Source organism: Elaeis guineensis, chromosome 3 (assembly GCF_000442705.2).
Source record: "Elaeis guineensis isolate ETL-2024a chromosome 3, EG11, whole genome shotgun sequence".
Taxonomy (NCBI): Eukaryota; Viridiplantae; Streptophyta; class Magnoliopsida; order Arecales; family Arecaceae; genus Elaeis; species Elaeis guineensis.
Genome location: NC_025995.2, coordinates 122,233,711 through 122,304,345, shown reverse-complemented (window position 1 = coordinate 122,304,345; position 70,635 = coordinate 122,233,711). Strand labels below are relative to the sequence as shown.

At 38.8% G+C, this 70,635-nt stretch overlaps 6 protein-coding genes across 8 annotated transcripts; 4 read left to right on the top strand and 2 right to left on the bottom strand.

Moving 5' to 3' along the window:
* Window positions 1–2,527: 2,527 nt before the first annotated feature.
* LOC105040408 (uncharacterized) lies at window positions 2,528–6,203 on the bottom strand. The gene is made up of 4 exons (XM_073253453.1): window positions 6,100–6,203; window positions 5,779–6,008; window positions 3,861–3,938; window positions 2,528–3,560 (listed from the first exon to the last, which is right to left on the bottom strand). Exons 1-4 carry the CDS (start codon window positions 6,201–6,203, stop codon window positions 3,451–3,453), a joined length of 522 nt encoding a protein of 173 aa, XP_073109554.1. The 3' UTR covers window positions 2,528–3,450.
* A 7,823-nt stretch (window positions 6,204–14,026) lies between these two features.
* LOC105040409 (cholesterol 22-monohydroxylase CYP90B52) lies at window positions 14,027–28,714 on the bottom strand. Its single transcript, XM_073253452.1, has 7 exons — window positions 28,614–28,714; window positions 23,870–23,980; window positions 23,067–23,391; window positions 19,652–19,802; window positions 15,420–15,502; window positions 15,233–15,294; window positions 14,027–14,234 (listed from the first exon to the last, which is right to left on the bottom strand). Exons 1-7 carry the CDS (start codon window positions 28,712–28,714, stop codon window positions 14,027–14,029), a joined length of 1,041 nt encoding a protein of 346 aa, XP_073109553.1.
* Window positions 28,715–29,708: 994 nt separating this feature from the next.
* On the top strand, window positions 29,709–36,272 carry LOC105040412 (uncharacterized). Its single transcript, XM_073254745.1, is given in 8 exon segments — window positions 29,709–29,987; window positions 29,990–30,034; window positions 30,298–30,422; window positions 33,518–33,607; window positions 34,068–34,120; window positions 35,379–35,481; window positions 35,690–35,805; window positions 35,952–36,272. Coding segments are annotated over 8 exon segments (765 nt in total). The 5' UTR covers window positions 29,709–29,800; the 3' UTR covers window positions 35,998–36,272.
* A 2,707-nt stretch (window positions 36,273–38,979) lies between these two features.
* LOC105040413 (uncharacterized) lies at window positions 38,980–54,275 on the top strand. The gene is made up of 6 exons (XM_010916918.4): window positions 38,980–39,772; window positions 53,237–53,289; window positions 53,391–53,478; window positions 53,585–53,683; window positions 53,771–53,892; window positions 53,970–54,275. The coding sequence occupies exons 1-6, from the start codon at window positions 39,254–39,256 to the stop codon at window positions 54,004–54,006; spliced, it is 918 nt and encodes a 305-aa protein (XP_010915220.1). The 5' UTR covers window positions 38,980–39,253; the 3' UTR covers window positions 54,007–54,275.
* Window positions 54,276–55,819: 1,544 nt separating this feature from the next.
* LOC105040414 (nucleosome assembly protein 1;2) lies at window positions 55,820–62,133 on the top strand. 3 transcript variants are annotated; one of them, XM_073254743.1, is made up of 13 exons: window positions 55,820–56,031; window positions 56,123–56,166; window positions 56,292–56,387; window positions 59,442–59,534; window positions 59,751–59,841; window positions 59,925–59,986; window positions 60,080–60,264; window positions 60,404–60,581; window positions 60,678–60,721; window positions 60,968–61,160; window positions 61,260–61,277; window positions 61,386–61,458; window positions 61,921–62,133. In XM_073254743.1, exons 1-12 carry the CDS (start codon window positions 55,959–55,961, stop codon window positions 61,440–61,442), a joined length of 1,134 nt encoding a protein of 377 aa, XP_073110844.1. In that variant the 5' UTR covers window positions 55,820–55,958; the 3' UTR covers window positions 61,443–61,458; window positions 61,921–62,133. The 3 variants fall into 3 exon arrangements, with proteins under 3 accessions (XP_073110844.1, XP_073110845.1, XP_029118996.1); XM_073254744.1 differs by lacking the exon at window positions 61,921–62,133 and adding an exon at window positions 61,761–61,883; XM_029263163.2 differs by lacking the exon at window positions 61,921–62,133 and having other exon boundaries at window positions 61,386–61,759.
* A 3,832-nt stretch (window positions 62,134–65,965) lies between these two features.
* On the top strand, window positions 65,966–68,970 carry LOC105040415 (uncharacterized). The gene is made up of 2 exons (XM_010916922.4): window positions 65,966–66,312; window positions 68,576–68,970. Exons 1-2 carry the CDS (start codon window positions 66,018–66,020, stop codon window positions 68,617–68,619), a joined length of 339 nt encoding a protein of 112 aa, XP_010915224.1. The 5' UTR covers window positions 65,966–66,017; the 3' UTR covers window positions 68,620–68,970.
* Window positions 68,971–70,635: the final 1,665 nt, after the last annotated feature.

The window sequence follows — 70,635 nt, the reverse complement described above, 5'->3', positions numbered from 1 at the left end:
GAGAAAATTTAGAGAGAGAAAATAGAGAGAGAAAGTCTAATTTCAGAGAAAGTAAGTAAAGGTTCAAACTGAAAGAAGAGAGAGAAGAGAGAAATTTTTTTTTTTTTTTTTTTTTTTTTTTTGAATGGGTTTGAAGAGATAATACATATCACACACAAACTGGGGAATATATGGGTTCACATTGTGGGAGATGACAGACAAAATAGTTATCGAGTGGATGTACTCTCATGTTCTGGGTCGCTGTCAGCTTCCCTTACAATTAAAAAAAAAAAAAAAAAAAGTAGATGTACTCTCCTTTGGAACGATCAAAATTTTGGGGAAAAGAAGATATTTACTTCTTTCGACTGCAACGTGAACAACAGGACATCCAATCAAAGATTCATGCTGTTGATGGTGGCTTTTATTGCGAAAGATGTTTAGAATAAAAAAATCATATATTACAATAATCACTTATTTATAAGCCGAGAAAGGGCAAAAATGAATAATATGTCAATAGTTGGTATATATTATTGATCCCTTCATTAGCGATATTTTGAGATGGCCATAAATTTATTGCAAAAATTGCTTCAATCATTTTATTGTTGAAGATATCTAAACTCTTTTAAATTTCAGATCCACCGTCCAGAGTTATAAATTAGACTGCAATCATTGACCTACCTTTTCAGTAGCTAACAGCTCTTTCTTATTATTTTTATTTTTATTTTTTATTTAATAATATATTTATAACTTGAATTTTTATTGGCAGATTTTGTTATCTATTACAAAGTATTTTGTATTCTTTGTCCGGTGAATAAAATGGGGATAACTTCCTATCACCTCCTATTCACATCAAAAAAGAGAGAGAGAGAGAGATGGTCATAAGTTTAAATCTTTATTTGCAACAATTTTTTTATTTTTTTTAATTTACCTTTTTGTTGTGTTTAATATAATTGTCAATTCCAAAAACATAGTCAAAAGAGATCTATAATTTTTGGACCAAAATGGATAAAACAGAAAAGAGATCGGCTAAGTGAGGAGGGACGTATCTTTTGGGAGCAATGTCAAGAAATTAAAGATAGCAAAGAAATCAAGAAAGCTACATTAAAGGCAAGAAATTTTATATCACGTTATATGCCTCACACCCCGCACATCCCGACACATGTCGGTTATTTATTCCCCAACCCCGTCTCCATTCGCTCTTTTTGCCTTGGTGACCCCGAGTACTTCCATGGTTGACAAACTGAAAGTGGCGGGAAAGCGGTTGTGGTCACAAACAATGGCTGCAATTCTATTCAAGACAAAATCATTGTTGCACGAAAGCTGACGCAGCATCTTGTGACAAAGACGATAAGGTGTATCACATGATGCAGTTAGTGTCAGACCAAGGAGACAACCAGCTGGCGAACTGAGATTGTACGCACATCAGCCGCTATAAATAAATGAAGGTGTACGATTTCCTATTGTCTTGCTTTCGAAAAAGAAAATGTGGTACATCCATCGTCACAGTTGCCTATTTTTGCACAAAAGAAAAAGCTCATCAGATCCCTAACGAATTGGTGAAGATAACATTGTTTTCTGAAGAGAGAAAAGGATGGTAAGTAGCAATTAGATTCGCTTACGGATATGTCTTTGCTAATTGTCAACAAAACATTTTAAATTTCAAGTTCAAAATCCTGCATCATTAACCATAACTCCCTCCTCTCCTAGCGCCCAACAGAATTTTCAGCTGTACAATATCATTTTCCTGGTTACTGAGTTCCTTGCAGGAGTGCCACCGCCAGGGTTTACAGCAATGCTTCTCTTCATGTTAAGTTTGGCTTAACAGCGGTGGCGGCCGCCAAATAACTTGGAAAAACGAATTATGGCCATTTCTAAGATACCGATAGCCTACCAAACAGCCATGAGTGAGCCTAAGGTCTTTAGTGTGAGGAATTTCTGTAGTTCCAGGCTGCTCAGTTTCTATACCTATACATGAAACCCATTCCTTAAGAAAGATATGGTGTATGTCTTCTGCTTATTTATGCTATTGCAGCATTATACAAAACACACGCTTAAATGTTGCAAAAGACTTGCCAACAGGCATCCAATAGCTTCTGCTAAAGACTCATATTTCTTGTCCTAATTTTATTCAATGCACATTAATATTCAATTAACACATCTAAATTAAAAGATGGCCTTCCTAAACCTTACAGTATCTATCCAAAATAGTATTCAAAAACACATGTTTTTCAAGTCAACTTTAATTCTGTTTAGACTCAAAACTGATATTATGTCTCCATTGCATTGTCTAGTCCTAGATGAACACAATAACAGAAATGAGAAGTGTGTAGCTCCTTCAAGATTATACCCTGTCCCAGACACACCTACATGCATTCAAGCATTCCAGGTAAGAGAAATAGGCCTCAACTTAACCAGAAGCCTCTGAAACTTTGGCCACAAGTTTGATGATCTGATCCACTGATTAAAAATCTATGCCGTATACAAATTATACATCCAACAAAATGAACAGATTCCACAGCCAAGTTAGATTCCCTCTGAAAAGATGCTAGAAAAATGAAACAATTTCATGCGCATTGGTTTCAGGAAATATTCCATATTCTTAGCTCATGTGCATGTAAGATTAACTACAGTAATACAAAAAAACAAATCAGTATACATAGTCCTGAACCAAAATGTGTTTAGTGGTAGTTCTAGAGGCCGTGATGCATCCCATGGCGCAAGTCTAAAAGGAATTCTCTAGATCAAGCCAACAATCTCCAATTTAAATAAACTTCAAAAGATGTCTGGTGAAAGCAAGGCACTTCCATTCAATTGATTGAGCACCAGTGAAGAACAAGGACTGAACCTCATTCTTTTCATCCCTTCAACTGCCATTGATGCATTTAGCCTCAATTTGACTCTTTGGTTGCTTTGCTTCTGCAAGAGATAACCATAGTTGCCCATATTCATTCCTAAATATCTTCCTTCTACCTATACTTTTCTCAGGTCCAGACAAAGTATTTACTTGCATAAGCGTAAATAACATGACCAATAAGATAAAAAAAGTTTACCTACCAACTGGCCTTCTAGATTTTTTTGCAGGCACTTCACTGAAGTCGCTTTGTACAAGAATGCACCACTGATTTAACTAGCGAATGCTAGTTGAGAGAAAGAAAAGAACTTGGTCAAGGGTATTTAGCTCAGTTTATATCAGGCTCAAAGTTACATTAGAATAACCAATGCACAAAACTGTTTCCATACTAGCAACATTGGTTCAAAAAGGCAAACTATCAGCTTTTAACCAAATAGGGTATTGTCTAAAATTTGGCTTCACAAATAATCTTTGGAATCACATTCTTTCAGTTTGTCTGCTTCAAAATTTTCAAACAATGGCCAACTAACCTTGTTAGTTGGATATTACATGTCATTCCATTGGTGCAGTTATAATATGCATACAACTGCTAATTATTCAAAAAAGAGTCTGGACTAAAGCTATTCATCATGCCTATCCGGAAAGAAAAACACAGAATTCTGCAAATGTATCCAAAATGGCAGATCTTCAGAATTCAATCCAAAAAGGCATTTGCTGGCACTGCATTTATCTGCCAGGCATGTACAAGTTCTGTTAATATAAACTGCATTCATATTGAACCCAAGAATAGAATAATAGAAAATCTCTATAAGTTCAGTTTCTCACTCACAATCTTTGGATAAATATCGCCTATCTATATTATGTTTTCTTTAAAAGGCTATCGGGCTTGATTATCCTTTCCTTTTCTTAAAATCATACGAAGAGCACATACTGGTTACCATAAGATGAAAGAAGAAACTTTATGGGTGAAGAAATGATGGAAGTCTACTCAGGAACTGTAGCATCTGGACTCTCAACCGGAACACTCAACTGGAACAAAAGAAACCTCTAGCCAGCTTTTCATCCTTCGCAGCTGATTCTTTCCTTGAGTTCCTCATTAGTGCATAAGCTGCAATTAAAGGATCATTAGTTACAAGAAAAACAGAATAATTATTATCATGCGTGGACCTGATTTTTTCCTTAAAGTCCATTGACTCCCAACAAAAGCAGACTATTGCATGCTGCAATGGCACAAGGACAACATATAATTGAATGACCTCCAAAATTGTCGGAAACACTGCAGCATTGACTTCCTAGAATATTACCTTCCATGTATAGTTGTTTGCTATTTTAAATGTACTTAAAAGTTGTAGTTTGAATGCACACCTCCAGCAGATGCAAAAAGCTAGTATTCTCAGATAAAGGCATGTATGGACAGCACAAAAATCTATCTCAATACAAAGTCTTAATATGAAAACTACCAACAGATTTCCATACACCTGAACAAACCAAAGACAACTCCGAACCATAAAACATAAATATATTACGAGATTTGCATGCATCATCTAGTATGAGGACATAATCCAAAAGATCCCTGAACATAAAAAGCTGACAAAAGACAATGGGTATTAAATTTGGGGCTAAAAAAAAAAATAAGTGAAACTAAATTAAGCACCAAGGCATATAGCCTATTGAAGGTGGAGGTAGATTATACTAATTTTTCATATATTTGCCTCGTACAAAGGGAAAAATATTCATACCAAAATACAACCTCAAATAGGAATGCATGCATGAAAGAGTATCATCAACACATAAATTCCTTCTATAATATGGACAAAAAGCACACATAGTTTTAGAGTGTTACATAAAGCCAACTACTCTCTCTCTCTCTCTCTATCTCTACAGAGTCATACCCGATCTCAGTTGATTGGATCACATCCATCTATCAAAGATTGTTTCACCTTGACTCCATGCACTACGAATTCCATTTATTAGTAAATGTCACTTTCAAAGGAGTTGTCCGCAACAATTATCCACATATGGCAGCTCACGCATAGCTCTAGAATTTGCACAATGCCCGACTACTATTATTAGCTGAATAATCAACCCTAAGTCTTGACTGAATCAAAGCTCAAATAGACACGAGATTGACAAATGTAATGATGTATCCCATCCAAGAAATCCACTTATTTGGAAAATCAACTCCCTTTTTCGATTTTCAGTGAAGGAATGCTGCCTAACATTGTCATTGGAGCTGTCTCTATTTTGCACATACTGATACAAGCAGGTCTTTACGAGTATATTCTTTTAACCTCAAGGTAAAAGAAATGATGTTCTTGCAAAGTCCGTCAAAAAGACTACTATGGTGATAACCCTGATCATTAAGGGGCCTGCTTTCCTGCAAAGTGGTTGTTACACTTGTCATGTTTTCAGTTGGCAATATGTCAACCTACTGAAGAATTCTTAGACATCAAAGACATCGACAACACAAAAGCTAATAGATAATTGCTATGCGACTATTCAGGAGTCCTTTTCTTTTTCCTTCCCGATATCTTGAACAGCATAATTAAGCAAAATATATCTCAACAAACAAATCTGAACTAATCCGAAAGAATGACTATGAGGTGTTTGCACGTATGTCTACGTCAGGCCTTCGTGCGTTCAGTCTTCCCCTTAATTGACCTAGCTTTTAACAGACTCGTGCTTTTCTTTCCATCATACTTGCTTAAAAACCAGAACCGAACCAAGAAGCGAACAAGTCCTCCAAAAAAAATGAAATTTTTATTCGTTCAAAGAAATCATCAAATAACCACATTTTGAGTTCTTTAGAGAGCTGATAAGAAGAAGGAAGAACAAAGCATACGTACCCTCCGACCAAGGTACTTTAAATATTTGATCCCGGTTTCAGAACAAACACAGCCAATATAAATAAAGCAAGAATTGCGAGAAAGGCGATGCAGATGACTGACCTCCCGAGCCCATGAGGAGGAACGGCATGATACGACGGAGGAAGTGCCTCCTGGGCATCGAGGGGGCAGGAAGAGGGGTGGAAGAAGTCGAGGAAGGCGAGGGATATGTGTGAAACAGCAAGGGAGGGGGAGGGGAGGGGAGGGGCGGCGGCGGCGGAGGAGGAGTGGTAGAACGGATGGGATCGGAGGAAGGGGAAGGGTGATCTTGGCCTTCTTCTTCGACTTCCCTCCTGCACGCAAGAGAAATCCAGAGTGAGTGTTTGTTATTCCTCTCTCGACAAATCGATCACTTGCTCGCTCTTTCTTTGGGATTGTAGCGACCTTTGTTGCGGGGCTTGCGAGGGACAAGCTGGGGCTTGGGGGTGGCCACATGATATTCCGTCAGCGCCTCTTTTGCTCCACTTTCCGCAGCCCGTTAATAACATCCGGTCCTCGTTTCCGATTGAGGATTACTGCTTTTGACCCTGATAATCCCACGGGGCGGTGATCCCGATCAAGGATTAAATTTTTATAATCGGATCGAATATGATAAAATATATTTTAAAAATATTTATCAAAAAAATAGATGACCATATATATTTAGCATAAATATACGTATATTAAAATAAAAAATAAATAAATATAAAATATTTATAATTTAGATAAATATTGATTTTTTTTATGAATATTTCAATATATGCACGTGGTAGATGATGGTGATGGTCATATCATAATTTTTTTTATGTCAGTCCAACTATAAATTTTTTTTCCCAAATCAACATCATTCCTCCAATCACCAAATCTAGAGAGCATTTAGTAGCATGTAATCTAACATGATTACATATAATTTTATAATATTTAATCAGATTATACTATTTATTTCATCACTTTCACAGATAATCTGATTATCTTAAAAAGAGATAATCTGATTACCTAAGAAGAGATGGCTATATGATTACATATAATTTTGCAATCTCATAATCTTACAATAAAATAACTCAAGATCAAAATACCCCACTAAAATAAATTAAAATATATATTAAATAAATTATGGATAGTTTCAGTTGATGAAAATAAAAAAAAAATATAATGGGTGGTTCCGACCGGCAATGTCACCAAAAATAGTTGGATTTGAAATTAAGTTATCCTTATAGAAAATAGACAATAATCAATAAGTAAGGATGGAGGTGCTTTAGAAAAATTAGTTTATATTTTATGTAATTTAAATTATATACCAAACACTTCAATGTGGGATTCCGTGTTATTTTACAACAACATTACTGCACATACCAAATACTGTAATATAGAATTTTTATTATTTTACTAGATAATCATATTTTTCTACAATCACATTACCATAACAATATTATTTATATAATGCATCAAATGCCCCTCTAATTCACTAATAAAATATTTATTTTCAAAGTCAAGAATCCAAAATCGCTCCAAAATAATACTCTTATGCTAAAATTTGAGGATAAAAATATTTATTAAAAAATATATCAATATATCATTTATATATTATATCAATATTATATATATATATGATATTATATTGATAACATATTAGATTTATGATATATTATATAATAATATATTATTAATCATATTATTACTTAATGATTATTTTAAATTATAGTAGAAAATATTTTTGTATTTTATATTTATACAATAAAATTATTTAATATATTATTTTTATTTATCTTATTTTTTATCAAAATAAATATAGTATTAAAAATAATATATTATAAATATTAATAAAATATAACTCCATGGCAACGATTAATATATCTTTATATAATTAATAATTTATAGGTCTAATAAATATATTTTTATAAAATATATCAATAAGTAACATTTTAATAAATATATTAAAATTTATTATAATATAATTATATGATTAATAAATATTTTTTATATATTAAATTAAGGATAGTTTTGGTATTATATGATTAATGAGCTTGAATTTCTATAATATTAAAAATATAGTATGCTGAATATGGTAATCATAAATCATTGAAGATTAGGCTAACTCAGGATAAAGATCGTTGGTAATTTAAGATTATTTTGATGATTCTATTTAGCTCACCGAATGCCATCTAAAAATAATATCATATGCATGAGGTAGTATTCATTGCTTAAACTTTAGTTTGCAATAAGTTATAATACCGAAGTATGAGTTAAATCACGAAGCGTGCACGTAGTAGTGAATCTACCGAACTATTTTAGATAATTAAGATAATTTGTTTAAAACATAGAATCGACTAGGGTGTTATTTTTTTCGGTTGAAAAAGGCACAACTGCAACATATATGTGCATCTATAGGAGCATCATTTCATCCAAGGTACAGGACATCCATCTAATTATTTCTCCAATTTATGAGTTTTTGTTGGTTGGTTGGCATTGATTTGGAGGATGTTCTGGATCTTGTAGCATGCTTAATCATTTCAATGTGATGCTTTAGAATCAGCTACATTTCATCGTTACAACAAATTAATTTTATGCGGCCCAGGGATCTGAAATCCAGTACGTTCGCATACGACGTCATACTAAGAGACAGCGACGCTCCGATTGCATAAACGGACGGACATGATTGTGGAACAGACCAACACGGACGGACAGCCCTGTCCACCACCAAAACCCAACGCGCGCTTGCAAAGCATCGTATCTCGGTATACCAACTGTCATGACACGTGATCCGATAGGACCCACCGCCATCCGTGTTCTATAAATTAGACAATGTGGGGCTCGTGCCGCCACTTTGGGGTTCGGAGGGCGCGTTGATACTGGAGCGAGAGAGAAGAGAGGGAGTGAGAGACGAAGGAAGGAACGAAGGAGTCCTCGCACGGCCAAGCGGTGGAAGATAGGAGGGGAGGGTTTCGAATGGGTTTCCGTACTTCGTCTCTTTTTGGTCTCTCTCATCTCTTTTTTCTCTTTCCCTCCTTGAGTAGCCATCTATCTCCTATTTTCTCTCTTTTATCCGTCTCTTGGTCTAGCTACAGTGTTTCGATCAAATGCCCGAGGGTTTCTTGTCTCACTTCTTGTAATCTTGGTGGAAACTATCCGATTCTTGTTGCTTCTAAGCTTTGTGACCGAATGCGGTTTAATTCTTCTATTTCTTGATTCGTACGGGGTCAGTGTTGGTTTCGTTTCAACCGTAGACGGCGAAGGAGTAGAGGATCTTCATGCAGTGCTGGTGTCGATCCGGTACCTTAAACCGTTCTTGTTTCTTTGTTGCTTTTATTTTTAGTATTTTCGTTGCAATTACATCATCGCTTCAATTGTTTTAGCTAGGGTTTTGATCGACTGCTGGAGGGTTCTCATTTCTTGGTTTGCTTCTTTTATTTCTCGATTCGCAATCTTGAACTTGACTGGATGGGAGGTCGTCATGATGTTACGGGCATATTGAATCAATCAAATGCGTTTTTTTTTTTTTTTTTTTTAACTTATTTACTTCATCGTAATTTCCACTCTGCTTGTGGATGTATGACGAGTGCTGGTATCTAGAACTAATATGGAGGAAAATCTTTAACCAAGTAGGGAGGTCTGTATATGGTGAAATTAATGGAAGCATAATTTCCGGTGGAAATGTAATCAGTTCAGATTTTTTTTTCCTAAGTCTGGAGTCAGTAGATTTTGATAATGTTGCATCTTTTCAGTGCCTCTTGCTCTTTATTCTTTCTCGTAGCATCTTGTTGCAATTCTAATTATATATTGTCTTGTTCTATGACAGATCTATCTGTATAAGCTTTTTTTGCTGGTAATCTTCATGAAGAAATACTTCTGATCTAAATGATTGTTTTTTGCTTTCTTTTTGCTGGTATTTTCTCGTACTTTTTACAGATCGATTTGAATTTTTTCTGGTGTTGTTGGTTTATCCTGGAGCTCAGTCTCACCGACTGTTGGCTACTTCTCTGCTGATGGTCCTTGAGGATCAGGACACATTCTTGCATTGGTGGGTAATCTCATATTTCTTACTCTTTTACATCCTTGCTGAAACCCCCTTTATCTGTAATGGATTCAATCTTTTGTTGTTTTGCTAATCACAATTTTGGGAGGTTGCATAGAATCCTTATGTTGCACGTTCTTTCTTTCTTCCTTCCTTTCTTTAAAGTGCTTCACAAATTTCTTATTTCTTGTGAAATATTACTATGCTATTTGTTGAGGTGATTTCATTGTTGGAATGCATGAGTAGAATTATTGCATGCAGTATCTTTCTTCTTTCTGGCATTATTTTCTTTATTTGATGCTTTTTTTTTCCCTGAAAAATTGATTTTGTTCTGTTTCACTGATGTGTTCAGTCATTTCAATGTTGGATGACTTATTTCACAAAAGAATTTGAATGCTTGGATGGAATTTTTCTATTCCAGTTTCATTCTTTCTTTTTTTCGTGCTATCTTCTTTGCTCTTGATATATTCTAATTTCTCATACAGATTTGTTCTTTTGCTTTTTTACTAATACTTTTGGTGATTTTAATGTTTGGAGGCCTGAATGGATCTTGCTTTAACAAGCCTTTTTCTAGATCAACATCTTTATTTACGTATTAGTGTAAACCTTTCAAACCAAGGTTTCAAGTGCTGCAAGTTTTCTAGTTAATGGCATAGTGCTAGGGAACTGACTTAATTGTCGTAGGCATTTGCAGTCCAGATCTCACAAGGATCTGATAGTTTGAACTGGTGTTTGTGTTGTCAGATCAGATTATGTGATATGTGAATGTCTGACATGGTTGGAAGTTGTACGAGTAATTGGTGGCAGCAATAAATGGGAAGTGAAGAAGGATACATAAAATTGATCCCAGCATCTGGGACTAGGCTTCTTGGTTATGGTTTGTGGAAATTGACAGTGGATTGAAATTGGTAGTTTGGTGCATGGGTTTTCAGCTTGTGCAGTGAAGATGATATTTTTGTCGAACTTGCTTCCCCTTTTGCTTCTTTCTCAAGGAAAGTGTGATTTGTTCATTTTTGATTGGATATTATGTTTCTTTTGATTTGTTAACTTTTTTTTTTTAAAGTTTCCATTTATCTGTCCTTTTCCATAAGTAATCGTTGACATAGTTGATGCAGGATAGAAAATAAAAATCCAGAGTCCAAATAAAATTCTATAATCCAAATAAAAATAAATTTTCTAATTGCAAATAAAACAAAATTTTCTAATTTCTATAATTTTGTCTAACATAAGTATGCTTAAATTACTTATTATTGGATGGTCCTTTGTCAAGAGTGAAGTTGCTTATGATAATGTTGCTGATGGTGATATTTATTTGTATGCCATCCAGTGTCAGATTTCAAAAGTTTTCACTGACAGCAAAATAGCTATTAGAAGCTTTGATTTCTTCAAATGCTGATTAATTGTTTATTTAATGTATATGGTGCTTGGTCTGCATTTATTAGTTTGATTACTTTTTATTTACTTTGTATATAGATTGGTTCTGCCTGATACATTTGAGCTTGCATTGTTTTCATTGAGTTGGAATCTTGGTGGAGGAAGACTAATAGAAATGGAGAAATATGCATTTCTTATTATTTATATGATTATTGTTTATGTGCAATATCATACAAAAGAAGTTTTCCATAATTTTAATTTTTGGTTTTCATTACTTTCTGTTTTAATTATAAGGAATGACTGAGTTCTTTTATTATCTTAGAATGCTAAGTGAAGGGATAAAATGCTATTCTCATTGCACATAGTTTTAGAGTTTTACATGATGCCAATTACTCTCTCTCTCTCCTCTCGTCCAAATACGCGATCCCAAAAGCATCATCAGCTGACCAGATCACACCCATCCATCAAATATTGTTTCACCTTGACTACATGCATTACAATACCATTTATTAGTGAATGCCACTTTCAAAGGAGTTGTCTGCAACCATAATCCACATATGGTGCTTCATGCATAGCTCTTGAACTTGCTCAAAGCCTAGCTACTACTATTAACTGGATAATCAACCGCAAGTCTTGACTGAATCCAATCCTGAATAGGCAGAAGATTGACAACTGTAATGATGTATCCCTATGTCCAATTGAAGAAATCAACTTATTTGGGAAAGCGCCTCATTTTTGTGATTTTCAGTGAAGGAATGCTGCCTAACATTGTCATTCAAGGGGTCTCTAATTTGCATATACTGATACGAGCAGGTACTTTTTAGTATATTTTTTTAATCTCAAGGTCAAAAATGATATGGATTCTTGCAAATCTCATAAAAAGGACTACTTTGGTGATACTCCTGATTATTAAGACTCCTACTTTCCTGTGTACTGGTTGTTACAGTTGTCATGTTTTCGGTTTGCAATATGACAACCTTGTGAAGAAATCATAGACAGTCAAAGACATTATAGTTTAAGAGAACCCAAAAGCTCATAGATAATTGCTATGCAACCATTCAGGAGTCCTTTTCTTTTTCCTTCCTGATGACTTGACTCTGTTATGTCTAAGCAGTCCTGAATAGTCCAATTAAGCAAAATAGATCTCAACAAACAAATAGGGACTGAACCAAAAGCATGACTATGAGGTGTTTGCACATATGTCTATGAGAGCTACTGGTGAAGAACTGGAAGATTTGGACTTGAACTGAAATTTCATGGGTCCTATGATCTTTTAGGGCCTTCCAGCGTTCAATCTTCGCCTTGATTGACCTAATTTTTAATCGACCCATGCTTTTCTTTCCATAGTACTTGCTTAAAAACCAGTATTAAACCAAGAAGCCACCAAGTCCTCCAAAGAAAAAGAAATTTTGATTTGTTCAAAGATATTGTCAATTAACCACTTTCTTATCTCTTTAGAGAGCTAATAAGATGAAACAAAGCATGCATATTCTCTCTCCTATCAAGATTCTGTAGATATCTGATGCAGATTTCAGAACAAACACGCCAATATAAAGAAAGGAAGAACTGCGAGGGGAGTGACGCAGATGACTGACCTCCTGAGCCCACGAGGAGGGGAGTGGCATGATACGACAGAGGAAGCCGCTTCTTGGGCATCAAGGGGGGAGGAAGAGAGGTGGAATAAGTTGAGGAAGGCAAAGGATAGGTGCGAAACAGCAAGGGAGGCAGAAGGGGGGCAGCGGCAGCGGAGGAGTGGGAGAATGGATGGGATAGGAGGAAGGAGGAAGGGTGATCTTGGCTTTCTTCTTTGACTTTCCTCCTGCACCCAAAAGAAATCCAGAGTGAGTGTTTGTTATTTTTCTTTTGATAAATTAATTACTTGCTCGCTCTTTCTTTGGGATGCTTGCAACCTTTGTTGTGGGGCTCGTGAGGAAGAGCTGAGGTTTTGGGAGTGGCCATATGATAGTCCATTCGGCATTCCTTTCCTTTCGCCTTCCTCTTCCGCAGTCCGCTAATCACATCTGGTCCCTGATTTTCTCTCTAGAATTCTGGGACCTTGTGTATAACCAATGTTTAAGTTAGGTTGGGAGAAGGTTAGGAAATGTTCTCAAAGTCAGAGAGATAATGCTGATCTGTAAAGCTAATACTCTATGCATGGGACAGTACTTGTTGCTTAAACTTTAGTTTACAATGGAGTTATGATACCAAAGTATGAGTTAACTTAGAATTACTGAAGTGAATCTACCAAACTATTTTAGATGATCAGGACAAGTTTATCAATACGACCAACTCATAATGTTCTTTTCAACTGAATATGAGCATCTATATTCTATATGTGTGGTGGTACGATGTGTTTATCTGATCTCTCATTCACTATACCTTGTTAGTTTTTGTCTAGAGTCAATCAGTAAGGTTTTTGTCAGTTGGTTGGTACCCTTCTCCTTTAGGTGGATGTCCTAGGTCTCAAATCTTGTAACATGCTTAATGATTTCAAATGTGATGCTGCTTTAGAATTGGCAACTATGGTATTTGGACAATCATATTCTGCTAAACTAAACTACTGGTGCTTTCAATGCTTATTAGTTTTCAGTGTTTATTAGGTTAGTGAAAAAAAAAAAAAATTCGGTTGAGAACTTACACATAACATATTTCAGTGGCAATTGGGTCTATTGAGATGAACTGGTCTTGGTAATGAAGAGCATACAACAAACTGGTTTATCAAGGATTAATTTGGAAAGAAAACAAAGCTTTTTTGCACATAAGCTTACTACATTTCTAAATTCAATCATGATTGTAATAGTATTAGCTAATATCATTATTTATGCATGCATCATCACCGATCATTTAAAAATTATGAGTCCAATTCAGAGCCAAAACGTCTTTCTTCAAACTGATGTCAAATATAGTTCGGAAGCTGGCATTCATGATTCTTTCTAGTGCCATTTGTTATTCAAGCGACAATTCTTGGACCTTCAGTGGCAGTCCTTTGAAGAAGTCGACATGTGGTACAGTAAGAAGACATTCAGACGAAACTAACTTCCAATTGTAATTCAGGATCAGGTGGTGTGTGAAGACAATTATCTCCAATTTTGCAAGCTCTGCTCCAGGGCACTGCCTTATCCCCCTCCAAATGGCATGAAGTGCTTGGGTTTTGCTTTACCAGATGCATCCTTCAAGAAAGAAGAGAATGTAAGAAAAAACTGTTTGAACATGTTTATTACTTTTATCTTTTAGCTATGCTACTTGGGAAATGATGATATTTGCAGTATTAAATACTTGTTTAATTTCTTTCATGTCAATATTAGCCTTGAGAAATTAGCTTGTAAGGGTATTTCAGATTGGTAATGACAAAAAAGGTAAATGATGATGGAAGAATCCATAAATACAAATCATGTGAATCTTTGAATGTGGCATCTAACTTTATTTCATTTGATCTGTGATGTCTTATGTTTTTTTACATCCATGGAAAGGTCTGTGTTGATCTATTAAGTGGCTTTTAGTTAGGATGGACATGTTTAATATCCTCATGTGGTTTTTGTTAGGATTGACATGTTTAATTTCCTTTCTTTAAAGTAGAAAGAGCTAGCTTGTTAGGCTCCTTGCATACCATTTTGGTTAGGAATGGTTGGGGTCCTCAGACTAACTAAATAAAGAGTTCTTTTCCTTTTTCTAGGGAAAAGAATTGGACAATGGCTAATCCAAAATTTATTCACTCAAATGTCAGTAGCCTGGGCTAACCAAACCAGTAACAACTAGAAAGAGAAACTAAGAACAAGTATAGTTAGGGTAAATGAGCTATTACAGGCTTGATGCTTTCAAACTCCCTTACAGGAGCCACTGAAGTCCGGGCTAAATAAAACGAGTTGTTATTTTTTCAAATTAGCTTTAACTTGAAATAGCTAGTTGATATCATAGGGAAAATAAAACCGTCACATCGAGTTAGGAAGAGTGGTTAAACTCAGTTGGCTAAACCTGCCTGGACACATGGTTAAGCAAATAGGAGGGAACTTTCGTTTATGTGATCCACAACAAAAACGAAAAGAAGAAGAAGAAAAAGAAGAGCAGCAGCAACCAAAGGATTTTATTTTACCTACCTGTCAAAAATTCATTCTTTTAAATGCAAAAAGGATTCAAAGAAAACCAAACTCTCACCAGCCATCTCCATGAATTAAAACTTTCGGGATCCTCATATAGCGAGGGATCCAGATGCACTGCTGAGATGTTTGCCATAACAGTGCATCCACGTGGAATCACATAGCGTAGGCAATAATAACATGCAAGTACACCAAAATTTAATTTATTCAGATGTTTTCTAGTAAGATAAATCTCTGGGACCTACCTTTGTATTGTATATCTGTACTTGCTTTCTTTGGAAGAATCGAACCACTGTCAAGTCGTAGTGTTTCATTGATAACCTATAACCTACATCAAAAGACAGTTATATTAGTAGCAGTGCATCTTTTTGTGTGTCTTCTTTACTACTTCCCATTCTTACTTTTGCAGAATTTTGTAGTTTTTGACGGTTTACACATTGTGTGAATTTCAGATGTTTGTTCTTGAAATACATTTAAATAAGTATTTCCATCTCAAAACCTTGGGTAGTGTGTGGAGATCATTATCTTGGTTTGAGAAAAACATTTTAATTTTGCCAAAAGAAGGCTTAAGAAAGCATTAAAAATTTGGGAGGGGAAGGAGTGTATCTGAGTATTTTGAAACCATACCCATAATTGCTTGAGTGCCCTGGGACATCTGCTGAGGAAATAGATCACTATAGCTATGACCCTTGATGTGGTGAGGTAGGCTGAGCCAATCAGGTTCGGCAATAAATCAATGATCTGCTCCCATGAATAAGAGCTGTTGTCCACAAGCCAGCCAAGGAGATCATCTTCCAATTCTGCATTGTTGTCTCCCTTCTTTTGTATCCTCCCTTTCATTTTTTTTCTTGATAGTGTTTGAGATAAAGGTTTTTGACTGCGAGACAAGATTGAAATTCAAATCAAAATCCTCAAATTATTAAAAATTACATAGCTGGATTTCTTCTATTTGAACAGTGGAACTAATTGCATCCATTTCAAACAACAGATTGATATAGTTTTTTCAAGAAAAAAAAGGAAAAAAAGAAAAGAAAAGAAAAGGAAACTTGGATATAACATTTTGTTTGTGTCTGGTTTCCTAAGCAAAAAATATTGAAGTTTCAAAAATGTTTTCTGATATTATGACTTCTTTTTAAATTTTTTCTCAAATTTATACAATCATACATACATAAGAGACGCATGCATATAGATAGAGACATTTTATCTTTGAGTTTCGCAGCCTTCATGCGTATTCATGGTTGTTGTCTAGTCTTTTAACATTATTACAGCCTTTTGTATGCTTATCATTGTTTTGTGTGTACAATGAGATTGGAGCCAGCTTTTGTTTCATGTGAGAGAGGTACATCTTTACTGTATATAGTAGGCAGATGAAGGAAATGACTTGCTTTGTAGTCATACCATGTACCCATCTATAAGGCCTTCCACTATGCAGATCCAGGCTCTATCTGCAACTTCTCTGTTTCAGGCACACCTGTCTCTTTTTGTGGCTTTTCTTCGCACAAGTGGTGGGCGGTTGAAGGTTGGCAATGGACGGGCAAACGGAGGCTAGCTGCGGTGGTAACAAGTTGCCAGGGATCATCGGAGAAGGGGGGCGTTCATGGGCGAAGGTAGCCCAGGGCCCACCTAGAAAGGTGGGGTGGATCTTGTGCAAGATTTCAGCGATGGAAGTCGAGCAGCTCCAATGCTACTTCTCGACGGTTTTGGACTTCCCGGAAGATGAGATGGAGGAGCGGGGGAAGTGGGAGAAAGTATTGGTATTGGCCTAGAGTTTTGGCCGGCGAGTTCCGATTGAGTGGATCTTAAAGGACTTTAAGGAGCAAGGGAAGCTGCAGGGGAGTGTGGAATCTTTTTCACTAGCTGAAGAGCACTTGTTCTTCCGTTTTCAGTTGGAGGAGAGGGATACCATCCTGAATGGAGGGCCGTGGATTGTAGTCGGCCAGCTTCTCGCGATTGAACCTTGGGTGTTGGACTTCATGTTGGGGATGGATCTAGTTACAAGAACTACTATTTGGCTGCGTCTCCCTTCCCTTCTGATGGAGTTCTGATGTTTAAAGAGAATTTAGGGCATCATGGAGGTGGTCGGGAAGTCGGTGAGCATTGATGATTTTACAGAGCAGCTCCAGAAGATCGGATTTGCCTGGATCAAGGTGGAGATTGACTCATTGAAGCTGTTGAAGCTTGGAGTATTGATAAAGGAGAAGAAAAAAACCTTATGGCAGCTGTTCATCTATGAGAACCTTTCGATAGTTTGCTTCTCATGTGGGCGGATTGGCCACAGCGAGGTGTGCAGTTCTTGTTAGTTGAGGGTGTTCTCTGATCGAAAAATGTGGTGGAGGCTAATCTGCTGCCGATGAAAGTCTCGATCGAGCCAGAGGCAGGAGCGCCTAGGCCGTCCGACTGGGGAGGATTTGGCGGTGTTGCCCTGTCCTCGGCTGGGGCCTTGGGTGGTGACCTCTCGTATCCGGTCACCTCGGGTTTCAGATGGTGGCCAGAAAGGAAATAGGGATGGCGAGTCTCATCGTGATGTGTCGGCCCCAAAATTGGGTTAGATGGATTCACCTCCTAAATAGCCGACTTGGTCTGATCCCCCCTGACTCTTGAGGGTTAGCAAAAGCCCTTGAAGGTGGCTCGCCATCAATCGTCGGATTAGTGTGTCGGTCGGTGAGACTTGGGGATTTCGGTGAGCAGTGAGTCAACTCAATCCGAGTCACCCTTTGCGGTCCTGGTGGACTCAGGCCTAGCCCCAGTAGACATGGATCTGGGCCTGGTGGTGTGCCTCGTGGAACTGGATTTGCCCATGTTGGAAGCGGGCTCTGGCTCGGCCCATCTTAAACAGGCTCGGAGTCTGGGCAAGGGGAAATCGCCTGGTCCAAAGTTGAAGGGTGGGCTTGGAGGGCTGTAGGTCCAACAAGTGATCAAGTAGGGCTCCAGCCCATCATCTTCAGCCTTGGTGGCCGCCGGCAGCTCTGCGAGGTGGTGCGAGTGTGAAGGGCAGGTGTTGGCCGGTGGCGCACTGGAACCATCCAATCTCTAGTCCAGCTTTGAGGAGGGGGCTCCGACGGCAATGAAGGGTGGTGTGGTGTTGTGGCCCTGGGTCGGCAGGCTGAGGGCAGTGGAAGCACCGGGGTAGTGGATCGGGCGGCTGAAGCAGTGCTTGTCCTCACGGCAGTGGGGAGGACCGTCGTCACCACCCAACCATCACGGACTAGCAGCATGAAGTCTGGAGAGGTGGTCTCTTCTCATGACAAATGGGGTTCTTTCGATGGGATGGGGTCCGAGGGGAAAGGTGTGGCGTTGGGGCAGTCCTCCTTGGTGGTCGGTCCGAAAGAGCCAACAACTCGAGCGGAGTCCGGTGGACTAACGGTTGATGGGCATTTTCCTTCAGGTGGGGAGCATGGTCTTACGGAGAGGTTGAGGAGTGCTCTGGGTGTGAGCGTATTAAGGAAGGTACCTCCCTATGATGGGGATAGGGAGGGGGTTACTAGGCCGGTCCATTCAATGGGAAGGAGCCATTGTGAGGTGGTGGCCCAGATTAGGACTACCTTGGGGAATCCTTCCAAAGGATCTTCGATGGATGGGCCTATAGGGAGCAAGGCTTCTACTTTGGGCTGTGATGATGGGGAAGGGGGGCCCATTTGTGGTGATCCTTGCCAATGAAGATTCTTGCATGGAACGTGAGGGGGGTTGGGAAGCCCTCATTTGTTTCCACCTTCAAGAGGTTAATGTATCACCAGCAGCCTGACTTGTGTGTCCTTTTTGAAACCCGATTGGCGAGCAGGAGCCTCGAGAGAGCATGGCGGTGTCTACTGGCTTCTTGGGGATTCTATGCTATAGAATCTTGCGGCCTCGTCGGGGGAATTATTGTTCTGTGGAGGCTCGGGATGGTTAGTATAGATGTGATGCATAATTGTAACCAACAAGTTGTTGTGGTCATTTCTGAGCTCAATGAATCTTCTTGGCTGTTATCAGTCGTTTATGCTAGCACTGATTATCGGCGGTGACGGATGTTGTCTGAGGAAGTTTCTAGACTGATTGATTAGGGTCTGCCTTCTCTTATTGCGGGTGATTTCAACTACATTGTGGGGTCTTAGGAGAAGTGAGGTAGAACTTTTTCCAACTGTGTCGAATCAGGGAGTTTCGTGACTTCATTTCGAGGAATGGGTTGATTAATTTGCAATTTGCGGATCTCTGTTTTACCTGGTGCAACAATGAACAGGGAAGTGCTTGGGTCTGGGAGCGTATTGATGGAGCCATGGCTACAGATAGTTGGATTCAACAGTTTCCTAACTATCAAGTCGCCATCTTTCAAGGATCGCTTCTGATCACTGTCCTGTCCAGTTTTCTCATATCAAAGCTTTTTTCGGTTCGAAAAATTTTGGCTATCCTATTCCCGCTCAGGAGATATTATTCGGGAGGTCTGGAGGATGTCGATGCGAGATGATGCCGTGTATCGGGTCAACCACAGACTCGAGCTTACGAGGCGTAGGTTGATGAGGTGGAACCGAGTGGAAGTGGGTGATATCTTCAGGAAGGTAGAGGAGGTTGAGACCTCGATTGTTGAGTTGCAGATGAGGGAGGATAGGGATGGGAGTGTCTCTGCGGATGACCTGAGTAGCCTTCGGGCTAACCTATCAATTCATCATTCATTATTGAGGTAGCAGGAGGTGATGTGGCGGTAGAAGTCTAGGATTTAGTGGTTGAGGGAGGGGGATAGGAACATTAGATTTTTTCATCAGGCAACAGTCATCAGAAGACAAAGAAGTCGGATTCGAATGTTGAGATGTATTGGGGGTTAGTGGGCGGAGAATGAGGAGATTAGACAGGAGATCTTCACCTTCTTCAAATTCAAGTGGTCTATCGATGAGGGTGGGGGGCCTTTTCCTTTCCCTCCCCCTACTATCTTGGTGTCGAATGAGAACTCAGGCTTGATTAGTCCTATGTCTAGAGAGGAGATTCAAGGAGTGGTGCTAGCCATGGTGGAGGACAAAGCTCCTGGTCCTGATGGATTCCCTCCCTTTTTCTTAAGGTAGTATTGGGCCATCATTTGTGATGACGTGATGGAGGCCATTCAGTTGTTTTTTGCTATTGATCACATGTCGGTGGCTTGGAAGTGGACCTATATTACTCTTCTGTCGAAGAGGCAGAATGCTTTTGAGTCGAGCCATTCTAGGCCCATTAGCCTTTGTACCACCATGTACAAATTCTGTGCCAAGTTCTGGTTGGTAGAATGAAGCTCATTCTTCCCAGATTGATTAGTCTTGAGCAGGATGTATTTGTTGGGGGTCGTAGCATTTTGATAATGTGCTAATAGACTGGAGTTCATGCATGATCTTTATAGAGCTCCAATCCGTTGATGTCTTATAGCTATCAAGCTTGATATAGAGTGAGCTTATGATTGGATATGTTGGAATTTTCTTTTTCATGCTTTGGAGAGCTTTAGATTCCATAGTTGCTAGATCAGCTGGATCAGAGGATGCGTGCTTGCCCCTTTGCTGTTTTGATTAACGACACTCTGACGGATTTTTTTAACTCATCTGTCGGCCTTCGTCAAGGTTTTCCTCTTTCACCCTACCTATTCATTATTTGTGCTAATGCTTTTTTCAGGAGCGGCGTCCCGTGGGCAGGCCTTAGAACCCTATGTACCGACTTCGGAGGCTCAGTTGATCTCTTATTTGCTCTTTGCAGAAGATTGTCTCTTGTTGGGTCGGGCCACTATCCGGAATGTGGCGGTCTTCAGGAGGATCATGGAGGATTATTGTGCAGCTTTGGGTCAAAAGGTGAATCTCCTCAAGTCTGCGGTCCACTTCAATCCGAAGATCAGGGCTCAGCACAAGCAGACGATTCGGGGGCTATTGGGTATCTCTGAGCAGGTGGGGGTCTTTCGCTACCTCGAGGTGCCGATTACTGGGCAGAGACTATGGAGGCCTGAGTGTGGGGAGTTGGAGGCCTCGATTAGGGAGCACCTTGAAGGCTAATAGTCTAGAGCCCTATCGATGATAGCTAGAATCACCTTGATAAGATCGGTTCTCAGTGCTATTCCTGTTTATATATTATCTCATACCATTCTACCAAGATCTTTCTCGAATCTCGAGCAGCTCTTCAGAGATATTCTCTGGTGATCTCACGGCAATGGGAGAGGGGTGCATCTTCTGGCCTGAGATGTGATTTGTCAGCCAGTTAGTGAAGGAGGGCTCGGTATTCAGTCCCTATTGATTAGACCGGAGGCTTTGATTGCCTAACATGCTGCGAGATTTCTGATTCAGTTGGATAGCTCATGGAGCTCGATGATGCGGGCTAGAAGCGGGCAGGTGTCCTCAGAGGATGTTGCTCATGTTGGCAGGAGGAGCTCCTTTTTGTAGAGGGAGATGTGCTCTTGCTTTCCTGATGTGGTGGCCCATATCAGCTGGGTTGTGGGTGATGGTCGGATGATTGACGTAATCCATGACCAGTGGATGGCCGACATTTTATTTTTTCGATGGCCGACCTTCATCAGCTCTGAGGTGGGTGAGACCCTCATGGTCAGTGATCTGCTTCAGACTAGGGGGAGGAGCTGGGATGAGCAGTTGGTGACTCGATTCTTTGGTGGGCAGCTGGCCGAGAGGATTATGGCTCAGGCGATACCATTGGCTGAGGGGCTGGATGTTAGGGCGGTTGTCTTGCATCCTTAGGGTGGTGACTAGAGATTTGTATGATTTATACAGGGAGGAGTCGATTAGGTGGTTTGAGGGTGCATGGATTTGGAGTCTTGGTGCTCATCCGAGAGTTTGCCTTTTCATTTGGAAGGTGACATAGGGTCGGCTCCCTATCAGAGCTCTGTTGCGGGCCTGAGGGATGGATATCTTACCATCTGTCTAGGCTATGGGATGGATGAGTGGGTGGATCACTTTCTCTTTCGATGTGCTCGGGCGGTCCGGGTGTGGCAGCTTGCTAGGCTTCTTCCTGTGGTTATCCTTGGTGAGCGATCTAGCCATGCCTTCTTGAAAGCCATGCGGCGGAGTACTCTAGTTCAGAGTACGAGGCTCAAGGGCATCAGGACAGCTTGTATGGCTTATTAGATCAAACTGGCTCGGAACACCGGTCTATTTGAGGCTAGGTGGATGTCGGCGAGATTTGTGTTTGAGAGAGCCTCTTCCTAGTTTGCTGAGATTCTAGAGTTATCGTTGTTCGGGCCGATCCTGAGTTGTGACATCTGAGACTTTTCCTCTGTTCTTACAGCGCCTCGTAGGGTGTTTATTATTTGGGAGCCCTCACCCCCGACCTTCCTCAAGGTCAACTTTGATGGTAGTGTGACTGGTGGACGTCGTGGTGCTGGCTTCATTATTAGGGGCCCGAATTGTGGATTTATTGCGGCGGGTGGGAGTTATTTGTTTGAGACTATAGTTGCGGCCGCTGAGTTGCAGGCTGCATGGGAAGGTATATTCTACACAAGGCTGCAGCTCCGAGCCGATCGGTTGATGGTGGAGGGGGGACTCGACTACGGTGGTCAGCTGGATTCGAAGGTGGAAGGGCACAGTGTCTAACCCACTTTTTCGTGACATCTGGCGCCATTTGGTAAGATGCATCTTCATTGAGATCAGACATGTATATCGGGAGGCGAATAGCGCAGTCGATTGGATGGTGAGCTACGTGGCTGACCATTTTGGAGCGGATAGCTGGTCTGATGTTTTTGTTTTGCCGATGTCCTTTCGTGACATCCTTTTTTTCTGATTTCTTGGGTTGTATTTATACACGTATTGTATGAGTGATCTGTCTTACCCAAAAATAAAAGGTTTTCTTTGCCATAATGTTGAAAGTAAACTGCGTATACTTTATTAACTTTAGTCCCTTCAATGTTTGTTTGTCTGATGCAACTAAGCAAATATATGGAGTAATTGTTAGATTTTCAGTGTTACCTTCATTGGTTCATCTTGAGCATGTATAACAGAATTATTCTCCCAAGAGCTGATGAGAATGGTGGCAATCTGTTCAGCATCCGGCAAAATCCATGATTCAAGCCTTTTGCTGCAAAAGAAGTTGAGGAAGATGGACCTCTGGAACTTGTGGACATTTCCTAATGCTACTGGAGTGGCAGGCTCCCCAATCATCTTGACAGCATGTTGTGGCCAGCCATGTTCAAACAATTTCATATCATTTTGTAGTATGAAATGGTTCAGCTCAGCATCTGCAGAAACTACTGCCAGGTTCCCAAACAAGCTTGTCATGAGGATCTTTCTCAACCTGCAAGTATGTTCGAAGTTTTCTCTAAACAAGTTAGCAATGCCATTTTAATTCACTGATAATCAGTCTATCAATTTGTGAGATGCAGTTCTCTTCAGTTTGAGTACTTTTTCAGTATTGAAGTAAGTTATATATTTATATTGTGTCTGTTACACTTTGAATCGAGAAGTTCTACAATTTGATTATTTATAGGAGTCCGAAGGGTTGCGAGGGAGAAATCTTATTATTTACTTTTCAGTCATAAAATATCCATCCACTGAAATGGATGATGCAGCAGTGAAGTCAGCATTGATGAGAAAAAATTATTCATGAATGAAGATTAAGGATATAATCAACAACGTCGCTGCATGTGATTCATGTTTTCTGGCTTCTATTTAGCCTGCAGTATTTATTTGCCTGTTCTAACCATACATACTTGATGCTTCAAGAGAGAACGCTCAGGTGTTTCTGATAATTAAAACTCTGTAGGATCACAAACCTGAAAATGTGGTGCTCCATGAAAGATCCCAGTTTATATGATGCACGGATCTTCAGAAAAGAGATGGTCTTCTCTTCCGAAGGCTCTTTAAGGATTGGACCACAATGAGTACTGTGATTATAAAGATGATCACAGGAAGTATAGCGGGGGACATCTCTCTCTCTCTCCCTCTCTCTCTCTCTCTCTCTAACGAGGCACCTCAGCTACTTATATTTGCTTGACAAAATATGTTTTTGCCAGCTTATAGGGACTTTCATTGGACTTTTATGCTAAAGGAGCACCCATGCTGCTTAAAAGGAAGGGGTAAGCAACAAACTTCAGCTCTTGGAGAAGGTTTGAAGTTCCAGCCTCAGGTCACTTATTTTAGTCGACCTATTGAAACTGCTGTCTTTTACACAAGATTCGGTTTTTAATTTCTACTGCTTTGATTCAAGGTGCGCCTGGATGCGCTGTAAATTCATGTTGCTTTGTGGTTTCTATATATTACTTATATTGATGCCAGCGTTGAACTTGTCCACATTTTTGATAATGCACTCCTCCTTACTGGCATTAATGTGAGATGGAAAATGTTGTCATGCCAAGTCTAGCCTTCAATTGTTTTTTTTGGGAATAAAAGCTGTTACAAAAAAGAATCTCAGCCAATACTAGAGAAAAATAACAGTTGATAGAAGAAATTTATCTATTGTTTGTCAAGGTCATTATTGAAAATGGAAGTGTGGATCTTTGTCAAGGTCACTATATATTGAAAATGGAAGTGTGGATCTTCATGTGTAATTTGCCTTTAAAAATATTCTTAATTGTTTCCCTCAAAAAATGTCCTTGGTTTTTTTTTTTTTTTCTTAGAAAACTTCATTCTGTGGGTCACCGTGTTGCCTGAAGATTCAATATTGACATGCAACAGAAGCATACTGAAGCGATATGGCTGATACAACCGAAAATAAAAGTAGCTCTTCCCCTTTCCACTTTGTTCATGGTACATGATTGGATGCACAAATAAACTCTACGTTCAGTTGGATTCTTAAGAACATGTAAGGAATGGGTGCTAGCCTAAAAGCTGAAAATGATTGTGAGGTGCCAATTTTTTTAGGGGCTTTTGAGCTATTAAAAAACAAAAGACATGCATGAACCATAGCTACGGGTGTATTTAACTCTTTCTTAAAAAACTACGATGATTATATGTCATCCCTTGGGGTGTGCTCGGGAAGTTTCTACTAAATTCTTCCCTTGCCTTTTCTGATTCGTGCTCTATCTCTTTCTTCCACCTCTGAGCTCTTTGAATAGGGATAGCTACGGGGTGGGTATCGGCCGCGTTGGTGGGTCGGGGCAAGCTTGATAAAGCTGCAATTTTTTTTCTAATATGTATCAAACATATACAAGATATAAAAATAAATCTCCATATTTAATGTAATATTAAATAAAATAAGAATTGGAGATATAGAATATAACAAACTTAATTATCAATCAAAATAGAAACACGATAAATAGAAATATTGTTGTGCAGGAAGTTAAATCTCCTTTAAAATAAGAAAAATAATTAGCCAAAAGAGAACAACTAATCATGTAGCTTGTAATTTTTACTTCATTAATCTTTCTTATCATTGTTCACAAAAGTTTTTGTCCATTATTATTATAATCATTAAGAATAGTTTGACTTCTGTTACATTCTGATTGTGTAGATGAACCTAAAAAAATATAAAGAAAAATAAATTCATGAGCCAATAATGTTAAGGTTTAGTGAAGGGTGGGTGGGCGAGAAATTCAGCAAAAGGTTTAATATCATATGTACTCATGCCAGGTTCGGGGAAGCATTATCATTACTGCATCCATTCAAAGTCAAGGCTCCTACTCACCCTCCCTCCCTTGCCCGCTCTCTCCCTCTCTCTCTATTCATCCCAAGACTCTTGAGTAGAACTGGCACAATCTGTCAACCCAATTCGTGTTGCCATAGGCCCATAACTAAGTTTAAATTTAGACTAAATAGATTTGGATCGTAACCGAATCAATTTATTTAACTTATTTAAAATTTGAATTAGATTTAAATTTTTTGATTTGTTTAACCTATTCGACCTATTTAACATCCAGATCTAGTTGGATCAGACAACTTGTTTAATCCATGCAACCTATGCACATTTTAACCTAGCATCGATATATTTTTAGAATTGTCAGAGTTTTGAGCAAGTATACTACATGGAGCACTTTCTAAGCCATCCATCCGCCACCTCCCCTCTCCCTTATCTAAAATAGATTCGGATCGTAAACGAGTCAATCCATTTATTTAAGATTCAGCTTAGATTTGAATTTTTTGATCTTTTGATTTGCTTAACCTATTCAACTCATTTAACATCTCGGTTTGATTGGATCAGATAACTTATTTAACCCAAGCAACCTATACACATTTAAACCAAGCATCGATAGATATTTTTAGAGTCTATCAGAGTTTTGAGTAAAGTACACTACATGGAGCGCCTTCTAACCTCCCCTCCCCCCCCCCCCCACCAATTGGTGGTCCTTAGGGTTCATTCGATCCTGACGCTTCGCACATTTTCTATAGTCCAGAGATGACTCCAAGTGCCCCTTTCCATGGCCTTTCTTCCTCTCTTCTCTCTCTTTCTCTCTCCTTCCACTGGGATTTGTGGTAGTCTTCTGACTTCCCACCTCAACCCTCTTTGCACCTCTCCAATGACAATCTGGCATCATCACATTATGACCTTGTGTTGCCCTTGTTGGATCTACTCGTTCCCTCGCCGCATTGTGATATGTACCATTAATCTCTCTTCTCAAGTCAATTCTTCTTCAAGTTCTTGTCTTCTTGTCTTTTCATTTTTTTTCTTTCAGGCTGCCGAAGATCTTGCTTTTGACAAGATCTTGCCGATAAGGTTTTCTTTTAACAGTTGCTATGGAAAGGGAAAGGAAGATGGAGCACTTCACGGTGACACTACCTTTTTAGGTTAAGCCAAATTAATCACGATTCAAAAGTGATAACTTATAGCGAAAACTATGGATTAGTCTATCTCCGGGAGTCCCATCTCTTTATGTTGTGGCTTCTTTCATTGTATTTTTTAAATGACCTGATGGCCAGGAAGATCTTAATGGACCAATAGGATCTTCTGGCATCCAAACATATCTGAGGTCCTTTAGTTGTTGAAGCTGGAGTTTTTTTTTTTTTTTTCCTATCATTATTTAGTTTAGCAGTTGATTCATGCTGCTTTGTGTGATTGATTTTGTGGAGCAAGATTTACCGTGCCGATACTAGAGCTCGAACCGATTGATTGATGGTACAGTTCAGTATGCTCCTCATATTGTTTCATGCTAAACCAATACAACAGAGAGAGGAGGGGAGAAAGAAGCAGAGAGAGAAAGAGAGAGAGAGAGAGAGGGAGAGGAAGGGAGAGAGATGGAGAGGAAGGGAACGAGGAGGCCAGTGGTAGCTGCCGGAGGGCCGTGGAAGCCCTCGAATGACTAAAGGAGCAGAGAAGGGGGAGAATTAGAGAGAGAAAATAAGAGAGAGAGAGAGAGATAGAGGGAGGGAGGGAGGATGAAGACCGGTAGTGGCCATAGAGGACCACAAGGCCTGGATCCTCTCCTCGCTCTCCACTGAATCGAAATAAGGGCGGTTGGCTCCTATTTCGATCGTGATATATATTTTGCCGACTCATATTGAAGTTGGCAATCGACAAAAAATAAAAGAATTAAGCTTGCAACTGAAATAGGAGTCCTTGCTATCTTGATTGATAGATAGTGGAGAAGGAGATTCAGTCCTCTTGGGATCTTTGTGGTCCTTTGACGGCCACCATCAACTTCTTTGCACTCTCCCTCTCCTTTTCTCCATCTTTCTCCCTCCTTTTCTGTTCTATTTTTCTCTCTCTAGAGGAGGACAAAGTTTCAAAGGTCTCGATGGCCCTCTAGCGATCTCGAAGAGCCGTCGGTGGCTTTCTTGATCTTTTTATCTCCTTCCATCTTACCTCTCTATTCTTCTCCCTCCTCTCGTCTTTGCTAATGTTTTATTGCCAAAACTTTACTGATTGGCAGTCGGGAGCGTTCAGCAAAATTTGTGTGGTAGAAGATGCATCTGACCTTGCTAAATGGGCAAGATCGGTAGTAAAATACATTTCTCTCTGCGTTGTAGAGGCCCCCATGGGCAGTCAGTACGTGGTCATCTTCCTGGCATATGCACTTCCCTTACCATCACCTTTTTCTTATAGTCAGTGTTCACCCCAGCATAGTTGATCCTTCTAATTTCAGATACAGGGAGGAATGTCATAAATCTACGTTGCTGCTCCTTGGGGGAATCATTGAGAATTATCATTATGGTTCTAAGATCCATCTTCCTTGATAAACTAATTAACACTATGGTAGTTGTGAACCATGTCTGCACCGAAGCAAAGAGATCTTCTAGACACAGCTTCACCTGAAATCCAAGGATTAGCAAGGACATTTATATTTTCTCCCCCGCCAACAGGCCACATAAACTTTGGCCACATATTGGGCACTTTATGGATCAATATCCTTGAAAGTTTTGCTACGATTCTCTTTTATAATATTTTATTATAAAAAATATTATAAATATTATATATTATAATTTTATATATTTTATTTTTTTAAAAAATAATTTTTTCTTCCCTACAACTCCTTCACTAGTCCCCTCTCTCTATTTTTTTGCACCCACCTCCCTTCCCGACGCCACCACAGTTGCTCCAAGTGGTCCTCCACTCGTGGCTCCCCCCTTCGACTACTGGCGCCTTACCTGCATTTCTTCCATCTCCTCTCCAATGACTTCTTTGTGCTCCGTATCCACCACGGCTCGTTCGCTCCCGATCCACTCGTGGTCCCCTTCGATCCACCCATGGCCCTGTCAGTTTTCTGCCTTCAATCCACAAACCCCCACCCCCCGTAGTGCCCCTTCATGCACAGCCAAGTTCCCTCTCCCCCTCCCACCTTCCCCCCGCACCCGTAGCTTGTCCGCCCCTCGCATGCTCGCGGGTCCTTTGCTTGTGATCAAAATCCTTGCACCCGTGGCTTCTCCACACCCCCTCCATAGGTCGGTTCATGCTAGTTCTCTGCTTGTGGTCACCCCGCCCCCTCCCTCTATTGGCGTTTGGGGCTCCTTAGCCCTCTATCTATGCTTCCTGCCACCCATGACTCATCCACTTTCATTGGCCGAAGGAGGCTTTTTGCAAAAAAAAAAAAAAAAACTTAATTACGAAATCTATCATTAATTTAATATTGAAATATTTTTAATATTTAAAATATTTACTACACCAGTCATGCATATGAGCATTTTAATTGATTGAAATCTAAATTATCCATATTTAATCTAATATTTAAAAATATATAAATAGTAAAAAAATTTAAAATATCCTTTGGAGTATGCAGTAAAAATCTAAAATTATATTTTGCCCTGAACATTTATAACATTATAGAATCTGGCTCCATAAGAATGTGCCCTGCAATCTTGCTAACGAGGGCCCTCCACCAATATTCAATGTTAGGAATTTCCAAACCAAGGTTTGCAGATAACATCTCAGGCGGCAACAGTATTTGGAAGAGTATGAATAGGAATTGATCATACGACTGATTCAACCACGGTAATTCTACCTGCCATTGAAAGTGTCCTCCATTTTCGGAAAAATTCTACCTCCTTCGGCCAGAAATCTCAAACGCGCGTCTGGGCCTCGCTATGGTAAATATTTCAATTTTAGACATGGCCGGGCCGGGCTGGACCAGCCATAAATTAAAACGCGGACGGGCACCAGGGCAGAACTTCCGGTGGGCTCGCAGCCCTCGGGACACGTGGGCACGGATATTTTCACCTCAATCGGATATATGCACGCTGCCTCTTCTCCTTGCCTTGGGTGAGAACCAAAGCGAACGAGAAGAAAGAAGGGAGAGAGAGGAGAAGACCGCGACCCCGTCCATCGACCTCCAAGAACCATGGCCACGACCGCCATGGCTTATGCAAGAATCGGGGTTCTGGTCCGGGCCTCGTGGGACACCAATCCCAGCCCCAAGCCCCTCCACATCCCCAAACCCCCCAAGCCCGCTCGCCTCCCTACACCTCCGACCATGACGGCGCCGCCTGCGACGGCGAGGACTGCTGTCCTCGAAAGGGACGAGAAGCTGCCCTCTCCCCCCTCCTCATCTCCCGCCGCGACCGCCCCCAGATAGGTACATCCGAACTGCCATCAATTCCCCCATAACACCCCCCCCCCCCCTCTCGAGCGAGCTCTAGTCCTTTTCTTTTCTTTTCCTTTAAAGAAAAAAAGGAGCAATTTTGGACAATTTCCGGTCTAACGTCTCGCAGAGGTGTGAATTTGCGGGTTCTTGAAGTCTTAATGGCTGGTTTGTGTTTTATTGGTATTTTGGGAGACTTCAGTCCTTTATCATGTATTTACGGTGTTGTATTACGACTTTGTATTTCTTGCAACCAGATAAATCGGATGAACAATATCTGGGTTACGAGAGATGGTGGTTGCCGGTTGCGCCTAAAGTGAACAAACCCCGATCCATATATAATGCTGCTTCTTTGGCATACTTGGGAGATTGCATCTATGAGGTAGAACTGTGGCTCGATTTTCTTCTTGGATTCTTAGACCTATGTTTAATTTGACAATACCATGACTACATTTAACTCTCTCTCTCTCTCTCTCTCTCTCTCTCTCACACACACACACACACACACACACACATTTACTTCATTTTGATTTAGTTGCATACTACGTGTATTGTATCTGGAACAGGCCTCTAAAGGTTTTTCCCCCCCTCCGGGATTCGGCCTGCCCATAGGGTTTTAATGTAATTTTGCTTCTACTCCATCCTCAAATAAGCAAAAGCCAGCTACTAATATGTGATTGTTACATATCAACCATGATAACCTCTGGTTTTTTTGTTCAGTATTTATACTATCAAAGTGCTTGCTCATTTGAGGTTGCACGTTTATATAATTGTGTAATGGTATGTTTGTCAAACAACTGAACTGTTTGAATTGTTATGCTCATCTTGCAATGATTCTTTATGGGGATAAGGTCTCTGATTCAATAAAGTGAGAGTAGAATTCAGAATTGATTGGTTTGTGGGAGCAAAGATCAACAATCTGACTATCAATTGGAACCATTACATCTTGGAAGGGAAGGCAATGGTGTTATTGATATTACTACTAAATGGGGAAAAGCGTGAGTATAATATTAACCAACTCAAAGTTATTTCACAGGAATTCAGATATCAAATGTTAGTTGGATGAGCATTAGAGAGCTTAGAATTATTGGGGAGATGTGGAGGGAGTGCTACCAGTCTTGATGACCAAGTTTAGCATCAGTAGTGGTAGGTTCATGCAACAATCATGCATGGTGGAGCTTACAGATATCTCCTTTATTTAAAGTCCGTGAAAAGTGTGGCTAGCCATGAAGACCATGGACAGTCAAGGAGGAGCCAATTTCTTTAACATAGATTCATGATGCTTTATTAGTTTGGACTAAATGAGCATCATTTCAGAGTTTAATTGTGCTTGCTAAGAGATAACAGCACCATAATCCATTAGGATCCGTTTGTTAGATGGTGGACACCAGAGCAAGTGTATTATTTTGGTTTCCTAATAAGCCTTTTTATGGTCTTTTTGTTTTTGAGTTTTACTAGGGACTCATTTGGTTTGCCGGAAGAGGAGGGAGGATAGTGGTCCATGGGAAAATGAAAAAAATGCCTCATGTTTGGTTGGAGCTTTTAAAGGAGAGAGATGGGAAAGTGGTTTTTCCATGGGAATAAGTTTCCCACATTTCATAAAAAAGAAAAATCATGTGGGACATGGGAAAGCTACTTTCCTACAGCAGCAAATTATCGTATTTTTTTACCAAAAAATACTAGTAAGCCATAATGATCTTCTTAATAGCTATTTTTAATAGTTAATCTTAAACTATTAAAAATTACTATAATATAAAATGTTGTGGTAATTTTACTGTAAAAATATATTAGTAACTATTAAAAATTGACATGATATAAAGAAGTTGTATAACTATAAAAATATTAGAACTCTAAAAACTCAACCCAATAAATATTTTTAATACCTATTTTTAAATATTTAAAGATTTTTTAAAATATTTTTAGATTTAAAAAATATTTAAAAATAGCTATTAAAAATTATGCATGTGATGTTCCATGGATATTTTGCACAACTTTATTAAGGGCATAATAGATATTTTATACAATTTTTTCAAGAAATGGATGCTCAATCAAATATAAGTCACTTTGGAAAGTGTGTTTCCTATGTCACTTTTTGATGGTCAACCAAAATGCAAAAACCATTTTTTAGGTATCATATATCTAGACATCAGTTTTTCAGAAAAAATATTCCAGTGAGATAAAAATTTTTACTGCGAACCAAACAAGTCTTACGTGTCCTTAAGAATATGGTACCATAGAAATTTTTTTAATAATCACCAAGTGCAAGATTCAATTGCATCTTATATTCTTGAAGTTCATGATTTAAGGTCCACATGGGCATTTAGGTATACATATTCATTGGTGGTTGGATCATTTGTGAGTCCTTTCTATGTTAACTTTGATGTTGTTGCTCTAAATTGGATCCACAATTTTAAATGCCCACCTTAATCCTCCAAATTTTTGTATTTTTAAATGACCAAGAGTCTTAGTACATTAGCGCCGAAGTTTAACTTTCCATGCCATTGCTATGCCATTTCCTCTTCATATTTACTGTTCCTTTTCTGTTGTTGAACTACTTATCCACCTCACATATTGCTGGTTCTTATGTTGCTGAGTATTCTTTAGTCAACTCTTGATAGCAAAGCCTACGATGAGTTCAGCTTTCCCTTGTCTTGCCACTAGTCTGGCAGGTCCTCTTTTGATGCGTTATTCCATATCTGTCCTTGAACTGCTTGGCCGACCCATTTAATTGCAGGTGCTGTGTTGTCAAAGTTCCTATCAATTGCCTTTGTTATCAGAAGATCTCAAGTTTGGAATGATCTTTATTGGTTTCTTTTGTTTGTAAAAAAGTAGTCCCTTTCTTTAGTTTTTTTTTTTTGTGTGTGTGTGTGTGTGTCTCAATATTTCATCGCTCTCTGTTACTGAATGGCGTCAGTTTACCAATCTAATTACAGGATTACCTTATTTTGGAAAATCGCATAACTAGTATGTGAAAATACTTGACGCACTGTGACATACTGAACTTCCCTTCAAACAGATGAGCCACTTCAATAAACTTACATTATGGGGCAGAAAAATTCTCTCTATTTGGATAAATATTGAACCACTACATTGTTAAGTGTATACTAGATTTTCCAGGACCATAAAAATTATTCCAGATAAAATATGCCAATTATATTGATTGAGGAGGTAAAGTTTAGAAAGTGTAAGACACCTACTTTGTAGATCTATGGGATTATTCCAATGAAGTCTTATCATGGAATACATTAAACCATGTCTTTTTGGTGATTATCAAGATTTTTCTTTGGAATGTTTGCTGAGACTCCCTTGAACTTCAACTGTATCAAACTAATACCATCAGATGGTTGGTTGTAGTTTTCTTGCCTATATAGCAAAAAGTTTGAGGACAAAACTATCTGTCGCTAATTTCTTGCTATTGATTGCTAGCTCACATGTTGTTGCTCCAAAATTTAGAAGCGTTTTGGTCTAAATATGCAGCTATATGCTCGGAGGCACTTTTTGTATCCACCTTTAAGTATCAATGAGTACAATGAACGGGTGATGAAAGTAGTACGCTGTGAAGCACAGGTATGCGTCCAACTGTATGTCCAGTAAAAATCACTGATATTATAAGCTTGTGATGATTGTTCCATTGCATTTTTTGGCATACTTTTTCAAATTAAATGTAAACCCGCCTGACTTGACATCTTCTTAGGACTTTTAGCCTGTAGGCATAGCATTTACATGTCCATTTTAATATAGACATCTGTGCCATTCTTGTCTTAACTTTTAGGTCCATTTCAAGCACACCCTTCCTCTTTTTTTGAAGACAAATTACATTTTCTTTCTATTTTCATGTTTTTTAAGCCTAAATCTATTTTTCACGTACTGTTTCATATTAACAGTACATGCTAGTCTCTTTCATTGCTTCTGTTTTTTTTTTTTCATATCAGTAGTTCTGGTGTACGTTTTCTTGTTGAGCATTTTCATGCATTACTACTCTTGAAGTTTCATACCTTGGAAGTTCTCATACTTTCTTGTGTTTCAGGATATTCTGCTTAAGAAGATTCTTGATGATGACTTCTTAACTGAAGAAGAAAGGTTACATCAAGATTCTTAAATTTTAGTTGTTATTTTTTCTTGCTCATGTAAACCCTAATTGTTTCGATGACTATAGCTAAATAGTTTATTGAAATCTTACTAATTCAACTGACATATATGCTTATTTTTCAGTCATGACAATCATATCACAAATCTATTCTTTCAAATTGTTTTCTTTCAGGAATTTGACAAATCGGCCCTCAATTGTTTATCTTTGTTATCATATATTCAATTTTTTCTGCTATTATTAGATCAAATGAACTTCTTGGACTGTCTGTGTTTCTATGTTATGCAGGAAAATGGACTCATCAAGTATGTGGTAGAATACTATAAGTAGGAAATGTAAGTGAAAATGGGTTTATAACAGGCAACTTTTTGACTTTAAGACTTGGACCATAGATTAATATTGCATTCACAATTAGCCATGAATGTGGCTGGGGGTGGCAAGTTATGAGCTGACTTGCCAACCTGACCTGCAATCAACCTGTTTAGGCAGGTTCAGTTTTGGCACGAATAGGTCCGGGACATAAAGGGTTGACTTAACCCAACCTGTTTATATGCTAGGTCTAGATTTAGAACCCTAACATGTTTAACCCATTTTGACCCATTTAATAGTTGGCTTGGGTTAGGATCGAACTTGTTTAAGATCCACTTAGCCCATCTGAAACTCATTTAACATATTTAAGACCTGCTTAAACCATTTAACCCATTTAATCCGATTTGACTAGTTTATTTAACAAGTTGTGCTGGTTGGATCAAATTAGCTGCTTAATAAAAAGGTCGGGTTCAGGTCTAGAGTTTGTACCTGTCTAATGAACATGTCAGTTTTGGGTTGACATTTTTTTGACCTGCAACTCGACCTATATCCAATCCAACTTGACCCATTTGCGACCTATAGATATCATAACATATCATGAACGTGCATATAGTTAAGGTTTGGATCATTATTCACACGACATGCAGGAATCAGGCCTTTCATGCAGATGATAAACAAATATTCATGAGTATGTGATAGCATTCTCGTTATGATATCTCTACTGGCAAATTAAGATAACACCCTTTAAAATTGACCTTTGTCTTGTGAAGTTATTGCTTCGTTCTCGATTTTAGTTTCTGCAATTCTTGGCTAATAATCATTAAAGTGTACTCCTATATCTTTTTAATTATCTTTTGGATATGATTTTGGTAGTATTTTACAACTGCTAGCTATTTAACTATAGCTACATGTGACATCATGTGTTCAATAATTTTGGTACAGGGACATTCTTCGCTGGGGAAAAAATGTTGTTACCAGCAAATCACGAACTACAAAACGAGCTGGTGTAGCTGTCTACAATAGAGCATCTTCACTTGAAACACTGGTAAGTAGCATTGTATGTGAACTCAAGGGGTTAAGAGATTTTTCATCATTTAGTCCATCATGGCTGCAAGGCCATTTCTGCAAAGTGCAAAGAACTCTGAATTAATTGTTTGCATGTCTGGCATGCTGATGTTGGAACCAGTGATCCTAACTATGTAAAATTGTTGGTTTACCTATGCGGTGAGGATTTTGAACTTATCTTGTAATAGGTTGGATATCTTTACCTAACTGATGTGAAACGCTTGGAAGAACTTATGTTTAGATTAGGATTCTCGACTGGTGCTTCTTCAGATTTTATTGCAGAGGAATTTCGCATGAATTTCCAGTGAGTTTTTTTTTTTTTTGGTGGCACGCACGCACGTGCATGCGTAATTGTGCCTTTTTTTTTTTTTTTTTTGTATTGCTCAGTTTGTTCGCTCATCTCTGTGTATCATTCCCATGACTAAGAGTGTACTATATAATCCTTTGCAGAAAAACAAGTAAATTGTCAAGCTCTCAGACACCTACTACGCAGTAAGCGAAGTTACGATTTGCAAATTTGGAAATGAGAAGCATGGTGACTTGCTGGTGGTCGCCTATTTGCTGGAACCAACAATTCCCTCCATTTCTCACATTATTATTAGTTCAACAGCATTGACATGACAGGGAGGGGCAACCAAGCCAGAAAGAGGGATACACTGCTCTGGAACTGAAGCTACTATAGATATGTGCGGATGTATCTATTGCTGAGTCCCGTTTATCAGAAAGAGGGAATGCAAACTTTGAAGCTGTGGTTATCCCTTATTTGGATCAGCCAGTACCCCCCTTGAGTTTTCTAATGTAGCAGTAGCCATCATTTGCTAAAGCGATACAATGCAAGCATATTCAGGATAAAGTGACCATTTTGAAATTTTATGGTGATCATTCAAAATGAGCTTTATCCTCATGTAGACGGTAATTTCTGTCATCCATGTTTTTCCAAAACAGGTTCCAATCATTTTATCAACTTGCTTGCGTTGTGTCGTTCTCATCCGCAGCAATAGATGTTGATGCGATGCATGACAAAATGCACTCATGTACGTCTCAGAGCATTACATTACAAAAGGCTTTTATTATGGTCTTTTATTATAAGAATATACTTCTCACATTCTTAATATTATGAGCACGACGTGTGTAGCTGTTTGTATTTGATGGCACCCGACGACCGTAAGCTTGTTACCCCACTGGGATGACTTTTTCCCGGTGTTCCATGGAGCTTTTGGTTTGTATAAAGTCTTGCGGGAGCACTACTGTGAAAAGAGAGGGAGCAACGACTAAAGGGCTCACGGTCTCTCCAAGCGTGTGGACTGGAGTCGCTAGTCTTAGCGCGTTGTTTTCGAAACCATAAATACCAGCTTCCTAGGAATTATAAAATCCTTGGTGTTTTGTTGCATACTCGCATGACCCTTGCGTCATTATAAAAATAATGATGCAAAAGTTTGATGTGTATTTGGCTGGTTTCGATGGTTAGTTTGTTCGGTCTTATATATGTTTGGGGGCAAAATGTTTTCTGTTGTAGGATCTGTAGGATTGACTATAGTAGAAGTATAGCATACGTACATCAGGTGGGATTGAGATGGAATTGTTCAGTGCCTCTTGTATCTTGGATTTGAATCAATGAAGCCACCTCCTCATGTTACCCAAAAAAAAAAAAAAATAATGATGTTATTAGAAATAAGCGAGCGATCTTGCTTTAAATATTTAGCTTATACGTGTTTCTGTTTTTGATTATCAGACAAAAATAGTGATGAAGGAATAAAGCAATGAAACTTCCTTTTCCTCTTCCATTGACGTCTTTTATATATTGGTAAAAGTGGGGTCAGTTGTGCGTGGTTTAACTCATACGGAGCTTCACCCATTTTGAGATATGGATATGCTTGTCAAACCTCAATAAAATATGATCTTCTAACATACTTCTATAAAATGTTGAACATGTGAAAGGTTCTCATATAGAAGCATTTCGGGGAAAGCTTTTCTTTTGAAGGTTAGACGTGGACTCACAAAAACAAAAATATCTAGAATACCCATTTCTGTATTTTAGTGGGTGAAGATAAAAGAACGTTCAGCATGGAGATCATATGCATATTAGGGATAACAAAACTTGTATGGGACAATGGAGCTCATTCAATTTGACTAGCTTTGCAATTTTCAAATTCATGTTAGTAACGACCAAATAATTCAGAGAAAATGCTTTCCAAATGCACAAAAATACCATGCTGGAATGGCTCCTCTGTCATCCAATCCTCGTTCATCCTCGACATATGAATCTCAATTTGTGGTATATTTTACATCCAAAGCATAGATTATTTTGTGAATCTAACATGTGATATCCATTGGATTGATATACTGCAACATCATTAGAGACTCATGTTGCAACAATAAATATGAAAGACTAGAAGATCACCAAACCTGAAACACATGTATTACTATTCTGACTTGACAAATTAGGTTATGGTATGGCTCTGATTAGCCATCCCCAAAATCTCACTCGGTAGCTCGGTCTGCCCATCTGATGACTACACATATCTAGCAAAACCAACGGCCCATCAAATCTCTAAACAATTAGTATGATTGATTATAGCTCGATGTGACCTTAACATGCTCGAAAAATAATATTGTTATTGACCAAATCAATAAATAAGGAAAGCTCCTGATTACGATGCATCTGAAAAGAAATATCTTAACCATCACAATCAATTAATAAAGAAAGAACTTAATTGTTCATCTATAAATCAAGCAATTTTAACCATGTAGATTCATGCCCTCTCCTCCATAAATACCATGCACACAGATCCTCAGAAATGATGAGAAACTTGAATATCATAGTCTTATACTTCAATTTCTCTTTCATTTTTTTTGTTTCCTATTGAAATTCTACTTGACTTAAATATCGGAAGATCTCTAGCTAGACACGTCCCAGCGACCCCCTAATCATATTTCTTGATCATTAATCTGCTCTTGCATCGTAGAATGCTCCTGTAGTCCAATAAAGCAAAACAAACCTTGCTCATTAGCTTGTTAACCTGTCAGATCAGATTTTGAGCAGTAACAGATCCACTAGCTTTTCTTTTCATATCATGTTCACTCTAGAAAAATTTATATTTCAACGCCAGTGGGGGTGTTTCATATGTTCTCTTCATGGTTGTGTTTAGCTTTAAAGCAAGCTCCTCAAAGCAAATAGATCAACTTAATCCCAACCTATTTTACTCTGGAGAAACTACTTTATTTTGTATGATGCAATGGTTCATGCAGGAGGAGCAAATTTCACTTCAGGTTAATATGTCATTTTGTCCTCAAAACAAAATAACTATTTTTCTGGTATTTGATGAATAGAGGTGGAGTAAACCCCCCGTTACCCAGAACTAAATATAATGTTCAGTCCAAATGAGTTTATTATTCGAATACCATTACGTGCCAAAACGATCCTGATGGCTTAGAAGTGCGGGTTTAAGAATTCCAGGTCTTCCTGAGGTCCATTATTTACACTCGAGAAGAAAAACCAAGCCACAGGAGGCGGTATCCTCCTTGCGGTGGTTGGACTCGTATATGCACCCAACTTGTTTGATATCGGTCCCCCCAACTCCCTTTCCTCGCACGTATTCTTCCGTGGCCTGGACAAACGAAAAGCGAGTCGCCGATCAGCGACCTCAGTCTTGTTGTGTGACTCCATCTCCGCCTCCTCTCAAATCCTCAAAAACCTTGAAACAAACACGCACACGCATACGCTCTCTCCGTGGTATGACGAGCTTCCATCCATGGCGTCCAACCAGCAGCTGCTAGGCTTCGCCAATTACTTCGTCATCTTCGTGTCCTTCACCCTTATCCTCTCCTCCCTCTTCTTCGTCAAGAAGAAGAACGCCGCGCGGAAACGTGCCCAAGAACGCGAACGCGCCCACCGTGCCATCGCTCTCTCCGGAGCCCGAGACCTCTCCGACTGGCTCCCCCCGCCTAACCCGCCGCTCCCAGGCGGAGACCAGAAGGAGGCGGCGGCGACGATGGCAGGGGGTGGTAGGGAAGGGGAGCGGGAGAAGGGGGAGGAGAAGCGGAAGAAGAAGAGGGGGAAGAAGAAGAGGCAGGAGTCCGGAGGGGGATTGGAGGGTGGAGAGGAAGCGAAGGTTGCAGCGGGGGCGGAGGACATGGGGAAGGCGGGAGGGGGGAAAGCGGGCTCTAACTACCCGTTCTCTTCGTTTGCCAGTGCAACTCAGAGGAAGATCAAAGTGCAGTACGATCAGCTTGTGAAATCCAACCAAGCCAAGGCCTTGACGGTGGCGCAGGTGGTCTTGCTTTCTTCCCCCTCTTGTCTTGATATGTTTATCCTTTCTTTTCTTTTCTAAGGAGAAGATTAGGTATCGGAATTTCTTTATGGCGGAGTTTCATATAATAAATTTCAATGTTCGATCAACTTCTATAGAATCTCTGCAGTTGATATTTTAGTGTCAATTTGTATCCTAAATATTGATATTTGCGTTTGGGGAAGTAATGGTTGAGATGAGAAATTAGTGCTCGAGGCTTGTGTTCTAGAAAATGCTTTGAATTTTATTTTACTGTGTTGTTTCAATGCCACCTGGGAACTCTTGTTTTTTCCTTCCTTTTCTTTATTGGACATTCTGTGAGCATTCAAAGGTTAGGTTCACATTCTTTTCTTTTCTTTTCTTTTTTTGTTTGTTTTTGGGCTTTTTTCTTGCATGAAGCCAGTCACACCTGTAATAGATTTGGAGTTTTTCATGGTCTAGAACTTTATAAATATGCTTTTTCTTTGAGTGCTGTGTTGTCTCTTATGGGATACTTGTCTTAGCCTGAACTGAAAAGTTGAATTCTTTGTTTGTTTGTCCCTTTTCTTTTCTTTCTTTTTTTTTTTTTTTTAAATACCCAGCCTTTTTAGGAGTTAAATTGAAGTTAACGGTTTAATGCCCTAATCATAGGAAAATGCAATTAGCATTCCACAGAATAAAAGCAAGTGCAATCAACAGTTAGCGATTGACATCTTCCACCATGTTGATGTTTCTAACAACCCCAATTCCTGCATCTCTTGTTTTGTGCTTCTCGTTTCAGATTCTTCAATAGTTTCTGAAAGATGGTCCTTGATGGTGCAGTCTCCATCCATTACAAAAAACCAATCCAGTTAACTTTCCATTACTACACACTTTATAGTTTTGACCAATCTAGCTCCTGCTTCTGTTCGGACTTCCCATCATGCCAATTTGTATTAGCTTGCTTCAATATATTTGGTTCTTTCCCAACTCTCCTTTTTTAATCAACATATCCAATTGAGAATTCTGATCTAAGATATCATCATTTTATTCGTAAGTGGCTGATTATGAAGGAAACGCCATCTCATGGTGATTCGTATGCATGCAGAATTTTGAAAAATTTTATTTTATATGCAGTGGAATGAGAAATTTCAGATTTAAACTATTTAAATCTAATTAGATATAATCTAACTAGCATGCATAGAGATCATATCTCATATCCAGGAATCATTACATATACAAGATCTAGATCTATTTTATTGAGATCTGAATTTTACCTTTGTGCGGGTAGATTTTCACCGCGATCTGAAAACCGTAGATATTTTTTGAGATTTTTTGAAACCGCATACGCGTCCGACCTCTACAGGTATCTACACAGGGTTGATATTGATTAGGAGAATCCAAAGACCACCAAGGTGCTAGTTCCCTTGCAGATCTTTCTCCCTTCAAATTAAATCTGGTTTCTTCTTCTTTTCTTCTTAAGAAAGAGGAAGAAGGTGATGAATGAGAGAGGAAGAGGGTCTCCCTCTTGGGCGGCCCCTAGAAGGAGGAGAGAAAGGTGGGCGACAATAAGGGAAGAGGGGAGATGGATCTTGTGATTAGTTAGGGCATCTTCTCAACTTAATCCTATTTATAGATTTCAATCCCTTATCCATCTATTCTATTAATTCAAATTTCAAAGATTTGAATCAAATTCAAACTTTGAGATAGATTAGGATAGAGAGATAAGAGAGAGAGGACAGAAAACCTCAGAGGGGGCGAGCCAACCCTTGGTCTCGCCCTCTCTCTCCCTTTTATTTTTCATACACGCCAAAAAGAAAAGGGTCCATCGCATGGTGTGCATCACATGGCGCTCTTGGTTCTCTTGGTTTTCTTGGTCGGTGCTCCATCACATGATGTGTGAGAGGAGAGAGTCCCAGTCCAATTGGGAACTCATCTTGTAACTCTATTCTATATTGGTTCTCAGTCAAATTGAATTAGGTTTAGTCGAATCCTTATTCGATCAGGAATAGACCCAATTTGAACAAGATTAAATCTAATTTAATTTGTATAAAGCCCAGTCATTAATGAAATGATCAAATCTAATCATTAATGATTAATTCAGCAATAATTGCTTATTGTTCTTCCTCTAACTTACTAACCTTTAGTAAGTCCTCTCTTATAACTTTTACAACTTAATCTAATTATTAATCAAATTGATAATTAGGTTCATCTGTGAATCAAATTCATAATTTAATTTTTCGATCAAGTCAAAAAAATTTTTGTGTGTAACTCCGTAGGTTCTATTCTGTCTGGTATATCATGATCTCCATCATGAATATCATTGAAACTTCTTTCAATGGATTGAAATATTTTCAACTCATTCAATGAGAATTATTGACCATTAATTAATTTTCGTGGGTCTCACAATCCATCAAGTGTGACGCCTAGTAGTATATAGTGGTAATCCAAGAGAATGGAAGAGTCTGAATCTTTAGGTATAGTTAACGTGTGATTCAGTTCTTCTATCGTGAATTCCAACAAGATGGAGGTTATGGAAAACTCATCAAATCTCATTGTCCGTCATATGTAAGATTTAATTAGCTCGAGTTCAATTCATTATTTCTTATGAAAATTTTTTTCATTAATCACATCGCCGTAGCCACAGTCTTTAAGAACTCAGCTTCATAAATCACATAAGATTATTCCTCAACTACTAAAGTCGATAGATCCCATTTAGATACGCACCCTACTCCTACAACGAACCTACTGTAGCTAACATACACCGTAAGGACCCACATGACTAGGAGATCAAGTAAATATATAGTCAAACTACAGCAATCTCACTGTAAATAGTCGAGACATAGCAGATCAAAGAACTAATCACACAACTACAGCATAAAAAAAGTCACTGACGAGTGAGTAGACATCTAAGTGACTTCTTGTTTTGGTTACGTTCAGTACCGTTGTTCTCTAACAATCACGTGCACTCTTGCTCAGTGTCTCCATACTGTAGACTCGAGACTCCTCTATCCTAAGGAAAGCAATCCATCTATCAACCTCACCGGATCACTCATCGTCCCTGTGATGATCCATCGGTCGGAAGTAATTTAAAAATTAACCATCAATGACATGTCTCAAATTTTCAACTTTTGAGAATATGTGTCGTCATTTTCTTAATTTTTTAGACGATTCAAAGACACATAACAAGAATAGAATAGAAAATTGTCCAACTTTATTAGTAAATAAATGTGTCGATAAATTTATGTCCTAAAAAAAATACAATGTGTTAGTCAGATTGGCTTATAGAGCATACATCTAATAGATTATTCATCCATGCCCATGACCTCCAATTTTTAATGGGAAAGGGTTCGATTCCACAAGCTTAAAGTTGCATTTATTATTGCCAGTATAGTTTTATCACTTTTTATGAAAAATAATATTTTCTTAAAACCCAAAAGCATGAGACAAATGCACAACACTATTTGTGCACCTTCTTTGATTTGCCACATTGTAATTCTACTCTATGCATCTCTTTCCTTATCCTTCAATGTAAAATAACATAGTGAAGAAAGGAGGTTTTCTCTTGGTTGTTAATCGATATGCTTTCATTTGGTTTAATTGGTTGATAGTCAAAACCTCATCTTTCCATTGTCTTCCTTCACTATGTAATTGGTGTTCATTGTTTTTGCAACATATTGGTTTGATGGTCTTGCTCTTTAATATAGTTCTTAGTTTACTTCTCAACAGAGAAAAAGTGGGTTAAATCTTATTTGATATAGGCTACTAGAACTCGATGCTCATGGTTCTCATTCTGTTATCACAGCTTGTTATTATGCTTGTCACTTTGGCCTGCCAAGTTATCACAACTTGTTTTTGTACATGTCAATTATTATAGTATGCCATTGTAGGATACACCATCCATTTGGCGCATCAAGTCTTTATGTTAAGTATCTTGTAATGTGATCATGCTGTTTAGGGGTCGGCAAGGTAAGCATATTGTGCCATGTCATACTAACTATGGCACAATCAAGAATTGCCCAGCTAGTCAAGTACCTCGATTCAATAATCTTAAAACAAACACGTTGAAATTAAAGGTCAAATAAGGAACAGACGTATTTTATGACAAATATTCCTGTTCACATGCATGTCTTACCTAGAGTATACTCCCATCTCATGATTTATCCATAAAGATGGTAAATAGATGGGTCCGTTCTAAGGACATGGAGAATCTATTTGGTTTCGGAACGTGGATGGTAACCATAATTCCTTGACAAGAAGGAGACAAGCAAATGAAGTCTCGAATTTTGAATATGTGTGAAGAAGGTCATTTCTATGTGTCTTTTAATTTGATAAATGGGCCTATAACATCTAAAGAGGAAACTAATGATAGAATGGGGATTCAATGTGTCATATGTGAGATAACCTTACATTTTTATCCATCTTTCAGAGCAATACAGTGTTATCTGATAGAGGACCATCAGCAGGTGGGGGATTAGATAAACAAGGCGGCATTTGTAATGGAAACTCAAGAATGAAAAGGGCAAAATCTGGAAAGGGGTCTCAAGACCTAGGCATGTCACTTGTCTTTCGGTTATCAAAAGGGTTGCCATATATAGAAAAGAATATTAATGGCTTATCTGGATGCTGAAAACTACTATTTGAATGATTAGGGTTGATGACAGAGAGTTCCATTCAAAGAGGTGAAAAAGAGTTAAAGAACATCGGTCGACTAGTTTGTTCTCATCTAACCCAATTTTAAGGGATAATCAAACCCTTCCTCAAGGTATTTGCCTATTCTAGGAAATCAGGAGTTATCTAGAGTTGTGCTGCCCTAATCTCTTTGGAGCACATGCCATTTGACATTTCTATGGAATAGAAATGCTATCCGGAAGATCTTATCTGCTAATAAGGTCTTTTAACATCTAACGAGCCCTTATGCCCTGTTTGGATACATAGGGGAGAGAAAGGAAAAGAAAGTGACATGAGAGAAGAGAAGAGAATTCTGGACCGAAGAGGAAAGAAAAGAAAAGGAGAATAAAAAACTTTAGATGGAGGAGAAAAGAAGATGAGATTTTCTTTCCTCTCCAAATCTCTCCTCTTTTTTTTTAGAGAGTTTAAAACAGGGTTTGGAGATAATCACTTCTCTTTGATTCTTATCTCTTCTCTCCTGACTTTCCAAATGAGGGATTTTTGATTTCTCCTCTCTTCTCTCCTTAAATTTCTAACCAAACAGGGGAAAATATATTCCTCTTTTGTTTGTCTGAACAAAACAGTGGATTTTTTTTTTCTCTTCTTTCCAGTTATCTCAATCCAAATAGGGTGTTAATGCGTTATGGCTCGAATTACATAATCTTGTAGCATGACAATTGCAAATTGGAATTGGGGTTCCAACTCCCAATTTTTTGAGTCAAGTCCTTTGCTTTTGTTTCTTTTATCTTTCAAAAGAGTACTTATGTCAAAGAAAAAGACCAATTAGAGAGCTAGGAATTGAATTGATGATTCATGAGAGATGACAAATTTATTATGAATTAGGAGATAATCTTTTTACACCAAAGTATGAATGGTGTTAATTTTGATGCATGGATTCCATTCTTTAACTAAAGGGATATGTTTTGTACTTATTTACTATGAGATAAAAGAAAATTCTTGCCCTTTATTGTTAAGCCCAATATCGCAGGACATCAAACCACATGAAACAGTCTCCGTTACCAAATTAAAATGGTTTGCGAGGTGGGGAACATATAAGGCTATTTATTGGTGTCATTCTTGGGGCTACAAATCTGTCAGACTCGAGTTGGATCGATGCTATATCCACATCTGAACTCAAGAAAAAGATTGAGTCCAAATCCATGAAAGTAAGCTTTGAACTCGCATTCAAACTCATTTAAAATAATCGATTTTGAGATTCAATTTAGCACATTGTTTTAGGGGGCCAACTAGACAAGGGTTAACAATTTTCAAAATTGAAAGAACTCTTATAATAGTCCTCCATAAAAAGTATGCTATACCATACCATATCATACCAAACCAGACGGTATGCAGTATACTGTACTGTACCCATTTGCTACTGGTACATAGTACGGAGGGTATACATCTAACCCAGTAATAGGGTGGCACCGACATGGGGTCGGATATCGATATGGCATACCTTGCCTTCATATGCAGTGAATCGGTGGTATATTGCAGTAGAAAAGGAGCACAATATAGGAAGTGAATGATTGATTTCAGAAAAATTTGATCGCTTTTGAATTAGATTTAAATATCCATTTATGTTTAGTTGATTGAAACAATAATCAAAATCTTAATAGTGATAAGATTTTGGAACTAAAATAGCAATGGGCAAGATATAAAGAGAGCATGTGTGAGAAAAAGGCACAAACATGGACATAGAGAATATATTCATACATGTAGCTAATTCTCTTTATATTCCTATATTTGTATATGCTACATATATATAGTTTGTGTATATGTATTTAGGTTATCGGGTTTTGGGATTTGAACATAGTTGCATCCAAGTTCGTCTGACAAGAAATTGGATCTTATAAATAGAATTGGACTTCGATCAAATAAGGCTATCAAAACTTAATTTAATCCATATATGATTAAACAAATCAAGGCCAGCACTTCACTTCATTTTAATGTATCTTGAATAATGTAGGATCATAAGTTGTGTAGTTTGGGTAGTGTTAGGTTGAAGGTAAATTTTATTGATTATTGAAACTAAATACCATAAATATATTGTACAGGTGTATCAATTGTAAAGGATCGGTACCAAATATCACTTAATTAAGCATAAAATAATAAGACAAGCATAGAAGAGTATAAATTAGTTAAACATTCCTATTCATATCACATACTTTTGTGAGGTGGGTCACACAAATAATAATAGTCATCATCATCTTTTTTATTTTTTATTTTTTTTGAAAGAAATCATCATCATCATTGTCATTATCAATTCCGTCAAGTTTCGACAACTTACTCCTTCAGATCACCAATGAGGAAAGAAATTGCAAGGCAAGGATATTTAGCAACCTGTGCTCATTGTGGAGAGGGATGAACAACGTCTATTACATCTCCTACCATTTGACTCCCAAAAGGAAGCAAGTGGGGGAAATAAGGTCTCGAGAGTGTATAAAACAAGAAAAAATCACTTCACCTCCTAAATAATAATAGAATCCAATTTCGAGATAATTTTGACTATTTCACCTAGTTTTGGTCAAAACTGCTAAATTGGCAAAACTGACTGAAACAACAAATCTTTGATCAGTTTTAAATTGTTTCAGGCTGAACTCAATCTATTTTGGCCGGAACACATTGGTTTCAGAAAACTTCAATCTTGGTCTACATATATGGTTATAGTATTGGAAATTATAAAGAAGAGAACTTCAGAGCATGGAATGCTGTATCGTGCCGAACCGGTCAGTACACTCCATACCGAGCCGAACCGATGGGGAACCGGCACGGTTCGGTCAGTTCAAATGGTATACCGGTGGAGAGGGAGGGAAAGTGAGGGAAAGTGAGAAAGAGAGGAGAGGGAAGGAGGCGGGAGCTGTTGGAGGGTGATGGTGGCCCGCTGCGGCCACCAGAGGACCGCGAAAGCACCCACGACTCATCGGTTCACCTGATAGGGCTTTGAAACGAGCGAGAAAGAGAGAAAGAAGGGGGGAGATCATCGGAGATGGGAGCGGGCAGCATCGCGGATGCGAGCTTTGCTGAGGCTGGGAGAGGGGGGTGGCGTAAGCAGCACGGGCGGCGTCGCTGTCGTGGAACAGGTGCTGTCATCTCATTTCACGCGACTTCCTTTTTTAAAAACAAAGATCAACAGTGAAGCCGGTAAACTATTTGTCGACTTCACTGTTTAAAAGATTTTTTAAAAAAATTAAAATCAATGAAGCCGGCAAACCATTTGCTGGCTTCACTTAAGTTTCGATTTTTTAAAAAAAATTGTGAAACAGGGGCGTCGCCCGTGTTTTACGCCCGCGGCGCCACGTGCGAGGACTACACCGTTCAGCGGCCAATCGAAGGCTGTCGGGCGGAGTCCGGCAGCCCCGCCCCCTCCTTGCCCTCCCTCCTTTTCTTTCTTCCTCCCTCTCTCTCTCTATTTCTCTCTCTTTCTTCTCTCGATTCGGGTCCGGTGCCTTCGTCGGTTCGCTGTCGGTTCGGTACGATACGGAACGATACCAAATCTTACCGTCGGCCGGCCGTCGGTATCGAGACGGCGAACCTTGCTTCAGAGTATATATTGGCCCATACTGCGGTATATACCACATTGTATTTTGTGCCATATCAACTCGTACAATGTGCTATATCGGCACATATCGATAGACATTGAGTAGATACAGGGGACTGCCTTGGTGTAATTGTGTACACGTGGTTGGTAAAATCCCATACAACAATACTTTAGAGTTCAAATCATGTCTAAAATTAACTATAGATGTAAATTTAGGTTATGGAAGTGTCGGGGTGAATCTGAAGTTAAACCGAATATTAAATTAGTCAACATGGTGACATTGGTATCATTAAATTCTACTAGCTAACAAAAAGAGCAGTATAAAAGGAAGGAAGAAAAGAGGAAGGAAGGTGTTGTAAAGGCTTGGCAGGGGAGGCGGAGGTGGCGAAAGCAGTAGCAAGATTAATGATAGTTGATGCTATCATCAGGAAAAAAAAAAAGGGGTAAAGGATTGGCTTGGGGGCAGGGGGTGGAGAGGTGGTGAAAGGGTTGGTAAGATTAATGATAGTTGATGATGTTCAAAAAAGGAAAGCAAAGAATCGAAAAGGGGAGACAGTCAGAGGAAAAAGACATGAGCCCTGCCATAAAAGGAACAAACTCTTTACTAAATTGTCTAGACCCTTAAATTACAAACTTGGGATCAATCTCAATGCCAATATTCAAGAATGCTTAAGTTACTATCTACTGCAATCCTAATAACTTCAAGGTCTTGTTTGGTTGCGGAGTAAGCTAGCTTGTTATTAACTTATTCTTGGCCTATGTTAGGGTGGAATAATTGACGTTGTGTTGAATGGAAAAAACAACTCTGCCTTCTTTTTAATATGCACATTTCACCTTTGTCATAAAATTGTTTGTTAAAGAGTATTTGGCAGATTAAAGTGGAGTAAATGGGTTAAAGAAGTTGTTCCACTTTAACCTTGAAGTAGATGCATTCAAGTCTCCATCATAACTAAAATATATTTTGCCTCTGAGCACTAATGTTGTCCAATGTAAGGCTTTGAAAGACTTCAAAGCTTGACTCTTGGTAAAACAAAATCTTTTACTTTTAAAGTTAAAAACAAACTGGGATTCTCTGACTGCATTTCTTCTTTGTTTGGCCTTTGTTAGATCTAAAATTAATCAAAGATAATATAAGCAAAATGTTGGAGATATAGCTTGTTAAGTTCCTCAAACACCTGATGTCAGGAAGCTCAAATAACTATAAGAAACAAGCATTTATTGGCCTATTAAGAAGAAAGTATGATGCTTTTACCAAATAGTACAATGTATAATATTGTTTTAGCAGCAACCAAGGTTTGAAGAATAGATTGTACCACGGTAGTCTATGCCCCATGCTAAAGTATACCGAGGTATGGATAGCTTGCCGTATGGACGTGTATCAATGAACCATGAGTTAATAGAGGGATGTTTGTAGTACATAAGGTGACAAGAATCAACCTGACCGGAAAACCCAATCCAATCTGATTTAAGGTTGGCCATAGGTCAAACATTTTTTAGGCGGGTTGGGCATGGGTCAAATTTCTTCACCTGAAATTTAAACAGGTTAGGTATGGGTCAGAACTTTGAATCAGGAGGGCAGAGTTCTCTCTGGGTTGAGATAACATGGATTCAATTGAATCATGACCTTGGGTAAGGATCTTATGAGTGATCATAAATTGATTTTAATTGTTTAATTCATCTCGTTATGTGTTTATTGAGTTGTAAAGATTCAGTTAGACTGGTTAGGCTTGTTAATAGGTTGAAATAGATCATGGTCTAGGGGCACCACAACAAATATATTCCAATGTGCATGCATGAAGATTTTTGGTTTGCTTTTCATCTAGCAACATTTGCATTAGGAGAAGGAGAAGAGAAAATATGCAGTCAAGCTTATCTTGAGTCCTTATCCAATATGAGTACAATCCTTTTTATTTTAATTGTAAATCTCCAGGCATTAGGTGCCATAATGTTGTTGTGTCTTTAGCAGAGGCTCGATTCAATGAGAATCAGAATGCATGTCCGATCATTACCTCTAGATGAGGAAATTTGCTCGTATCAGTTATTTTCTGGCTTAAATCTGTTATCAAGGATTTAGGTCTCAGCGGGACGTCCCGCAGGATACTGGAATGGGGTACCATCCCATGTGTAGGGACAAAACTGTCCCACTAGCGTCCCAGCATCTCAATCGGGACATCTTCTGTCTCAAATGTTAGGACGGGACGGGACAGGACGGCGGCGGATTTCGTTCCATGGCAAAATCGGGATAGCCTCATCCGATGGGATTTAAAACCTTATTTATTATAAGAATGATAAAAAAAGCTTATGGCAGCAAAAGTGTAGTATGCAATCAAGAGTATGGAGTTTAGGAGGTGGATTATAGAAGAGGTGCAAAGTTTTTAAGATCACTTGATTATCAAATATAAAAATTGAGATAGTCTAGTTGAAGATAATTTTCAAAGTTTTTAAGGTTGTTGCTCACTCCATGCCCTGTTAGATAGGAGGTAGATATTACTAAAAATTATTTTTTTGGTCAGTGTTATGAAAACTAGCCCAGGCATCGACCTATTCTAGTGTCTCGATCACAAGTTAGCGAATCGACACTAGGTTGACCTATTAGCCTATGACATCATAAATAAATTAATTAAATAAATATTAAAACCATTTAAAAATCCAAAAAAGAAAATATGAAAATAATAAAAAGATGAAAATGTGGAATAATAATTCTATGTCAATAATGTTCATGCCATAAAATTAAAGATTTTCAATTGCTGACTTATTCTTTGGCAAATATTAACACCTAATAAACATAGCCTATAAGCTTTCGATATTTTGAGAAAGAAAGAAAATAGAATTTATCAAAGTTTGCTAGACCAATATTAGGGGCCGTAATAGCCAGTGAACAGATTCGGTATGGTACTAGTATGTATCATACTGATCTAAGACATATTGAACTAGGGGGAGGGAGAGGGAGGGGGGATTGGAAGAAGGAGAGGAAGAGAGGAGGGAGGGAGGGACGAAGAGGGAGGGAGTGTGTGGTCATGGGGGCTTATAGAGGGGGGGAGAGGGAGAAAGACAGAGAAGAAGAGAGGGAGAGGGAGGGAGCTAGTGAGAGAGGACTTACCTCATCAGCTTTGTTGGATGGAGGATGGGAGTAATCTGGATGAGGGATGATGGCACAACATCGAAGAGTGATCTCAATGCAGGACAATGACAGATGGAAGGGTATGGCTCGGAGAGAAGAGTGGAGGAAAGCAAACCCTAGGTTTGGGGGGGGGGGAGAGAGAGCAAGCAAGAGGCTAAAGGAGAATGAGTAGGCTTTTATAAGCAAAACTGAACTGAATGGTCGAACCATTCCGATTTTATGTCAATTCAATTCGGTATGGCCCGAACTACTTGGTTTGGGTCGATTAGGCAAATAATGATTTACACATTAACAAGTGGAATTTTAAATTAAAATCCAGAACATCAACCAAATAAAAGAAGTCCTAGGAAGATGGGTTAAATTGGGCAGGCTAATAGTGGGTTGAAATGGGCAATGAATAATGGGTCAGTAGGTCGCTCGGGTTTCTAGGAAATCCGGGTCTCAAGTTGACCCAATCCTTGGAGGCTTGTGAGTCACAGGCAGGTGGGTCAACCTGTCCAGGTCTTAATGGTCCTTCTGTTCATGAGTCTTGATCCTTCGATGCGAGAACATTATATTTCTTTTAGAATATAGCATGTTTGTGGAACAATGTTATAACGAGTACATCATTTCTAACCGAAATTCTTTGTATATTTTGTTTCCTTTTGGCTAATGCATCAAAATGCATGCTATAAATGACCAAGGATGTAAGATTTACTTGTTCCTGAAAAATATGGTTTTACATTTTTGAAAAATATTGGTTGTTTATTGTTTAGCGATAAAAAAAAGTGTAACCAAAATGATAGATCTCCTAAGCAAGGTTTGTCGCACTATCCCATCCAGAATGGGGCGTACCATACTATACCATACCATACCAACACGATCATACTATACAGAATTGCGTACCAGCTTGATAATAGGATGGTACTGGTATGGATCCGGCACCGAGATGGCGAACTTTGCTCCTAAGCATTCCATTAATGCATCATTAATAAGTTGAATATTCCCTTTTGTCAATTTCCATGCATAATTTTCCATGTAGAGCACATGCTTGATGGTTCTGAAAGTGCAATATTTTTATGCTGTTGTATTCTTTAAACCTCGATTCAGAGAAAAGCATTCTCCTGACGACCATTATGATGACTGACTGAATATTTTTACCTAGTTCAAGGCAAAGACATCTTTAGCTGACTCTAGTGGTACTTTGTTGCCAGTTCTCGAAGTTTGTTACTAAATTTTCTTTCTGAATAAATTTCCATCAAAAATTGAAATACTCAGGTCCTAAAGAAAGTAACTTTGCAGAAGATTAGATTATAAGAGAACATGACTTGAAACAAGGAAACAATGAGTTTAAAAATCCTATGCATTTATTACCATATTTAGAGCCTTCTTGCTTGATCCCATTGCAGAGGAACACAGGAATCATGAATTTAGTTAGCAAGCTGTGTTGAGCTTGCAATATTTACAATCAAAAAAATCAATAATGAGGCAGGGCAGAATTCAAGTGCTCTAGTTGCTACAATGAAATGTATGAGATAAAAAAAAGGAAATCGAGATGCTAGTATGGATGATTCATAGTTGACCAGTGTGTTTTGGTTTCATGGTTATGAGTAGCAGGATATATGAAGTTTACCTTTTGAGAGTCGTTCTTTTGAGGCATATTAGTATGTCAGTTGCAATTGTAAAATATTCATGGTTTTTGCCTCCTTAAATGGTTCAAAAAGTCCACACTTTCATATGGAATATGATGAATCCCAAATTGTTTGCACCTTATGCATCAACAATGTGGGCTTTTGCATAAATCCCTCTTTCTTCACCATTTTCACATTTTGTTCTTCATTGCTGTTTAGCAGCTGCAGTTATTATTGTAGATGCTAATAATTGCATTTTCTCATGGCAACTACAGTTGATTTAATGACCTGTCATGGTTTTCAGTTCGTTGCTTATAAAAATTTCTTCTATCTCATCTTTCTCTCTGTCAGCATTTTCCCTCCCTATTTCTATATCTGCTTATTCTGTAGGACGACCAGCCCTCACAAGTGGATCTTGTTCATGCAAACATTTTTGCATCTTAGGAGCTCTGGAACCTTGTGGGAATACCATCAACCTGTATCTATTTTATTTATAGTGTTAAACAAGCAAAAGCATAAATTGTTTTTACTACCACTGTGTGCAGGTTGGACAATTTATCAACTGCCTAATTGAGGCAAGAAATGAATTGCAGCACAAGTATGTAATTGTTTTTCAGAGAGCTAGCTTGCAATGATGTCCTTATTTGTCGTATCATGCAAATAGTGTTAAACCTTTTTTATACATTTCCACTTTGTCAGGTCCGATATCATCCAACGTAGTTTTAAAATAAAGAAGGCATTACTAGTGAAGGCTGACAGGTCTTCATTTGATCGTCTTGCGCAACAGGTTTGCTAGACTGCGGCTTGCATGAATTGCTTGTTTTGGGCAGCTATTGTTTTCTATATTGCGTGTTCTAGTGTATGTCACCTTAGATCTGTGTTTATATCTGCAGATATACAAGTTAGAGGCAGAACATAAGAGACTAGAGGAGGATGCAGCCGTTTATAATCTACTGCAAGAGCAGCTTAAGCTCTCACCTGCATATAACAAGGTACACAGTTGATTTACAATTCAGATAATGCAATTTTATGTTGCCTTGATACATTTCTGATGTACTTTTGCTAATCTCTCATGTCAGATGCTTGAGATTAGTTCGAACATGGAGTTGAAAGCTACTTCAGACCAGGAAACACAGGCAACCGAACTTCCTGATATCTCATTTGAGGAACTACTGGCCCAGGAAAAGAAGGACACGTTTTGGTAGGTTATCGATCTTGATTAGCTAGCTGCAGTCGTGTGGTATTCTATTTGTTACGTGATGTCCCATCTCCTTGCAGGCAAAAAAATGGGAAGCTGAGATCATTTGCAAGTTAAAGGTCGTAGCATCTCTGACTTGCACATCTACAGCCCGAAGAGTTTGTACAATTGCAGGAATTTTCTTTTCCCGTTTCTTTTGGGTTGTTTATGTGCATGTTTAATTTTGTATTAGACTTATTTTCCTGAATGCTGGGTTTACTGGTGGAAGAACATCTGGGTGCGAACAGGGTTAAAGGACATGATATATTTTCCTTGCCTCGATCAAAGATTACAAATACTGTAGTGCGAGAGGTGAAAAAACAAAAACATTAGCCTCTCTTATAGCATTGGTTGTGTCTCCTTTGGCTGACATTGAGTAGTCAGATGTGTCTCTTGGCTGAAGATTGTCATAGAGGGGTTTTAAACTTCAAAGCTGGTGACAATGGCCACTGTTATGGGAGCAAATTTGCTAGCACCAATCAACTTTTTTTAAGTTATAGAATCTTGGATCCCTGGTTCCTATAAAGGTATAGACAATTTGCCAGGAGTACTCCAGCAAACTAGTAGAAATGGATTTCCCACCGCTGGACGATTGAGTGATAAAGCCTAGCAATCCTTCTCGACATCAAAGTTGATGGTTTTATTCACATCCATAATGCTGTAAGGACGATTCCAGCTGTGCGCAATCTATAGTCTATGCACTTGATCAGTGCAAGTTGGTGGTGATGGTTCATTTCTCTACATGTGTATATTAAATGCAAGCCGGGCAAAGTGAAGATCACGCTATTATTGCTTTGTTCATAAATGTCAAGGAGCCGTAACTGCAACCTTAGTACATAACCCACCCTTGTCAAGTTGTTGATCCTTGTTTCGGCCTTTCTTTTCTTCCATCTCCGTACCGCGAGCGCGAGGCTCAGCCTGCCTGGTAATGGATGAGGCTGGGGGTAGGGAGTAAACCCGTCCAGCTTTCAAGAGTCCTTTTTTTTGGTTGGGTTGGGGGGGGGGGGGGGGGGGTAAAGCAGCTGGCAATGGATGGCTGTAAATTACGCGACGCTTTCCGAATTCTACACGGTTGTGTTCTAGTGATGGTCCCTGCCAGTTAACATAGTTGGGAAGAGAGGGGACCATCGATAAGAAAGGCATCTAATTTGGTCCCTCTCTTTTCAAATTAGATACACGGTTGGGTTCGTTTCTTGGGTACACGGTACAAGAAAGGCATCAAGGTTATTTGGTCTCCTTGTGAAGAAAATAAAGGTATCATTCGAGCAAGTTTCTGTTTGTAATCTTGCTTCTTTTTTTTTTAATACTATTTTTTAGGCCAACCTTGCATCCTAACTTGGATGCTTTCAACGTGACATACGGATGTTTCTTTAGTTTCTCTAATGATCTGGTCCGCCGACATCTTTATTTTAAAATTCAGACCCGTAAATCAAGCCACGAGCTGTCACTCGGGTTTAAATAAACCCGAGTGGAACAATTAATTCAAAATGGTCGTCCCGGTGGGAAACCCGCGGCAGCGTTAGATTGAGCGCCTTGGGACCAAACAGACGTACAGCTCATGTGGCAATGCACCATTGGCTCTTCAGTGAAACCTAGAGTGGACTCCACCTTGTGCCGCTATCTGAAACAAGGCACCAGACCCGCGCCCCGTTCGTTTCGGCCCCCAGCTCCCGCGCGTTGCGTCGGATGTCTACCATTTACAAACCAGACCACTTCTCTGGTCACCGAACATTTGTACCCAAGATATGAACCCATACGTTCCAGCCCGGGTTGCGGTGACGTCACTTTCTGGGGTCCAGTTTCGTTTGGGTCTAAAATTTGGAAGGAAGCAGCACTGCAGCAGGACCCGTCGGACCGCACCGTTTTAAGAGCGAGGAAGGAGACCGGAAAACCCTACACCCACGACTTCCCCCACCATGATATAAACCGACCTCGCCCCTCCGTTTATCCCCTCTTCCCCTCGCCTCCATCTCCCCTACTCTAGGGTTTTCCTCTCCCTCTCTCATCTCGGCGGAGGCGAGGCGACGACGATGAGCAACGACAAGCAACAAGACAACATCAATCTCTCTGATCTGGGTTCCGCTCTCCCTACCAACACTCCAGGTTTCTTTTTTCCTTCCGTTGATTCCCTCGGATCGCTTTTTTGTTTCTTGATCTTTGCTCTTATGTGTCTGGGTTGTTTCTTGATATGCAGCTATGAGCGCGGAGGACCGAGCCGGTCTTGTTGATGCTCTCAAGGTGGCTTTCCTTTCTATCTTTTTTTAACTGATTTTTCGTACTTTGATCACGATTTCTTGTTTCGTCTCCCTTTTTTTAAAAACAAAAATGGAAAAAAATTGTAACTTGATGTGTTGTTGATACAGAACAAGCTCCAGAGCCTGGCAGGGAAGCAATCTGATGTGCTGGAGACCCTCTCGCCGACGGTCAGGAAGCGCGTTGAGGTGCTGAGGGAGATCCAGGTTTGATCTTTCATCTTATCTCGGTCCCTTGAATATGTTTTTCGTCTCAAAGGTTTCTTTTTAACTGCTTCTTAGGGTTTATAGCTTCCCTATTCTTTTTGACGGTCCCCATATTCTCTGGCGATTCTTGTTAGGGTTTCATGTTCCTGTTATTTTTAGTGTATCTTAGGTTTTAGCCGCAACTTAGATGTGGAAAAATTCTATTTTTGGAAAACCAAATAGAGGGAACGAAAGGCTTGCATGTTAAACTTTGACAAGAATGCCCGGTATCATAAGTTATATGCGTACTTTTTCATAAGTATCATAAGTTATGATCCCTTTTTCTTTTTTTTTTTAAAGTCCGTATGCTTTTGATCGGCAGGATGGTTAAGTTTAGTGTTCTGCTTATTCACTGTCTGTGATTATTTTGCAAATGACATGCTGGTCTGGTCACGTGGTTCATCAGATGTTTGTAACACATGTAGGATTTTGGGGAAGCATTATTGAAATAAGAAGATTTAGTGGGTTAGGTGCATAAAAATTAGTTTACCAAATGTTTTCTTTCTTTTTTTTTAAAAAAATGCTGTACGGGAGAACTTGAAGATATTTTTTTTTTGGGGGGGGCGGGGGGGGGGTGTTGGAAACTTGGTTTCTTGAAAACTGAATCATCATTAATTACACTGACTTAACTACTTATGGTACATGTTCAAGTTTGTTGAATTTTCTTTATTTTGTCAGACTAAATAGCTGTTTGGCTGTTCTTTTGTGAGTGGTTGTACCAGTTGTAGTGGCAGGCACTGTCTTGATTACTGCTTTAGGTTTATTTGTGGAAAGGTGGTAAAATAGGGATAAAATCATGCGTTGAATATCTAGGTTTGGGATCAGTGAGGGGCGGAATACTCACATATAGCAGTTTTAAAGACTATAAAACATGTTTCAGAGTCTGCACAGTCCTTTCATCAATTCAAACTTCATATTTCAGTGAATATCGGGTCTTTTTTCTTTTTTGAAATTTCTTTGTATTTATACTTATTAGTTCTCTGTGTAAGAATATAGTATCAATAATAGTTACTTAGGATAGATTGAGAGTCTAACCACATGTGCAATCAAAATTTGAGGGCTTGTGTGGAATGGTTGGGAATCCAATTGGGAGGTCTAAACTTTATGGAAGTTTTGACTAAGGGTTTGGGAAGGTGACAACAAATTTCAGTTGTCATAGGAATGACCCTCAAGGAAAGTTGATGGGGTCAGGCTTGTGGGTCCGCATGTGAGTTGTAATATAACTTCATCGTCTTGATGTTTCTTATGCTTTAGTGAAAAACATAACTTCTATTATATACATAAATTTTTCAACTCTCATATTTGATGTCATCATTACATCCCGACTTTTGGCTTCTAGCAAGCTACTCAGATTTTTCATATCTGATATAGCCATCCTATAACCATCGCATTTAAAGTTGCAGTGATTGCCTCTTCTATTTATTTGTTATATACTTCAGCACAGGGGTGCAGGTTACACTTTAAGGTTATTTAATGGTTCAACTATTGAAGCAAGTATCACTAGTTTGTTCTTGGACTATGCCTCTTGAATTAGTTGCTACACCACCTTTTTTTATGTGCCACCTTAAAAAACCAAACAGCACTGCCCCATTAAATTTTTATTCAATTCCAGCTCCTTGGTTCTAGGGAGCAAGTGAAAAGATCTTGATGATTATGAGAATAATACTCTTGAAGATTTAGGAAGATGCATTTCTCAGTTTAGTGCCCCTTCTTTTCTACTACAAAATATGAATTTCTTGCATGCTTTAATCTAGAATAGGCTCATGAAGTATGGTGGTTTGTGCTGCCATATACTCCTAGTCATGAAACATATCTTAGCTTGGTTTGGTCCTCCTTTTTTTTTTTTTGCTAAGTTTTGAATACATAATTGAACCATACTACCATTGAACCATCATATTCTGTTCAAAGAAAGTGTGCACGGGGTAACATGGACCAAGTTGTAACTTTGCACCATGCGTTTGCTTTGCACCTTTTGCTTATTGACCACTTGTATCAGCCTGTATTTGCACTTGTCTAAGGGTTGTATCATCAATCAAGGTTGTTGAGACTGGGCAGAAGCATAGTCAGGTTAGATCTATGTAGGGTGATGCTTGAGCCTAACTTGCGTTGGTGTGAAGTATAGTTCAGGGTTATCTGACTGTCTTGATGATGCTTAGATATGCATTACACATGAGTAATGATATATAAATGATTGACAGATGGGGAGTGAAGGGAGGAGGCATATATTCTGAATTAATTTGTTTGTCTTTCCTTATTGATCCCCACCCTTTTTGTTCATATTCATGACCCTTGAAATAAGTTTTAGGGTTGAAAGTAAATCGGATAATATCCATTCGGATCTATTTCGTATCTGAATCTATTCAGATATGGATAAAAATTTGAGAATCTGACTAATATTTGTATCCGTATCAGCATCAATCAAAGAAAAATAGATATGGATATAAATAGACAACCATCCGATCCGTATCTGAATATCCAATTCTATTTGTAATCCTATTTAATTTTATATAGCACTCATGAACTTTGAATGAAAATAAATGACTGTATTAACATGCAATTAACTTTATTTATTATTCACTTAGTAATATCTTTGATTTTGTGGTCATAAAGTTTAATTATCCGAATTATATTCGTATTTATATCCATGTTTCAAGTATTCGTATCCATTTAAAATAAATATGAATATGAATTTTTGCATCCGATTAACATCCATATTCGTGTCTGTATTCATCAAACAAAACTAATTTGGATATAGATATACTAGTATCTGATCCATATTTGATCTGATTTCAGCCCTAATAAGTTTACTTATCATTTATTTTTTATTTTTCTTTTTTTCCTTTCTTTTGAATGGCTAAATAAAAGTTCTTTAGATTGATGATTTGTGTGATTGAATTGTCCAAAGTTATTGCTTTTAACTTGAAGTAGTGTGTGTTTCAAGTCAAGTTTTATTACTAGGCTTGCAAGTTCAATTATACTGATTTGTGAATATTCTGACTGCCTTTTATTTTCTAGTGCCAACATGATGAACTTGAGGCAAAATTTTTTGAGGAAAGAGCTGCTCTTGAAGCTAAATATCAGAAACTTTATGAGCCACTATACACCAAGGTATGCTCTTTAATGGTGAATATTATTATAAAATATGTGCCATTACTTTTTCCACAAGCATTTGTAGGTGCTTCGAAAATTTTTAAGACTTGGTAAATATTTTCCGGTGGCATGTTTTGGTTGCTATACAACCATCACCAAAAGTGAAACATATGGTTATTCTACTGCTTTAAGTGTCAAATTTCATTATTCTGATCTTTGCTTATGAATAAGCAGAGGTATGAGATTGTGAATGGATTCATTGAGGTTGAAGGTGTTACAAATGAACCTGTAGAGGAAAATCCAACTGAAGATAAAGATAGTGAAGGTTTGTAGTGGAATTGGTGACCTCAAATGTTTGTTGAATTCATTTCTATTTTCTTGTATGCTTATTGTGCTTTCATGCATCAGAAAAAGGTGTGCCAAATTTTTGGTTGACTGCTATGAAAACAAATGAAGTGCTGGCTGAGGAGGTAATGAGAGTATAATGCTATTTTTTGTTCATTTAGTGCTTATAAATTGGATAGGTAACCCATGAGTGTTGGATTATGTTTCTTGAAACCCAGATTCAAGAGCGTGATGAGGGAGCTCTCAAGTATCTAAAGGATATCAAGTGGTCCAGAATTGATAATCCTAAGGGTTTCAAGCTTGAGTTTTTCTTTGATCCTAACCCCTATTTCAAGAATTCCATCTTGACAAAAACATATCACATGATCGATGAGGAAGAACCAATCTTAGAGAAAGCAATAGGGTATTTTCTTTTCTATTTATCTGCTAAATATTTATCCAAAGCAGTAGGGTTTTTTTTTTTATTTATCTGTTAAATATTTATCGTTTAAGGATTTTTCTTTATTGAAATCTCATCACATTTTTCTTTCCTTCTGTCATAGGACTCAAATTGAATGGTTGCCAGGGAAGTGCTTGACTCAGAAGCTTCTGAAAAAGAAGCCCAAGAAGGGTTCAAAGAATGCCAAGCCCATCACCAAAACTGAAGATTGTGAAAGTTTTTTCAACTTCTTTAACCCGCCACAAGTCCCTGATGATGATGAGGATATTGATGAAGACACTGTAAGTTGACATCATTATCTACCTTCCCGGAGAAAAGAAACAATAAGAACTAAATCGAACTGATAAAATAGTAACTTGACTTCTGCCTTTGAACAGGCTGAGCAACTACAGAATCAAATGGAGCAAGATTATGATGTTGGGTAAGCTCTTCTTTTTCTCTTGCATTTGACCAGACCTAGTACAATTTGAAGACAAACAGACAAAAAGCAAAATCCTGTTAAACATGTTAGAAGCTGTATTTAATCTTCATATCTTTGCATTTGTTTGCAAGTGCTTATAATGGTTTGCCTAAAGGATTATTGTAGAGATGAAACCTTCTCATTTTCATGCAAGCTTGTGCATTTCCCGATACACGATACTGAGTAGATGGTGCCATTGTCCTGCAGGTCCACTATTAGAGACAAGATAATCCCTCATGCTGTTTCATGGTTCACTGGGGAGGCTGCTCAGGGGGATGATTTTGTGGACTTGGAAGAGGATGATGAAGATGAAGACGGGGAGGAGGATGATGAAGAAGAAGAGGATGATGAGGATGAGGATGATGATGATGATGAAGATGAAGCCAAGACCAGGAAGAAGGTATGTATCTGAAATTACTAGGATACTAATTTTGCTGTATTGGTTTTCTAATATTTGATACTCGTGCTTACTTTTGATCTGTTTTATTGTCCCAAGCAGATGGCTCCAACAAAGAAGGTGAGATATGCACTCATCCTCTTGATCTTCGTGTGTACACTGTTCTTAATTTTAATAGCCTTTGTTATATCTTAATCTAATTTCTAAATGATGATTATGTTACTGCAGAGAAGTGGAGGGGAAGGTCAACAAGTGGATCGGCCAGCTGAATGCAAGCAGCAGTAAACTTTTTATGAATGAGGTATTTTCTGTACTTTTAGATTTAAGTTTGGAGGGTCTGTTTTGAGGTGGTTGCCAATTAAAACTCATTTTGTTCTCATTCCCTGCTGTAATGTTGTCTGGAAAACCTGAGGAAGAAGGGTGGGGGAACTGAATTTTTGGTGTCTTATCCGTGGTGGCTATTCTTTTACTCTTATATGTGGGTATCATATTATGTTGATGCATTTTTGGTTGGGGATTTTTTTTTTTTTTTACTGCCTAGTGTGTACCCAGATGAACCATTAATTCTTATATTTATATATAGCGAGCTGTCCTGCCTTTCAGGTTTTCGAGTACGATGTAAGTTGGCTTTCATGGTTCTGAATTCTTCTGTGGTGCTGCTTTTTGCTGTTTAAAAGATTGGATTCAGAATACGTAATTTATATTTGGTTAAAGTTGTTTTGGGTTTGAGATATATGCGCCTGTGCTTTTTTTCTTTCTTCAGTGGGGCATCATCTTAAATTCTGGAAAGGAAATAAGAACGAGACAAACTCTTTTTCTGTACCGGCTTGGCCTGTGTTTTGTTAACCACCACAGATGATCCTGGCAAGCTCAGATGTTTCTCATGGAGCTAAGAATTTTGATGAAGACGGTAATCATGTTAGTTCTTTGAATGCTGCTCCCAGATTCTCAGATGTTGAGACCTCATTTTCCTTGAGTGATGCTGTGTCCATGTGGTCGTGTTAAAGGTACATGTGACCTCTACCTAACACGGACTTGTCAACCCGCACGAACCCACCCGAAATAAACGACAGATATGGATTGGAAATGAGTCAATCGGAAGCACACCCTCCCCCTCTTTTTTTTTTTGGTTAAAAAAACCAACCCATTTATAAATGGGTAAATATGGCTTGGGAGCTTTTTTTTTTTTTTTTTTTTTTTTTTGCCTGGAACCTGCTTCGATCCGAAGCCGTGGCCCCCCTAGTAGAAGCAAAGCGGCAAACATCCCAGTTCACGGAGCAGGAACGGTACCTAAAAACAACAATATCGGGAAGGCAGTAACCGTCCAAAAAAAAAAAAACAAAAAGGAAAAAAGAATACCAGAAACACCTGATCTCCGAAAAAAGTGGGATACTAGAAATCAGCGCTGAAAACAAAATCCAGTATCCTAATCTCTTGGATCGTAGGCTTTCCTTCTGTTGCTGCCTTTGTTTCTAGAAAATCCAAATAAGATACCTCTCCAGATGACTATGCTATTTGCTCCCATTATATTTCTCTTCCATTTTCATTTAATGTCAGTTGCTTTAATCCCTTTAAGCCATGTGACCGAAGGAAGCTTTGTACGCATAAAACGGACGCCCCATAACATCACTTTATGCTAATTGTAGATTAACCGGATAATACTGAATCATTTGTTTGTTAGACGGTTTCATGTTTTGCATATCATGGATTAATCGAAGGTTAAGAGCGACACGAAATACCTCAAGATTTTCTATTTTTTTCAAAATTTTTGGAAATAGTCGAGAGAATTGTGATTAGATGGAGCAAGTCTTAGAGATCCGGACACATCAGGCAAAAAATTTTAGGATTAGATTCTATTAATAAAAAACAAGCGATAATTGGTAAGTTTTTATTTCCTGCCCTTGAAACTTTTTACAAAAGTTCTTTTTATTTCGGAGCGTTTAATGTGCTCGATTTGGATTCAGAGATTACAGCCTGCAAGATAGATTCGGAGCGTTTAACGTTCTCTCAACAGCATCACCTCTCGGGAGTCATCAAAAAAAAAAAAAAAAAAATTCAACGGCTTCTATATCACAGGATAGGATTCTGTTTATTCGTTTGTTTGTGGTATTATTTTTAGAAGGGGAGGCGACTTGTTCCAAGCATCATCGCCATCAAGCTGCAAAGTCTTAAAGCGATCGAAGAAGGTACGACTCCGATGATCTTATAGTTCTCGATCCGATGTTTTATTTTAGTTCGAATTTCTTTTACTTTATATCTTATGCTTATTTTAGGTTTTTTTTTTCTTCTTGCTTTTGCTTTTCCAAATTGCGAGGATTAGATGTCACATTTTTCTTTCAGACATGGTAGAATACATCAGAGTAGAAGAAAACGACGTTGCACTTCTAAGAATAGCTGCAAAGCTCGATTTTTTTTCCAAATTTTGGCTTTCGAAAGCCTTTTCAAGCAACTAAACATATACTAAAAAAATAGTGTGAAGAATTTATTTTCCTTAAAAATAATATATTTTTTTAAAAATAATTAATATATCACAAAATTTTTTTAAATAATTTTATTTTTCTCTTTTCCACGGAGCAGGCTTATCCATCAGAAATCTATAGATTTTACCTTCCTAGTACTTATTTGTCTTCCATAAAGTTTCTTATATGTATATTTTTTGGCCTTTTTTTTTTTTGTTAATATTGTTGGGTCATTGTGTTTTAAAATTGGTTTTGTGCTTCAAAACTTTCTCCTTTTTTTTCTATATGTAATTTTGCTCTTCTTGGATGAGCAAAATCCTTACCGTTCGCTCCAAAACAACGAAACTAGATTGTTAAAATATGTATGCCGACCCTCTTAACTTGCCTGTGAATACAGTCTGATTTAAACCATAACTTTATCAATTTAAAGTTATATTTGGTTGAGATAGTTAGACTCGAAAATGAGAATGAATGACTCTCATGCCAAGCATTTAGTTGAGGAGGAGCATTATTCTCATTCCGATTCTAACAAGAATAGGATGTCCTAATCTTCCAAAATCAAATTCCAACTCTCCTCTAATATTCAAGTCCCAATGTGAATCCAATTCCAATCAAGAACTAAATGCATCAGAAAATATGGCTATTCAATTCCAACTGTGAACCAAATGCATCTTGAATTCATTCCCATAATATGGCGCCCACCAATAGGCACGTAGTTGAAATTGCACCAATTTGATTCATGCGCACCTCTTCAGATTTGATCAAGGTAATGAACTGTTTTCATTGCTTAGCCCAGAACTCCCATTTAAATTTATGCATTTAGTCTATGTTAAAAGTTTTGACAAGTAAAAGAATTTCCTCATGTATCCATCTATTTTATGTTCAATATCATTCTTATCTCGTGTAGATGGCTGATGCTGCGAAATCAAAGTCTAATGGTGCTATAGAGAGTTCGCAAAGAGGTGCTGAGCAAGCTATAGAAGCACACGTGTTCACCATATATGTGAGGTTATGGACCTCACATAAACTGGAGCTTGAGGTGACGAGTTCTGTTAGGATTAACGATATTAAGGAAGCGATGGCCGACGTGGAGGGGACACCGAAGGACCGACAAATTCTCAAATTTGGAGAGCATGAGCTCGAAGACCACCAAACATTGGAGCATTACAATATTAAGAATGGCTCATGCTTGGATCAGCGCGTCAAGCGTTACAAGTTGAACATTGTGCAGTAGAAATTGCAGTTCTCCATTTGTTCTTCATGAACTTTTTTTTTTCCTACTATTTTTAGGGAGAAAAATGTTAAATTGCATTATCAACGTGCTGCATTGACTTTCTTCATCATTTATGCTTTTATATATAGCAATTTTTAACTATCGAATCTTAGTTCAGATGATATTGTTTTGATCTCTCTAAGCAAGAGATCCGGGGTTTGATATCGGATGGCCCTTGCCTCTCCTTTTGATCCTAGATTGATTAATGCATAAATTGATATTTACATTTCTTCTCTCTGTTTGGAGGGCCTTTTGCAATCTATTTTACTTCCTGGTGGTCACTAATATAGTAACATTTTGAGAAATTCTTTATGTACCGCAGGTAGCACAGGACTGTATGCACCACCCACGGCGATTGCTTCACGCATGGGTTCTGGATGCGATGTGCAAAAAAATTTTTTTTTTTTATCGATTCTGTGCTGAAATCAATCATCGTAGATGGTGCATGCGATTTTACACCGACTGCAGCACACAAAAATTTCGCTAACATTTTATTTGAGCCAAACTAGCTTAACTCAAGCAGCAAAATATTATTAGACTTCGAATAAAATTTGTGGCTTCAAAGGCTAACCTCAATTATGAAGCATAACTTAAATTTATGTTAGATTTAGACTCTGAATTTTTTTTATCTCAATCAAATGAACTTATATTTATATTTTATTTATATTATAAATATAATTTATATAATATATATTATGCACAAATTTTTAGGTATAAAGATATTAGAAAAGAGATAAAGATTCAGAGAAAGGAGAAAAAGGTTCAGACTGAAAGAAAGATCTCACGTAAAAGAAAGATGGCTTGATAGGAAATAGGCTTGACGAGGAACAGAGGATGTTATGCATCATTTCTTTTTTCTCTTTTCTGATTTTTTTTTCTAATTTTTATTCTTTTAAGATAAGTGATATGATAAAATAGGAAGCTTGTCCTCCCTCTCTCTATATGTGGTGCCCGTCCATATAAGTTTTGTTGGAGCCCGGTTAGACCAAATCTTGGACTCACAATCGTAATCGGCACAGGTCTAGGCCCATTTGGAGATCGCATCACATCCCATGATACAAAGGGGCGACGTTTCCGGCTGCGAGACATGTGCGGACACCATCGAGAGGGAAGAGTGCGGGAAGAAAAATGGAGGCGGTGCTGAGGGTGGTGGGGAAGAAGGAGAACGTCATCCACCTTCTCCTCTTGGGGACTTTCGCGGCGCTTGGAGTCCGCTCGTTCAAGCAGCACAAGGAGATCGAGGCTTTGGAAGCCGAGAAGACTTCCCTCCGCTCCGCCAACACCGCCATGTCCTCCGCCATGTGGGCTTGGCGTGAGCACCTCTTCGGCCTCGCCGAGGCCGATCCTTCCGCCTCCCCCATCTCCCTTGCCCGCCTCCGCGCCATCTACGGCGAGGCCGTCCCCGCCGCCGCTGACGACCCAGGTATCCCACTGACACACTCGGAAACCCTTGTTCTATCTAAACCCTGGGAGAAGAATATCGTGCAAAACTCAAAACAACCTTTATTTGTCTAGTTTTACGGATTTGTCTGTTACTCCACTGGCCCTTTCTGTGAATTTTATTTTGATTTCGTTAATGCGGTAATCTACATATCACTTCTATCTGAAACCCTCAAAATAGCACGCCAAGAGGGCCTTTTTTTTTTTTCCCCATACTATTAATTTGGTATATATCCCATATATCCTTCAATCTGAAGCCCTAGCAAAGCAGCATGACGGAATCGATTTTTCTTTTTTAAAAGAAATCAATATCAATTTGGTTCTTCCCATACCTCTTCTATATGAAACCCTCGAAAACTATCATGCGAGAAAGGATTTTTGTTTAATTGTATTAATCTGGATACTATCTAACAGCGTCAAAGATACAACATGCCAAGAAAAGTGATTTCTATTTCTATTTTTAATTTTTCCGAGATGCTTCATTTTTCCCGTCCAGTAAACTGGGGAACTTATGTAGAGCAAATATAACCCAGCAGAAGTAAAAAATAAGATAGCATTGTCGGCTATAAGATTTGCAATCCAGTCAGCCATTGATTACCTTCTTGATAAGTATGGGAAGATTTGGAGTCGGAGTCACTGAGTGAGATAAAAGATGTCTGATGGGCTTGATCTAGGAAATAACAGCGGAGGATTTGCCTTTTAGCCAAATTTTTTTGCATCCTGGCAAATGTGATCCCACCCAAGCTCTGCTTGCAGCTTAGTTTGGAGGAGCTAGAGTCCTGCTGAAAGCTACCCCAAATAGCAAGAAGCTTGCCAATATGGTTGCTAATGATGAATCCCGTGTCACAGCACTTGCTATTTTCATCGACTAGTCAAAACTGATCTTGAGGATACCAAGTGTCAGGGCTCCTGAGATAGGTTGATGACTTGTTGAGGAGGGTGAGGGTGGTGGGGATCTCAGATTCCCCCTGGTACGGTTAAGAGGAGCTGCAATGAGCCAATATTATGATGCAAGGAGAGAAGATGTTTAAAGAACCTAGGAGGGGAACCTGGATGGCCATTGAAATTTTTTTCATTCTGGGAGACCCATGGTGCATAACTTACGAAATTGCAGGTGCTTTTGCCCAAAAGCCCAAAATAATTTTGTCCTGAAGAGTCATTTCCGTTGTAAGCTAAATATATTGTACCGATTCCATAATTTGCTCTCTTTATTCTCAGTTGTACTGTCCTGTATTGTTTAATAAGTACTTCAGTGTATAATAAGGCCTATCAATATTTTTTTCGCAATACTGTCTTTAATTTTCTTCACCTCCAAACAGCATGCTTGTACCAGGTCCTTTTGCCCATATAGTTAGGACACAATGTTTTGTTAGAGTGAGTTTTCAAATGGAGGGTGAGCTCCTCATGAATTATCATAATCAATGATATGCTCTTTATTGGAGGTTGGATTTGCAAATCTCAGTTTCATTATATCCCGATCAAGGGCCGGAGACAAGGGAAGGCCACAGCATAAATAAGTCCTTGTGGTTTCACAAGCCCTATTTAATGGAAATCCATCAGACTTATTTTACAGACCTTTGAGATCAAAAGTCTAATGGAGAAAATTACCTACACTCTGCCAGCTTGTATTGCCAATTTCTGCATTTGGTTTTCTGAACCTCTGCGGTCCTCTTTGCAGGAAACAAATCATGTTCTTATATAATTGCTTGCACAACATCTTCTGCAATCAACACTTATTCTACACACAAATAAATAAATATTTACATCATTGGCTTGATTGAATCCATGGTGTGTGTTAGTTTTTATTTAGACTAACTTGAGACCTCATTGAATTCGCATGAAAGAAAGTTTTTATTTGGACACAGAATATCCTACAACAATCATTGGATAGCCGGGAATGCTTGTTGTTTTGTGGACCCTTCTAATGATGTTGTTGCAATATAGCTGACTACTTTCTTATAGAGGCAGTACCATCTACTTACATAACATGCATTACATGGATGACGTACAGCCAGTCGATTGCCAAACTAGGCAGCCTAAATTATTCATAGCCCTGTCACTCGAGAAGTTTTGCTGTATGAGAATTGCATAATGATTCCGGCAGTAGCGTGCGCTGCTTACTAAATTTTCCGTAATGCAGCAGAGTGACTTATTTTGCCTGCTAGTGTTCTGTGATCTAGGAATTGATAAGACGTAGATTTGTTTCCAAGGCTAATTATCTTTATTTTATGTTGTCTGGTTTGTAGGTGCAGGAGAGGCTGCAGCAGAAGAATCTATCACTATAGCCTAATGTTGCTTTAGCTTGGCATGATGGTTTGGCCGTTTTAGTAAGCACGTAGCCCTGTGGAGCCTGTTCTCATTTTCACGTAACATGTTGAACAAGAAAAAGCTGAAGAATGCATACGGAGAAGTTGATGCAAGCAACGAGTGAAATCAGGTTGGTCTTTTATGGAGGTGTATTTTGGACTAGGACCTGAAGTGAATGATCACTTTGTTTGGTAACGCAGGATCTAGGTACAGTGAATGGCATGGCCCTCTGTGGTTGGGCTATTGAATATTTACTACAGTTTGCATCCTACTATAGAACAACTGTGTTGGACAGGATAATCAACGTCTTTTGATCATTGTTATTGTGGTGGTACGATTCAGTTTCAAAATGTCTATCACCTCATTCATGTCTTTTGTCACGTAGAGGTGCGGTAGTAAAATCTTAAGATTGTGTTAGTGCATTGTCAAACAGTGGTAATCTGGATTATCTGATAATCTGAATAGATTGTCAGTAATATTGATTACTGTGTTTGATAAATATAGGTAATATTACAGTAAAATTATTAAAAATTTTGATTGATATGTTTGGTATGGCAATCAGATCATGGATAATGTAACATCTAATTTTTAAAATATCTTTAAATCAAATTTTTATTATTTTTATTTTTATTTTTTTATTTTTTCTTCTTTCTTCTTTCTTTGCACGCCACACCCCTCCCTCCATCACTCTCGGTTGTTGCACCTTCGGCACCACCTTCGGGTCTCACCAGCCTCGTCCCCGTCGCTGCCCCACTCTGCCTCTTCCTGGTGTCATTTCTCACCGCTATCATCCCTCGTCGCTCTCAACACCTTTGTCGCATCCCTCGCCCTCAATATCTTTGTCGCATCCCTCGGTCGTCCTTCCATCATCATGAAGTCCACCCCCTCCATCACCTCCTTTGCCTCCTCAACCATCAAGCCTCGCTCCATCGCCGGCAGATGCGCTCTTCGCATCACCTCCTCATATTTCGTCACCGACCTCTCATTCGGGACGATCCATATGTGCGCTCCCTTGTGTGTTGTGCGGCAGCCTCGAGGTCGAGACTGGTGGCGGCACCGTCATTGTGCTACTAGGCCTCAACGATGAGCTGGGCATTCCACCCCCGCCGCCGCCGCCGCCATGGCGGCGACCAACTCCACCACATTGGTCTCCTTGAGTTCATGGTCTGCGAGGGCTTTTATGGCGTCGATGTAGGCCTTAGAGGCCATCTTTAGGCACCAAACCAGCTTCATCCCCTCTCTCTCTCACTCTCGTGAGGAAGAAGATCGTGGGATGGGTTGGCGGCGGCGGGAAGGACGACGGTGAGAACCACGATGGCAGAGCAACAGCTGGCGGTGCGATCGTAGGAGGAGGGTTGGGGGAGGCACAGGCGAGCGACGGGTGGCCGCACAAGAAGGGGGAAGGGGAGGAGGGCAGTTTCATCCAAAAATTTTATTACAAAATTATCAAAGTAGTGGTAATCTGGGTAGCTACCCCTTCCCTTGGTAATCCAGATTACCTCCCATGAGGTAATCTAGATAGATTGCCAACAATCTGGATTATCAATCTAAAAAGTATACCAAACGTGGTAATCTGATAGGACCTCTTTAAATTGGCAGCAATCTGGATAGATTGTTAGCTACCAAAAGCAATCTAATTGTTTTTGTTTGTCATGATTAGAGGTTGGTTTTCTCGGTGGTTAATATTGTAGCCTTCGAGGCCGAATAATTTGGGGCTGGTTGGATGATTGGGTCAACAATCCGATGAGATTCATTAGTTAAGTGAATATAATTAGAAAAAAAAGAGTTTGGATTAAATCTGCCTTTAGCAATATCCAAGAGCTGAGTGGGCTGGTCCGAATTTCAAGAGCCTATTTGGATGATTGAGGATCTGTTTGGATGGTTAGATCTAAACTCATATGAGATTTATGACCCAATCAAATTCAAACCAGTGTACTCAAAAAATGATTCTAAATAGTTGTAAAATAGGTCAAGCACAGATTTTAATTCTGTATCTTTG

Bases quoted from the DNA above. Each gene is read 5' to 3' on its own strand.
- LOC105040414 (XM_073254743.1), top strand. From the start codon at position 55,959: ATGAGCAACGACAAGCAACAAGACAACATCAATCTCTCTGATCTGGGT. The intron at 56,167-56,291 runs GTGGCTTTCCTT...TTGTTGATACAG, and splicing joins GTCTTGTTGATGCTCTCAAG to AACAAGCTCCAGAGCCTGGC. The intron at 59,987-60,079 runs GTAATGAGAGTA...CTTGAAACCCAG, and splicing joins ATGAAGTGCTGGCTGAGGAG to ATTCAAGAGCGTGATGAGGG.
- LOC105040415 (XM_010916922.4), top strand. From the start codon at position 66,018: ATGGAGGCGGTGCTGAGGGTGGTGGGGAAGAAGGAGAACGTCATCCAC. The intron at 66,313-68,575 runs GTATCCCACTGA...TCTGGTTTGTAG, and splicing joins CGCCGCCGCTGACGACCCAG to GTGCAGGAGAGGCTGCAGCA.
- LOC105040413 (XM_010916918.4), top strand. From the start codon at position 39,254: ATGGCGTCCAACCAGCAGCTGCTAGGCTTCGCCAATTACTTCGTCATC. The intron at 53,479-53,584 runs GTTTGCTAGACT...TTATATCTGCAG, and splicing joins TTGATCGTCTTGCGCAACAG to ATATACAAGTTAGAGGCAGA. The intron at 53,684-53,770 runs GTACACAGTTGA...CTCTCATGTCAG, and splicing joins TCTCACCTGCATATAACAAG to ATGCTTGAGATTAGTTCGAA.
- LOC105040409 (XM_073253452.1), bottom strand. From the start codon at position 28,714: ATGGGTGGATCGAAGGGGACCACGAGTGGATCGGGAGCGAACGAGCCG. The intron at 23,981-28,613 runs GTAAGGCGCCAG...TTATAATCACAG, and splicing joins AGGAGATGGAAGAAATGCAG to TACTCATTGTGGTCCAATCC. The intron at 15,295-15,419 runs GTAGGTCCCAGA...CAAACATCTCAG, and splicing joins TACAGATATACAATACAAAG to CAGTGCATCTGGATCCCTCG.
- LOC105040408 (XM_073253453.1), bottom strand. From the start codon at position 6,203: ATGTTATTAACGGGCTGCGGAAAGTGGAGCAAAAGAGGCGCTGACGGA. The intron at 3,939-5,778 runs GTCAGTCATCTG...CTTTAATTGCAG, and splicing joins CCTCCTCATGGGCTCGGGAG to CTTATGCACTAATGAGGAAC. The intron at 3,561-3,860 runs GTTGAGTGTTCC...CATGCCTGGCAG, and splicing joins TAGAGGTTTCTTTTGTTCCA to ATAAATGCAGTGCCAGCAAA.